This window comes from Triticum urartu, chromosome 2A (assembly GCF_056163025.1).
Source record: "Triticum urartu cultivar PI428250 chromosome 2A, HENAU_Tu73, whole genome shotgun sequence".
Classification (NCBI taxonomy): Eukaryota; Viridiplantae; Streptophyta; class Magnoliopsida; order Poales; family Poaceae; genus Triticum; species Triticum urartu.
The window spans coordinates 546,792,259-546,864,347 of record NC_141874.1 but is presented as its reverse complement, the minus strand read 5'-3'; the positions used below and the strand labels follow the sequence as shown (position 1 = coordinate 546,864,347).

The window sequence follows — 72,089 nt, the reverse complement described above, 5'->3', positions numbered from 1 at the left end:
TGAGATTTATCTGGTAATCGAGTTAGTTTTGTTAGGGTTTGATCCCTAGTATCCACTATGTTCTGAGATTGATGTTGCTATGACTTTGCTATGCTTAATGCTTGTCACTAGGTCCCGAGTGCCATGATTTCAGATCTGAACCTATTATGTTTTCATCAATATATGAGAGTTCTTGATCATATCTTGCAAGTCTATAGTCACCTACTATGTGTTATGATCCGGCAACCCCAAAGTGACAATAGTCGGGACCACTCCCAGTGATGACCATAGTTTGAGGAGTTCATGTATTCACTATGTGTTAATGCTTTGGTTCAGTACTCTATTAAAAGGAGGCCTTAATATCCCTTAGTTTCCAATAGGACCCCGCTGGCACGGGAGGGTAGGACAAAAGATGTCATGCAAGTTCTTTTCCATAAGCACCTATGACTATATTCGGAATACATGCCTACATTACATTGATGAACTGGAGCTAGTTCTGTGTCACCCTAGGTTATGACTGTTACATGATCGATCGCATCCGGCATAATTCTCTATCACAGATCCATTGCCTACGAGCTTTCCATATATTGTTCTCCGCTTATTTACTTTTCCGCTGCTACTGTTACAATCACTATAAAACACCAAAAATATTACTTTTGCTACCATTACCTTTTACCACTGTTACCACTACTATCATATTACTTTGCTACTGCATACTTTGCTGCAGATATTAAGTTATCCAGGTGTGGTTGAATTGACAACTCAACTGCTAATACTTGAGAATATTCTTTGGCTCCCCTTGTGTCAAATCAATAAATTTGGGTTGAATACTCTACCCTCGAAAACTGTTGTGATCCCCTATACTTGTGGGTTATCACTGGCGTCCACCCAGTCACGTGCCTACGTCATCCAAGCTTGGATAGCCACACACGCACCAGGGGCTAGCTTATAGTCACATTGTCAAACTCCTATGGCTACGTGAAAGTGATAAAGCCGCATAGTCTAATTGCCTGGTATGCTGCATAGTCACCTCCTTTATGGACCAAGACGTTGGGTCAAGTGTGGTCATGTGCTATGGCGAACATCCCCGTAGTACCTATGTGGGGGCTAAAGCCGATGACTGGCAAACTTTCAGATATAAAAACGACCGCACATGAGGAAAATAATTTTAGATAAAGGCACAAATATATTACAAAAGTCTTGGTTCATAAAACAAAGTCTAGGGCAGCCCGAATACATTCATTCAAACATGACATTTTTCGAGCATTGACCCTCTATCAAATGGGCACCCTCTAGGACGTCTTCAAAATACCACTCCGGTCTGCGGTGGTCCTTGCCTTCGGGTGGGCCCTCAACCGCCACGACGGTGGCCTTCATCTTCGTCCAGTGCATCTTGACACGGGAAAAAGCCATCCGCGCACCCTTAATGCACGAAGAGCGCTTCACAGCTTCAATTCGGGGTAGGGCGTCGGCGAGCCGCTTGACCAGGCCGAAGTAGCTGCTAGGAATGGGTTCGGCTAGCCATAGCCGGACTATGTTGTCCTTCATGGCCAGGCCGGACATCCAATGTAGCTCCGCCAGCTGCATCATCTGGTCGTTCAACAGCACTGGACGTTCCAGCGCCAGGTATTGCGACCAGAAGAGTTTCTCCGTCGTGTTCCCCTCTTGGGCCCGGAAAACTTCGCAGCATCGACGGCGTTCTTCGGAAGATCCACAAACACGTTTGGAGAACTCCATAGTTGAGTAAGCAGGGCATTTTTTTTACTGCTGAATTTACTCTGCAAAAGAAAGGCTTACCAGCCGCTATCTATTCAGCCTGCTTGATTGAAGGAAATATGCCCTAGAGGCAATAATAAAGTTGTTATTTATATTTCCTTATATCATGATAAATGTTTATTATTCATGCTGGAATTGTATTAACCAGAAACTTAGTAAATGTGTGAATACATAGACAAACAGAGTGTCCTAGTATGCCTCTACTAGACTAGCTCGTTAATCAAAGATGGTTAAGTTTCCTGACCATAGACATGTGTTGTCATTTGATGAATGGGATCACATCATTAGAGAATGACTAGTCGCCAACCCGTGCATCCGCATGGGCTAGTTTTTTTATAATATATATATTTAATTGCAACTTTGTGGATTTTGGATCTTGTTTAGCGTCCAACACGCATGAAACCATTTATAATTTGAAATTTGGTATTAATATAGGTCAAACGAACATATACATTTCATTTCATTTCGGTGTTATTCACACTATACCATTTTAGTCCATATCTTATCCTACTTATGTAGGGATTGCATGCCAATACAATATATAGATAATTTTAAATTTAAATTTTAAATTTTGGTATTAATATATTTGAACAAACATATACATTTAATTTCATTTTAGTGTTAGTCATATTAATTTAGTCCGAATTTTATCCTAGTTATGTAGGGATTGCATGCCTATACACTACATAGAATGAATAATTATTACAAAATTTGTAAGTAGGTTTCTTTCTTTCTTTTCAGAGCTGGCTTAAAGTGTGAAGTTTGAAAGCACATAGTACCATGTCCCCTAGACGATAGATATGTGAGCACTTTCATCCTATTTGTGTTTCCATCTAGGTATTATTCATAAAATGAAATTAACTGAATTCCTATAAGAAATTATGCGGTTAAATGATATGGACATTGTAAGAATATTGAATTGCATACCATGCTATGAGTTGTAGCTATGTTAATCTGCATAAATTCTATTCGACTGTGAACTATACATTATGAAAAATGATTTAATGAAAGAATAGTGAGGAAGCAACAAACACGTTGATGAAAATTGGATGATAAAATACCTTGAATTCTATTATTGCATATGACAGACATACTATAAAAATCTTATCATTATAATATATGTGGATATCAAAATTATTATGTAACTTTTTGCTAGGACAATCCACACGATTTGGTTATGGATGCAAGTAACTATGGAATAGAAGGTTATTCTCACACAAATTTGTCATATCATCGTAACTAATTATTACATACTCATTTTATGTAACTTAGGTAGACATCAAGTTTGTACCAGCAGGCATTTCACATGTCCAACTTGGGATATGCTATGTTTCATAAATTTGTAAAATATACTGCACAGAATGCGTAATTGTGCTATGTTGTACTACAAATGTCAAACTAAAATGAGTTTCTTTTATCAGATCATGTTTCGATCAACATAAAGAAATACAAAATAAAATACATTTATGACTAATTCTGTCTCAATGTACTGCTTCTCGTAATGCAAAACTATCTGACATCATGATCTAATTAAATTATTAAAAGGTGCTACCACTTCCATGAACAATATCAAAATAATAAATTAATATTTTGAGTACCATTTGTCCAACATAATTAACCACATACTTCAAGATTTTCATGCGTGATATCTTATGCATGTGTTGTTGCATCCTGGCTGATGGTGTACATAGTGATGAGAAGAGGCAATGCGGGCAATGGGCCGAGAACTTGTCATTATTGATATCCGTGGGAATATATGCTATTAATTTTTATTTATTTTATATAGCATACATACTATAATCAAAAGCCATCATTCATGCATGCAAGTTATTGGTACCTACAGCGAGAGGCCTTGTTGCATGCTGACGGCACACTCCATCTACCATATGATGAGAAGTAGAGCAATCGATGGAGAGTCCCAGTGCCGCTGGTGAATTATGATGCACCACGTGAGCTGACGATCTAGCCTGTTGGATCAATTTTTGTTTTCCGTGTGACAGAAGCTAGATCAATATTACACTGAGTGATATGTTGCTGATTCTTGGCAATCATGCTTTATGTATGATACTCATGGCATAAATATTGTCTCGAGTGAACTTGCATGTGGTAAATTAACAAACAAAATCAGCACTTCTGATAAGAGAAACTAACCAATCCGTCGGAACTCAATAAAACTCTCGCATGTCTACAGTTGAAAAAAAAAGCTGCATATGAACACAATAGACATAGCACGTGAAAAAATGAACAAAATATGGTATACATCCATGCTGCTGATCAGTATTTACGCCAATTCCAACCTCAATATAGCACATAGTCTATTCTGATCAGATTGACCAAACTTTCAATCACGTGATTACCACAAAATTTATTAGTGTGGACCAATGTTTTGCAAGGAAAGGCATCTAGAATACAACACGGTCCAGCTCTATGGTAACAGTAAAAACTACACATCCAACAGCACCTACCAGTACAACCCGGGCGCCCTTGCCACCACCCTTCCCAATAATACTTTCTCCCTGCAGCTCTTGGCGGCCTGACTGCCAACCAATCCTTAAGAGGCATTATTACACGTAACTCAAATTGGATTATCTTTTTCCAATAAGGGTAGCCTAGACTTTTGGAAAGTCAGTTCATACTTTTGGCATCTGCACCTATAGGGTACACACGTCCCAGATTATAATCTAGATATATCTGTGTCATGTGCCTATGGAACTAAGGCGCCACCAGCTATTAACAACACATTCGTAATTAGTTTATTTATAGGCCTAGAGAATAAACTGCTCAGTATGTACATGAGGGGATGAATACGTTAGTAGATGCTTGCAAGACTCATTCGTGGAGGACCAAGGGATAATGTACCATGAAAAGAGAAGAGATGACAGAAACATTGGCCGCCGTCCGCAGCAGCTGAGTAGGAAATTGACCCATGAGGCCACTGGCCACGTACAGGCAGAGGAGGCTTCTTCTCCTTGCAGTTGTGACACAAACCTATATATGAAGGACAGAATTCTGAGATTGCATGACTTCCAGATAGAATTTCGTCCATGATAGACCATCTTCTTAATGCTCCATGGCAGATCGTCAAGGAGAAGCTTATTAATTATTTTCTTCTTAAGAGGAATTGAGAAACCAAGTGTGTCCACCAATCCCAAAGATCACTCGGATAGAGAGAAACTTTCTAACCCCTAGAATTAACGTCGGTTCAACCCTTCTGTCTGGAAACGCGATGCCATGCACGTGAACACAGTGTAGGAGAGAGAACGGGCCGAGAAGGAACCACTGCCCATGGCAGCAACAATCTAGATGTATGTTAACAACAGCATGACCTGGAGACATCAAGAAGAGATGTCGGGGAGAGATCCAAATTCAATCAAAAAGTAACAGTAGATTGAAGCGTAAACTGGAAAGAAAATGAACCTGCTGATCTGGATGAGGAATTTGTTTGATCTGATAACCTCCTTGAGCACACCGAATCAATGCCCAACTTACTTTGTTCAGCTTGGGAGGGGTTACGCATGTTTTTCATTGGCGGAGAGAGAGAGAGAGAGATCATGGTGAAGAGGAAGAAGCCATTGATGGATTTCTTTTCCACGTGTGGATAGTGCAACGATGGAGAATAGGAAGAGTCCATGAAGTTGGGAGGAAGATACCGTGGAGAACCAAAGAGGAAGAGACCGTGGAGTAGATCAGGTGTATATTGTGATTTTTCCGCAAAAAAGATGTAGTTTAAGATTGTTTTTTCTTCAGAAGAGATAGAGATTGCTTTTTTTAAGGAAGAGATAGAAATTGCATTATTTATTTTGAACTGAGATTGCATTGATTAGAGAAGGAATAAACGGTGGATTAGGATATCTGCTGTATTTTTTTGTATCAAACGAATGATTGTGGGCCTTGAAGCTATAACTTTTTTTTCACAATTGACCAAAACTTCAGCCATGATGTATATTGGTGCGTGTGGATCTACACCATAATAACTCATTGGTCCCACCAAATTAACGACTCCTAATTTCTAATTAACGTGGTAATTTGTTGGGAGTCTGTAATTAGTATAGGTATAGATGTGATGGATAAGACCCATCCATTAGCTTAGCATAATGATCATTTAGTTTTATTGCTATTGCTTTCTTCATGACTTATACATGTTCCTCTGACTATGAGATTATGCAACTCCCGAATACCGGAGGAACACCTTGTGTGCTATCAAACGTCACAACGTAATTGGGTGATTATAAAGATGATCTACAAGTGTCTCCGATGGTGTTTGTTGAGTTGGCACAGATCGATATTAGGATTTGTCACTTCGTGTATTGGAGAGGTATCTCTGGGCCCTCTCGGTAATGATCATCACTATAAGCCTTGCAAGCAATGTGACTAATTAGTTAGTTGAGGGATGATGCATTACGGAACGAGTAAAGATACTTGCCGGTAACGAGACTGAACTAGATATGGTGATACCGACGATCGAATCTCGGGCAAGTAACATACCAATGACAAAGGGAACAATGTATGTTGTTATGCGGTTTGACCGATAAAGATCTTCGTATAATATGTAGGAACCAATATGAGCATCCAGGTTCCACTATTGGTTATTGACCGGGGATGTGTCTCGGTCATGTCTATATAGTTCTCGAACCCGTAGGGTCCGCACACTTAATGTTTGTTGAAGATTTGTATTATGAGTTATGTGATTTGATGACCGAAGTTTGTTCGGAGTCCCGGACGATATCACGGACATGACGAGGAGTCTCGAAATGGTCGAGACATATAGATTGATATATTGGACGATGTTATTCGGACACCGGATGAGTTCCGAGGTACCGCATAACTATCGGAGTGCCAGAGGGTTATCGGAACCCCTCGGGGGAACTAATGGGCCTTCATGGGCCTTAGTGGGGAGAGAGAAGGGACACAAGGAGCTGGCCGCGCACCCCCCTCCTAGGGTCCGAATTGGACTAGGGGAAGGGGGCGGCGCCCCCCTTTCCTTCCCTCCCCCTCTCCCTTCCTTCTTTCCCCTTCCTCTAGGTGGAATCCTACTAGGACTTGGAGTCCTAGTAGGACTCCTCTCTCCTGGCACGCCCTACAGGGGCCGGCCGGCCTCCCTCTCCCCTCCTTTATATACGGGGGCAGGGGGCACCCTGGAACACACAAGTTTCTCTGAACCGTGTGCGGTGCCCCCTCCACCGTTACACACCTCGGTCATATCGTCGTAGTGCTTAGGCGAAGCCCTGCGCCGGTAACTTCATCATCACCGTCACCATGCCGTCGTGCTGAAGGAACTCTCCCTCGTCCTCAACTGGATCAAGAGCTCGAGGGACGTCATCAGCTGAACGTGTGCTGAACGCGGAGGTGCCGTGCGTTCGGTACTTGGATCGGTTGGATCGCGAAGAAGTTCGACTACATTGATACGTCTCCGTCGTATTTATAATTTTCGATTGTTCCATGCCAATATTATACAACTTTCATATACTTTTGGCAACTTTTTTTATACTATTTTTGGGGGACCAATATATCTTAATGCTATGGTTGGGTTTTACCTTAATGAACATTAGTAGTTGCAGATGCTTGCTAATAGTTCCAATCAGAAGTGCATAGAATTCCAAGTCAGGGATGACATGCTAGCAGTGGCCTCTCCACATAAAACTTGCTATCGGTCTAGTAAAGTAGTCAATTGCTTATGGACAATTTCGCAACTCCTGCCACCACTTTTCCACACTCGCTATACTAACTTTATTGCATCTTTACCTAAAACAGCCCCTAGTTTTTATTTACGTGCTCTTTATATTCTTGCAAACCTATCCTGTTACACCTACAAAGTATGTCTAGTTTCATACTTGTTCTAGGTAAAGCGAACATTAATTGTGCGTAGAGTTGTATCGGTGGTCGATAGAACTTGAGGGAATATTTATTCTGCCTTTAGCTCCTCGTTGGTTTCGACACTCTTACTTATCAAAAGAGGCTACAATTGATCCCCTATAATTCTGGGTTATCAAGACCTTTTTCTGGCGCCGTTGCCGGGGAGTTATAGAGTGGGGTGAATATGCTCGTGTGTGCTTTTTTGCTTTATCACTTAGTAATTTTTATTTGCTGTTCTAAGTTGTTCTCTATCTTTAGTTATGAATATGGAACACGAAATACCAAAACAAATTAGGTTTACTTGCTACTCATGGAGATGGGGAACATCCTAAAACCCTCGATGCTCATTATGTGAAAGATATTGTGCACTACTTTAATAATCTTGAGAAAACTCCATTCAATTATGTAATGGGAGACACGTTGGATCAACGTGAATACTTTAGGGATTATCGCTTGACTCAAAAAGGGAAACTATTTTGGGATCAAATTTATATGTTGCATTGGTATGCTCGGCAACTATGCTTGAGATATGATTATACTTGTTGCTCTAGGATGAAGGCTCCACACCTTCCATTTTCATGCAATTTTAATGTTAATGAAACCTTAGCTTCTTATGCTAATGGTATATATGATTACTATGATGTGGAACGACTAGAAGAATTTGTTGCTTTTAAGGGTGCTTGTGAAATTGAATCTTTGTTTAAAGAGTTTGAAGATTTTCATGATTTAGTTTATAGACCTGAAAATTTTTCTATCCTTAAATATTTCTATGAGAATTATAAAAAAATTATGATATTGATGAATTTATTGAGAAAGTCTCCGCCGTTCAAGAAGAGACTAATATTTTGCAGGAGTCTATGGAAGAAGGAATTGATGAAACTGGGGGCTCATTGGATGAAAAAGATGATGAGGAGAGCGAAGAACAAAAGGAGGAAGAGCGGATTAGCTACCCATTCCCACCTTCTAATGAGAGTAACTCTTCAACTCATACATTGTTTAATTTCCCTTCGTATTTACCGAAGGATGATTGCTATGATGATTGTTATGATCCCGTTGATTCTTTTGAAATATCCCTTTTTGATGATGCTTGCTATGCTTGTGGCCAAGATGCCAATATGAATTATGCTTATGGAGATGAACTTGCTATAGTTCCTTATGTTAAACATGAAATTGTTGCTATTGCACCCACGGATGATAGTCCTATTATCTTTTTGAATTCTCCTGACTACAATATATCGGAGAAGTTTACCCTTATTAAGGATTATATTGATGGGTTGTGTTTTACTACTACACATGATGATTTTGATAGATATAATATGCATGTGCTTTCTGCTCCTATTTTCAATTATTATGAGAGAGGAACTACATCTCCGCCTCTCCATGTTTCCAATATGATAAAATTGCAAGAAACTGTTTATAGTATGCATTGGCCTTTACTATGTGTGCATGAATTGTTCTTTTATGACATGGCGATGCATAGGAAGAGAGTTAGACTTCGTTGTTGCATGATATATGTTACGTTGTGCTAACTACTAAATCACAAATCATTGTTAATTAAAATTGGCTTTGATATACCTTGGGATCCGGGTGGATCCATTACTTGAGCACTATATGCCTAGCTTAATGGCTTTAAAGAAAGCGCTGCCAGGGAGACAACCCAGAAGTTTTAGAGAGTCATTTATTTGCGTTGTGTGCTTTTATAAAGTTTAAAAATAAAAATAATGTGCCAAGATTTTCCTTTAGGATGTTTACATTGTTTGTTGGTTTGTGCGGTGCAAAACAGAAACTTTGGTTGTAGTGCGCGATTTTACATTTTTTTCCTGGAACGTCAAACTGTTCTGAAACATTTTGCACTATCTTTCTATACAAATTTTTTATTTTTCCTAATTTTGTCAGAATTTGTGAAGTACCAGAAGTATGGTGAATGTTCAGATTACTACAGACTGTCATGTTTAAGACAGATTCTGTTTTTGATGCATAGTTTGCTTGTTTTGATGAACCATCGATTTCTATCAATGGATTAAGCCATGGAAAAGTTATATTATAGTAGCTAAAATGCAAAAACAAAATATGAATTGGTTTGCAACAGTACTTAGAGTAGTGATTTTCTTTATTATACTAATGGAGCTTACCGAGCTTTCTATTGAGTTTTGTGTGGATGAAGTGTTCGAAGATCGAGGAGGTATCGATGTGAGGAGAAGATGGAGGGGCAAGAGATCAAGCTTAGGGATGCCCAAGGAACCCCAAGTAAATATTCAAGGAGACTCAAGCATCTAAGCTTGGGGATGCCCCGGAAGGCATCCCATCTTTCTTCAACAAGTATCGGTATGTTTTCAGATTCGTTTCGTTCATGTGATATGTGCAAATCTTGGAGCGTCTTTTGCGTTTAGTTTTCACTTTTATTTTATGCACCATGCTGGTATGAGATAGTCCATGGTTGATTTATAGAATGCTCTTTGCACTTCACTTATATCTTTTGAGTATGGCTTTGAATGCTTCATGTGCTTCACTTATATCATTTGAAGTTTGGATTGACTGTTTCTCTTCACATAAAAAACCTCCATTTGTAGAATGCTCTTTTGCTTCACTTATATTTTTTAGAGTGTGGGCATATCTTTTGTAGAAAGAATTAAACTCTCTTACTTCACTTATATCTATTTAGAGAGATGACAGGAATTGGTCATTCATATGGTTAGTCATAAAATCCTACACAAAACTTGTAGATCACTGATTATGATATGTTTGATCCCTTTCAATAGTTTTGCGATATAAAGTGGTGATATTAGGGTCGTGCTGGTTGAGTAATTGTGAAACTGAGAAATACTTGTGTTGAGGTTTGCAAGTCGCGTAGCATGCACGTATGGTAACCGTTGTGTGACAAATTTGAAGCATGAGGTGTTTCTTTTATTGCCTTCCTTATGAGTGGCGGTCGGGGACGAGCGATAGTCTTTTCCTACCAATCTATCCCCCTAGGAGCATGCGCGTAGTTCTTGGTTTTGATGACTTGTAGATTTTTGCAATAAGTATGTGAGTTCTTTATGACTAATGTTAAGTCCATGGATTATACGCACTCTCACCCTTCCATCATTGCTAGCCTCTTCGGTACCGTGCATTGCCCTTTCTCACCTTGAGAGTTGGTGCAAACTTCGCCGGTGCATCCAAAACCCGTGATATGATACACTCTATCACACATAAGCCTCCTTATATCTTCCTCAAAACAGCCACCATACCTACCTATTATGGCATTTTGATAGCCATTTCAAGATATATTGCCATGCAACTTCCATCATCATCATATACATGACCTGAGCATTCATTGTCATATTGCTTTGCATGATCGTAAGATAGCTAGCATGATATTTTCATGGCTTGTCCGTTTTTTTGATATCTTTGCTACGCTAGATCATTGCACACCCCGGTAAACCGCCGTACGCATTCATATAGAGTCATACTTTGTTCTAGACATCGAGTTGTAATATTGAGTTGTAAGTAAATAAAAGTGTGATAATCATCACTATTAGAGCATTGCCCCAGTGAGGAAAGGATGATGGAGACTATGATTCCCCCACAAGTTGGGATGACACTCCGGACTTAAAAAAATAAAAGAGGCCAAAGAAGCCCAAAAAAAGAGGCCAAAGAAGACCACCAAAGAAACAAAAAAACAAAAAAATGAGAGAAAAGAGAGAAGGGGCAATGTTACTATCCTTTTACCACACTTGTGCTTTAGAGTAGTGTTGGGTAACGCAGTAATTTAAAAAAAATCCTATGCACACGCAAGATCTATCATGGTGATGCATAGCAACGAGAGGGGAAGAGTGTTGTCCACGTACCCCTCGTAGACCGTAAGAGGAAGCGTTATGACAACGCGGTTGATGTAGTCGAACGTCTTCACAATTCGACCAATCCTAGCACCGACGGTACGACACCTTCGTGATCTACACAGGTTCGGCTCGGTGACGTCCCACGAACTCTCGATCCAGCTGAGTGTCGAGGGAGAGCTTCGTCAGCACGACGGCGTGATGACGGTGATGATGATGCTACCATCGCAGGGCTTCGCCTAAGCACTACGATGATACGACCGAGGTGGAATATGGTGGAGGGGGCACCGCATGCGGCTAAGGGATCAATGATCAACTTGTGTGTCTATGGGGTGCCCCCTGTCCACGTATATAAAGGATGGAGGGAGGAGGAGGCCGGCCCTCATAGGCCGCGCCCAAAGTGTGGAGTCCTACTAGGACTCCCTAGTCCTAGTAGGATTCCACCTCCCACATGGAATAGGAAAAATGGAAGGGAGAAGGAGAAGGAAGGAAGGGGCGCCCCTTTCCCTAATCCAATTCAAACCAGTCCATGGGGAAGGCGCGCGGCCACCCTTGAGGCCTTTCTCTCCTTTCTCGTATGGCCCACTAAGGCCCAATACGAATTCCCGTAACTCTCTGGTACTCCGAAAAATACCCGAATCACTTGGAACCTTTCCGATGTCCGAATATAGCCTTCCAATATATTGATCTTTACGTCTCGACCATTTCGAGACTCCTTGTCATGTCCCCGATCTCATCCGGGACTCCGAACAAACTTCGGTCATCAAATCACATAACTCATAATACAAATCGTCACAGAAAGTTAAGTGTGCGGACCCTACGGGTTCGAGAACTATGTAGACATGACCGAGACTCATCTCCGGTCAATAACCAATAGCGGAATCTGGATGCTCATATTGGTTCCTACATATTCTACAAAGATCTTTATCGGTCAAATCGCATAACAACATATGTTGTTCCCTTTGTCATTGGTATGTTACTTGCCCGAGATTCGATCGTGGTATCTCAATACCTAGTTCAATCTCGATATGACCAAGTCTCTTTACTCGTTCCGTAATGCATCATCCTGTAACTAACTCATTAGTCACATTGCTTGCAAGGCTTATAGTGATGTGCATTACCGAGAGGGCCCAGAGATACCTCTCCGATACTCGGAATGACAAATCCTAATCTCGATCTATGCCAACTCAAAAAACACCAACGGATACACTTGTAGAGCATCTTTATAGTCACCCAGTTATGTTGTGACGTTTGATATCACACAAAGTGTTCCTCCGGTATTCGGGAGTTGCATGATCTCATAGTCATAGGAACATGTATAAGTTATGGAGAAAGCAATAGCAACAAACAAAACGATCATCGTGCTAAGCTAACCGATGGGTCAACTCAATCACATAATTCTCTAATGATGTGATCCCCCGTTGATCGAATGACAACTCATGTCTATGGTCAAGAAACATAACCATCATTGATTCAACGAGCTAGTCAAGTAGAGGCATACTAGTGACACTCTGTTTATCTATGTATTCACACATGTACTAAGTTTCCGGTTAATACAATTCTAGCATGAATAATAAACATTTATCATGATATAAGGAAATATAAATAACAACTTTATTATTGCCTCTAGGGCATATTTCCTTCAAGTAGCACCATGTTCTTCATATAGAGAGTCTCTTGAGCTATCACTTTCATATACTAGTGGGAATTTTCATTATAGAACTTGGCTTGTATATTCCAATGATGGGCTTCCTCAAATGTCCGAGGTCTTCATGAGCAAGCAAGTTGGATGCACACTCACTTAGTTTCTAGTTTGAGCTTCCATACACTTATAGCTCTTAGTGCATCCGTTGCATGGCAATTCCTACTCCTCACATTGACATCAATTGATGGGCATCTCCATAGCCCGTTGATTAGCCGCGTCGATGTGAGACTTTCTCCCTTTATGTTTTCTCCACACAACCTCCATCATCATATTCTATTCCACCCATAGTGCTATCTCCATGGCTCGCACTCATGTATTGCGTGAAAGTTGGAAAAGTTTGGAAATACTAAAGTATGAAACAATTGCTTGGCTTGTCATCGGGGTTGTGCATGATGGGAGCATTCTGTGTGACGAAAATGAAGCATGGCCAAACTATATGATTTTGTAGGGATGAGCTATCTTTGGCTATGTTATTTTGAGAAGACATAATTGCTTGGTTGGTATGCTTGAAGTATTATCGTCTTAATGTCAAATTATAGACTATTGCTTTGAATCACTCGTGTCTTAATATTCATACCATGATTAGATTACATGATCAAGATTATGCTAGGTAGCATTCCACATCAAAAATTATCTTTTTTACAATTTACCTACTCAAGGACGAGCAGGAATTAAGCTTGGGGATGCTGATACGTCTCTGTCGTATCTATAATTTTTGATTGTTCCATGCCAATATTATACAACTTTTTATATACTTTTGGCATCTTTTTATACTATTTTTGGGGACTAACATATTGATCCAGTGCCCAGTGCCAGTTCCTGTTTGTTGCATGTTTTTTGTTTCACAGAAAATCCGTATCAAATGGAGTCCAAACAGGATAAAAACTGACGACGATTTTTTTGGAATATATGTGATTTTTGGGAAGAAGAATCAACACGATACGATGCCCGAGGGGCCCACGAGGGTGAGGGGCGCGCCCTAGGCCCTAGTGGCCACCCCTTAAGTTGGTTGGTGCCCTTCTTTCGCAGCAAGAAATCCAATATCTGGATAGAAATCGTGTTAAAATTTCAGCCCAATCGGAGTTAGGGATCTCCAGGAATATAATAAACGGTGAAAGGACAGAATCTGGAACGCAGAAACAAAGAGAGACAGAGAGACAGATCCAATCTCGGAGGGGCTCTCGCCCCTCCGCCACCATGGAGGCCATGGACTAGAGGGGAAACCCTTCTCCCATCTAGGGAGAAGATCAAGGAAGAAGAAGAAGAAGAAGGGGGCCCTCTCCCCCTCTCTCCCGGTGGCGCCGGAATGCCGCCGAGGCCATCATCATGTGACGGCGATCTACAACAACACCTCCGTCATCTTCACCAACATCTTCATCACCTTCCCCCATCTATCAACAACGGTCCACTCTCCTGCAACCCGCTGTACCCTCTACTTGAACATGGTGCTTTATGTTTCATATCATTATCCAATGATGTGTTGCCATCCTATAATGTCTGAGTAGATTTTTGTTGTCCTATCGGTAATTGGTGAATTGCTATGATTGGTTTAATTTGCTTGTGGCTATGTTGCTGTCCTTTGGTGCCCATCATATGAGCGCACGCATGGATCACACCATACGGTTAGTTGTGTGTTGATAGGACTATGTATTGGAGGGCAAGAGTGACAGAAGCTTCAACCTAGCATAGAAATTGATGCATGCGGGATTGAAGGGGGACCAATATATCTTAATGCTATGGTTGGGTTTTGCCTTAATGAACGTTAGTAATTGCGGATGCTTGCTAATAGTTCCAATCATAAGTGCATAGAATTCCAAGTCAGGGATGACATGGTAGCAGTGGCCTCTCCCACATAAAACTTGCTATCGGTCTAGTAAAGTAGTCAATTGCTTAGGGACAATTTAGCAACTCCTACCACCACTTTTCCACACTCGCTATACTAAATTTATTGCTTCTTTACCTAAAACAGCCCCTAGTTTTTATTTACGTGCTCTTTATATTCTTGCAAACCTATCCCGTTACACCTACAAAGTACTTCTAGTTTCATACTTGTTCTAGGTAAAGCGAATGTTAAGCGTGCGTAGAGTTGTATCGGTGGTCGATATAACTTGAGGGAATATTTATTCTACCTTTAGCTCCTTGTTGGATTCGACACTCTTAATTATCGAAAGAGGCTACAATTGATCCCCTATACTTGTGGGTTATCATACATCAACCATGTTATTAAACGCTTCCGCTTTCGGTCTACGAGGGTACGTGGACACACTCTCCCTGCTCGTTGCTATGCTTCTCCTAGATAGATCTTGCGTGATCGTAGGAATTTTTTTTAAATACTACGTTCCCTAACATTGATCTCCTCGCGAGCCGCCCGGGACTCAGTCCGCGCCTCCTTGGCCTCTTGGGGAGCCTTGGTGAGTTCGACTACTTGGGCCTTATTCTTCTCCTCCAAGGCCTCACACTTACCGGGAGCGTCCTTGAGCTCTTACTCGACTTCGGTCACCCTCTCCTTATATTGGCGGCGGGCAGCCTGCTCGGCCTTTAAGTCTGCAGCCGCTTTATCAGTAGCCGCTTTACTCACCCTCACCTGCTCTTTGGCTTGCGATAGGGCACCCTTGAGGGTCTCGACCTCGGCCGCACTGCCTGCAATCATTTACATAACAAAGTGTGTGAGTTTAAACTCCACATTCGCATATAATTTCAGTCGTATAAACAACCTTTAAAAAAACATACCTTGCGCCTCATCGAACAACTTGTTAATGCGGTCGAGGTCATCATCGGCCAGCTTCAGCTTCAGCTTGAATTCAGAAACTTCAGCGGCCTGGGCGGTCGTCGCCAACAAGGAAGCCTGTTCATTCAATAGATATGTACCTTACCTTCTGCGATAATCATTTGATCTTCTGTTGGGCTTATTTCCAAAACTGAATAGAGTCTCAGGGGCTACTATATACATGCATATTTCCTTCATATGAAAAAGCATCTTACGTCGCATACCTCAAAGCCCGTTAGTAGGCTGGTGAAGGCTTCGTTCGGCCCGCTCTTAGCAGACTGAATCTTCTCAACCACCATACTCATCAGGGTATGGTGCTCCTCCATGATGGAAGCACGTCGAAGTGCTTCCACCAAAGTGTTCGGCACCTCCAGATTGATGGAGGTCGCCGGTGGAGTCGACGCTCCCCCCTCCTTCAAAGGGGGTTGCTCGCTCGATTGAGCCGTGTGGGTCTCCGGAATGGTGTTCGGCTGGGTGCCGGATTGGTCATGGCCCCCGTCGTCAGTCTCCATGGGGGTTGGTTCCCCCATGTTCTCGGCAGCCGAGGTGTTACCCTCTAGCGCCGTCTTGGCGGCCTCCCACACCTCTCCATGGCCTGGAGAGGCTCTTCAGGACAACACTTCAGTGTCGTCTGTAGTGGTTGGCGGGGAGGCTCACAGAGGCGTCTCGCTCTCCACCATCCCCGGCTCCAGTGAGTTCCCCGAAGATGATGATAATTGGGGGAGATCGTGGGCCAGACTGAAGCACACAATACAAATGTGTTAGAATTACAATCACAAAAACCGGATATATGTACAGTATCCTTGGATACTTACGATGCGGCCAGGGGCTTCGACCTGGGGCGCCACTCGAGGATGGCTTTGGCATCTGAATCTAAGCCATCCGAGACGGATATCTTCCCCCTCGTGGACGCCCCCGCCGCTGGGTCTATGGAGGCCCCCCTTTTATTCTTCCTCCCCTTGAGGGGAGAATTGCTTTCTTCCTCCTCCTCCTCTTCATATTCATCTCCCTCGTGGGAGGAGAGAGCTTCGGTATCTCCGGACACGGCGTCCGAAGTGCCTTTACGGCAGAGGCCACCTTTGGCCTCCTTGCCCTTCTTCTTGGCCTTCTTCTCCGGCGCCTGATAAGGCGCCAGGACCAGAATCCTCGTTAATAGAGGAGTGGCTGGGTTTTCGGGTAGCGGCGTCGGACACCTGATCCGCTCCACCTTGCTGTCCAGCCCTAAATAAGGAATGGGCATCTCAGTATACCCTTTGACTTATGGACTGAAATTATGTTCGGAAGTAAAAAAGCCTACCTCAGTAGCCGGATTCGCGCTGTCGAGATCGATGTCTTCGGTCTTCTCCGGCCACATCTTCTAGGCCTTGAAAAGCAGTTTCCAGATCTCTTCGTGTGTTGTACCAAAGAGGCGTTGCAAGGTCCGGGGGCCTCCGGATTAAACTCCCACATGCAGAGAGGCCGTCGTTGGCACGGGAGGATCCGGCGGAAGAGCATCACCTGAATCACGTCGGTGAGACTAGTGTGCTTATTTATCACACTCTTGATGTGCTTCTGCAGCATCATCACTTCGTCGGTCGACCCCCAGTCCAGACCCTTGTTGGTCCATGATGTGAGCCGCATAGGGGGCCCAGATCTAAATTCAGGAGCGCCCACCCATTTGGTACCGCGGGGTTCGGTGATGTAGAACCACTCCTGCTACCACACCTTAACGGTCTCCACGAAGGCTCCTTTGGGCGAAGTAGTGTTGGAGAGTTTGCTCACCATGGCGCCGCCGCAGTCGGCATGCTGCCCGTCAACCACCTTCAGCTTCACATTGAAGACTTTGAGCCATAGGACGAAATGGGGTGGAATGCGGAGGAGTGCCTCGCACACGACGATAAACGTTGAGATGTGGAGGAAGGAGTTTGGGGCTAGATCGTGGAAATCTGGCTCGTAATAGAACATGAGGCCACAGACAGAAGGGTGAAGTGGAAACCCTAGTCCGCGGAGAAAGTGAGGGATGAACACAACCCTCTCGCCGGGATCTGGAGTGGGGATGACTTGCTCTTTGGCCGGGAGCCTGTGTGCGATTTACGTGATCAAGTACCTCGCCTCCCGGAGTTCCTTAATGTCCTTCTCCGTGACGGAGGAGGTCATCCACTTGCCCTGCAAGCCGGATCCGGACATAGCTGGAGAGGTTGGGCGGTGGGAAAGGTTGAAGGTTGGGCGGTGGGAAAGGTTGAAGCTTGGGCGCTGGAGCTCGAGTATGGGAAGGCCGAGGAAGGAAGAAGGCATGGGGTAAAAAGATGGATCTTTATCCACTTATATAGGCAGTGAATATCAAGCGCCCCCCACAAGCTTTAAAACTCGCCTGTTCCCAAGGGATCATGTGAATGGCACGGTTGGATTACCCAAACCCGTATTGATGAAAATCTCGCAATAAGGGGACACGATCTCTGCTTTGACAAGACATGTCAATGGAGGCTGCACCTTGAAACATGAAGCGGGAGGCCAAAAATGGTTCGAAATAATAAAAAGGCCTGACATAACATTTCACCGAAAAAGTTGTCAGTAGACATACCTTATCTTGATTAAGTATTGTACCCTTGTGGTTGACGTCGTAACTGTTATACAGAGCCGGATATAGTTCTTTTTCTCAGAAGACTGCTTTGAAATATGCGGAGAAGGAACCCGCCTTGCAATGCCAAAGACAATCTACGATCCGAACACATTGTCATTGAAGACTGGTTCAGGGGCTACTGAGGGAGTCTTGGACTAATGGGTCCTCGAGAGTCTGGCCCGTGTGTTGTGAGCCGGACTGATGGGCCATGAAGATACAAGGTAGAAGGCCTTCCCCCGTGTCCGGATGGACTCTCCTTTGTGTGGATGGCAAGTTTGCGTCCGGATGTGTAGTTTCCTTTCACTGTAAACCGACTCTGTACAACCCTAGGCCCCTCCGGTATCTATATAAACCAAAGGGGTTAGTCCGTAGAGGCTATCAGAATTCATATAGGCTAGACATCTAGGGTTTAGCCATTACGATCTCGAGATAGATCAACTCTTGTAACCCCTATACTCATCAAATACAATCAAGAAGGACGTAGGGTTTTACCTCCCTTAAGAGGGCCCGAACTTGGGTAAACATCGTGTCCCCTTGTCTCCTATTACCTTCGATCCTCAGACGCACAATTCGGGACCCCCTTGATACGTCTCCGTCGTATCTATAATTTTTGATTGTTCCATGCCAATATTCTACAACTTTCATATACTTTTGGCAACTTTTCATACTATTTTTGGGACTAACATATTGATCCAGTGCCCAGTGCCAGTTCCTGTTTGTTGCATGTTTTTTGTTTCGCAGAATATCCATATCAAACGGAGTCCAAACGGGATAAAATTTGACGGAGATTTTTTTGGAATATATATGATTTTGGGGAAGAAAAATCCACACGAGACGGTGCCCGAGGTGGACACGAGGCAGGGGGGCGCGCCTGCCCCCCTGGGCGCACCCCTGACCCTCGTGGGCTACCCATAAGGCGGTTGATGCCCTTATTTCTCCGCCAGAAAGCTAATATCCGGATAGAGATCGTGTTAAAATTTCAGCCCAATCGGAGTTATGGATCTCCAGGAATATAAGAAACGGTGAAAGGGAAGAATCTGAGAACGCAGAAACATAGAGAGATAGAGAGACAGATCCAATCTCGGAGGGGCTCTCGCCCCTCCTGTGCCATGGAGGCCATGGACCAGAGGGGAAACCCTTCTCCCATCTAGGGAGAAGGTCAAGGAAGAAGAAGAAGGAGGGGGGCTCTCTCCCCCTCGCTTCCGGTGGCGCCGGAACGCCGCCGGGGGCCATCATCATCACCGCGATCTACACCAACACCTCCGCCATCTTCACCAACATCTCCATCACCTTCCCCCCTCTATCTACAGCGGTCCACTCTCCCGCAACCCGCTGTACCCTCTACTTGAAAATGGTGCTTTATGCTTCATATTATTATCCAATGATGTGTTTCCATCCTATGATGTATGAGTAGATTTTCGTTGTCCTATCGGTGGTTGATGAATTGCTATGATTGATTTAATTTTCTTGTGGTTATATTGCTGTCCTTTGGTGCCCATCATATGATTGTGCGCGTGGATCACACCCTAGGGTTAGTTGTATGTTGATAGGTTGGAGGGCAAGAGTGACAGAACCTTCAACCTAGCATAGAAATTGATGCATACGGGATTGAAGGGGGACCAATATATCTTAATGCTATGGTTGGGTTTTACCTTAATGAACATTAGTAGTTGCGAATGCTTGCTAATAGTTCCAATCATAAGTGCATAGAATTCCAAGTCAGGGATGACATGCTAGCAATGGCCTCTCCCACATAATACTTGCTATCGGTCTAGTAAAGTAGTCAATTGCTTAGGGGCAATTTCACAACTCCTACCACCACTTTTCCACACTCGCTATACTTACTTTATTGTTTCTTTATCTAAACAGCCCCTACTTTTTATTTACGTACTCTTTATTATCTTGCAAACCTGTCCAACAACACCTACAAAGTACTTCTAGTTTCATACTTGTTCTAGGTAAAGCGAACGTTAAGCGTGCGTAGAGTTGTATCGGTGGTCGATAGAACTTGAGGGAATATTTGTTCTACCTTTAGATCCTCGTTGGGTTTGACACTCTTACTTATCGTAAACTGTTGCGATCCCCTATACTTGTGGGTTATCAAGACCTTTTTTCTGGCGCCGTTGCCGGGGAGCAATAGCGTGGGGTGAATATTCTCGTGTGTCCTTGTTTGCTTTATCACTAAGTAATTTTTATTTGCTGTTCTTAGTTGTTCTCTCTCTATAGTTATGGATATGGAACACGAAATACCAAAAAAATTAGGTGTACTTGCTACTCATGGAGATGGGGAACCTCCTAAAACCCTCGATGCTGGTTATGTGAAAAATATTTTGTACTACTTTAATAATCTTGAGAAAACCCCATTCAATTATGTAATGGGAGTAACGTTGGATCAACGTGAATACTTTAGGGATTACCGCTTGACACAAAAAGGGAAACTAGTATGGGATCAAATTCATATATTGAATTGGTATGCTAGGCAACTATGCTTGAGATATGATTATACTTGTTGCTCTAGGATGAAGGCTCCACACCTTCCCTTTTTATGCAAATTTAATGATAATAAAGCCTTAGCTTCTTATGCTAATGGTATATATGATTACTATGATATGGAACAAATAGAAGAATTTGTTGCTTTTATGGGTGCTTATGAAATTGAATCTATGTTTAAAGAGTTTGAAGATTTTGAGGATGCTGTTTATAGACCTGAAAATTTAGCTATCCTGAAATATTGTTATGAGAATTATGAATCCAATTACAAAATTAATGTGCTTATTGAGAAAGTCTCTGCTGTCCAATAAGAGACTAATATTTTGCAGGAATCTATGGAAGAAGAAGTTGATGAAACTGTGAGCTCATTGGATGAAAAAGATGAGGAAGAGAGCGAAGAAAAAAAGGAGGAAGAGCGGATTAGCTACCCATGCCCACCTTCTAATGAGAGTAACTCTTCAACTCATACATTGTTTAATTCCCCTCCGTGCTTATCGAAGGATGATTGCTATGATGATTGTTATGATCCCGTTGATTCTCTTGAAATATCCCTTTTTGATGATGCTTGCTATGCTTGTGGCCAAGATGCCAATATGAATTATGATTATGGAGATGAACTTGTTATAGTTCCTTATGTTAAACATGAAATTGTTGCTATTGCACCCACACATGATAGTCCTATTATCTTTTTGAATTCTCCAAACTACACTATATCGGAGAAGTTTGCTCTTATTAAGGAATATATTGATGGGTTGCCTTTTACCGTTGCACATGATGATTTTGATGAATATAATATGCATGTGCTTTCTGCTCCTACTTGCAATTATTATGAGAGAGTAACTATATCTCCACCTCTCTATGTTTCCAATATGATAAAATTGCAAGAAACTCTTTATACTATGCATTGGCCTTTACTATGTGTGCATGAATTGTTCTTTTATGACATGCCGATGCATAGGAAGAGAGTTAGACTTTGTTGTTGCATGATATATGTTACTTTGTGCTCACTACTAAATTACAAATCATTGTTAATTAAAATTGGCTTTGATATACCTTGGGATCCGGGTGGATTCACTACTTGAGCACTATATGCCTAGCTTAATGGCTTTAAAGAAAGCGCTGCCAGGGAGACAACTCGAAAGTTTTAGAGAGTCATTTATTTCTGTTGAGTGCTTTATATAGTTTAAAAACAACAAAAATAAAGAGGGGAACCCAAAACTTTTTCAAAAAGGAAAGCGAAAGTGAGAAAGACAAGCATTGTTGAAGTGGGAGCTAGCCTTGAACTTTGTTCATGCTCATGGAAACTTTGTGAATCTTGATTACAGAAACTTTTCAATTAAAATAATTATCCCCTTGTACAATTCCATTGTATTATAAAAATAATGTGCCAAGGTTTGCCTTTAGGATGTTTACATTTGCTTGATGGTTTGTACGGTGCAGGACAGAAACTTTGGTTGTAGTGCACGATTTTACGGTTTTTTTTGCTGGAACGTCAAATGGTTCTGATTATTTTTGCACTGTCTTCCTATACAAATTGTTTATTTTTCCTAATTTTGGTAGAATTTTTCAAGTATCAGAAGTATGGTGAATGTTCAGATTATTACAGACTGTTCTGTTTTAGACAGATTCTGTTTTTGATGCATAGTTTGCTTGTTTTGATGAAACTATCAATTTATATCTATGGATTAAGCCATGAAAAAGTTATATTACAGTAGACACAATGCAAAAACAAAATATGAATTGGTTTGCAACATTACTTAGAGTAGTGATTTGCTTTATTATACTAACGGATCTTACCGAGTTTTCTATTGAAGTTTTGTGTGGATGAAGTGTTCGATGATCGAGAAGGTCTCGATGTGAGAAGAAGGAAGAGAGGCAAGAGCTCAAGCTTGGGGATGCCCGAGGCACCCCAAGTAAATATTCAAGGAGACTCAAGCGTCTAAGCTTGGGGATGCCCCAGAAGGCATCCCCTCTTTCTTCAACAAGTATCGGTATGTTTTCGGATTCGTTTCGTTCATGCGATATGTGCAATCTTGGAGCGTCTTTTGCATTTAGTTTTCATTTTTCTTTTATGCACCATGCTGGTATGAGATAGTACTTGGTTGATTTATAGAATGCTCTATGCACTTCACTTATATTTTTTGAGTATGGCTTTATAGAATGCTTCATGTGCTTCACTTATATCATTTGAAGTTTGGATTGCCTGTTTCTCTTTACATAGAAAACCATCATTTGTAGAATGTTGTTTTGCTTCACTTAGATTTGTTAGAGCATGGGCATATCTTTTGTAGAAAGAATTAAACTCTCTTGCTTCACTTATATCTATTTAGAGAGATGACAGGAATTGGTCATTCACATGGTTAGTCATAAAATCCTACATAAAACTTGTAGATCACTGAATATGATATGTTTGATTCCTTGCAATAGTTTTGTGATATAAAGATGGTGATATTAGAGTCATGCTAGTGGGTAGTTGTGGATTGTAGAAATACTTGTGTTGAGGTTTGTGATTCCCGTAGCATGCACGTATGGTGAACCGTTATGTAAAGAAGTCGGGGCATGATTTATTTATTGATTGTCTTCCTTATGAGTGGCGGTCGGGGACGAGCGATGGTCTTTTCCTACCAATCTATCCCCTAGGAGCATGCGCATAGTACTTTGTTTCGATGACTAATAGATTTTTGCAAGAAGTTGTGAGCTCTTTATGACTAATGTTGAGTCCATGGATTATACGCACTCTCACCCTTCCACCATTGCTAGCCTCTCTAGTACCGCGCAACTTTCGCCGGTACCATAAACCCACCATATACCTTCCTCAAATCAGCCACCATACCTACCTATCATGGCATTTCCATAGCCATTCCGAGATATATTGCCATGCAACTTCCATCATCATCATATACATGACTTGAGCATTCATTGTCATATTGCTTTGCATGATCGTAAGATAGCTAGCATGATGTTTTCATGGCTTGTCCGGTTTTTGATGTCGTTGCTACGCTAGATCATTGCACATCCCAGTACACCGCCGGAAGCATCCATATAGAGTCATACTTTGTTCTAGACATTGAGTTGTAATATTGAGTTGTAAGTAAATAAAAGTGTGATGATCATCATTATTAGAGCATTGCCCCAGTGAGGAAAGGATGATGGAGACTATGATTCCCCCATAAGTCAGGATGAGACTACGGACTTTACAAAAAAATAAAAGAGGCCAAAGAAGCCCAAATAAAAAAGAGGCCAAAGAAGCCCACCAAACAAAAAACAAAAAAACAAAAAAATGAGAGAAAAAGAGAGAAGGGGCAGTGCTACTATCCTTTTTCCACACTTGTGCTTCAAAGTAGCACCATGTTCTTCATATAGAGAGTCTCTTGAGTTATCACTTTCATATACTAGTGGTAATTTTCATTATAGAACTTGGCTTGTATATTCCGATGATGGGCTTCCTCAAATGCCCGAGGTCTTCATGAGCAAGCAAGTTGGATGCACACCCACTTAGTTTTCAGTCTGAGCTTTCATACACTTATAGCTCTAGTGCATCCGTTGCATGGCAATCCCTACTCACTCACATTGATATCTATTAATAGGCATCTCCATAGCCTGTTGATATGCCTAGTTGATGTGAGACTATCTTCTCCTTTTTGTCTTCTCCACCATCATATTCTATTCCAACTATAGTGCTATATTGTCCATGGCTCATGCTCATGTATTGTGTGAAAGTTGAAAAGGTTTGAGAACGTCAAAAGTATGAAACAATTGCTTGGCTTGTCATCGGGGTTGTGCATGATGTGAATATTTTGTGTGGTGAAGATGGAGCATAGCCAGACTATATGATTTTGTAGGGATAACTTTCTTTGGCCATGTTAGTTTGAAAAGACATGATTGCTTTATTAGTAGGCTTTAAGTATTATTGTTTTTATGTCAAATGATAGACTATTGCTTTGAATCACTCGTATCTTAATATTCATGCCATGATTAGATACGTGATCAAGATTATGCTAGGTAGCATTCCACATCAAAAATTATCTTTTTTATCATTTACCTACTCGAGGACGAGCAGGAATTAAGCTTGGGGATGCTGATACGTCTCCGTCATATCTATAATTTTTGGATTGTTCCATGCCAATACTCTACAACTTTCATATACTTTTGGCAACTTTTTATATTATTTTTGGGACTAACATATTGATCCAGTGCCCAGCGCCAGTTCCTGTTTGTTGCATGTTTTTTTGTTTCGTGGAATATCCATATCAAACGGAGTCCAAATGGGATAAAAATTGACGGAGATTTTTTTTGTAATATATATGATTTTTGGGAAGAAAAATCCACGCGAGACGGTGCCCGAGGTGGCCACGAGGCAGGGGGCGCGCCTGCCCCCCCTAGGCACGTCGCTGACCCTTGTGGGCCACCCGTAAGGCGGTTGATGCCCTTCTTTCGCCGCAAGAAAGCTAATATCTGGATCAAGATCGTGTTAAAATTTCAGCCCAATCGGAGTTACGGATCTTCGGGAATATAAGAAACTGTGAAAGGGAAGAATCTGAGAACACAGAAACAGAGAGAGACAGAGAGACAGATCCAATCTTGGAGGGGCTCTCGCCCCTCCCGTGCCATGGAGGCCATGGACCAGAGGGGAAACCCTTCTACCATCTAGGGAGAAGGTCAAGGAAGAAGAAGGAGGGGGGGCTCTCTCCCCCTCGCTTCCGGTGGCGCCGGAACACCGCCGGGGGCCATCGTCATCACCGCGATCTACACCAACACCTCCGCCATCTTCACCAACATCTCCATCACCTTCCCCCCTCTATCTACAGCGGTCCACTCTCCCACAACCCGCTGTACCCTCTACTTGAACATGGTGCTTTATGCTTCATATTATTATCCAATGATGTGTTGCCATCCTATGATGTCTGAGTAGATTTTCGTTGTCCTATCGGTGGTTGATGAATTGCTATGATTGATTTAATTTTCTTGTGGTTATGTTGCTGTCCTTTGGTGCCCATCATATGATTGCGTGCGTGGATCACACCCTAGGGTTAGTTGTATGTTGATAGGACTATGTATTGGAGGGCAAGAGTGACAGAAGCTTTAACCTAGCATAGAAATTGATGCATACGGGATTGAAGTGGGACCAATATATCTTAATGCTATGGTTGGGTTTTACCTTAATAAACATTAGTAGTTGCGGATGCTTGCTAATAGTTCCAATCATAAGTGCATAGAATTCCAAGTCAGGGATGACATGCTAGCAGTGGCCTCTCCCACATAATACTTGCTATCGGTCTAGTAAAGTAGTCAATTGCTTAGGGGCAATTTCGCAACTCCTACCACCACTTTTCCACACTCGCTATATTTACTTTATTGTTTCTTTATCTAAACAGCCCCTACTTTTTATTTACGTACTCTTTATTATCTTGCAAACCTATCCAACAACACCTACAAAGTACTTCTACTTTCATACTTGTTCTAGGTAAAGTGAACGTTAAGCGTGCGTAGAGTTGTATCGGTGGTCGATAGAACCTGAGGGAATATTTGTTCTACCTTTATCTCCTTGTTGGGTTCGACACTCTTACTTATCGAAAAATGTTGCGATCCCCTATACTTGTGTGTTCTCACCCCTACCCGAGATCGGCCGGTTTTGACACCGACAAGGGTATAAGACACCCATTCATGCTCACATCCAACATTAACTAGACCCAATGCATGTTAAACTAAGAATGACAATAGCGCTCTCAAGGTTGGCACCTGAATGAGAAGGTGATGACTCGACAATAAAAGTAAGAGTTTTTATCATTTATGCCATTAGTTGTGTCCCACTACTCAGTTTTCCCATTAGAAATTGCTACTACTCAAAAGTGCCATCGTTTCATGAGATGCTTGCTAAAAAATGCCATTAGATATATAAAAAATGCCATCGTTCCATTAGATGTTTGCTCAGAAATGCCATTAGACATCATTATTTTCAGGTCAAACTCATTGACAATGTTATATGATGAAAATACACCTATACCCACATGTCAGCTCTCTCTATCTCACAATGATAAGTTTGCACCCCACTTGTTAGCAGTAAGCAAGCGAATAATTTTACGGAAAATAAGAATGCTATTGGGATCAAGTGGGACCCACACTTTATCATAGTGAGATAGAGGAGAGCTGACATGTTGTTATATAGGTATTTTGGTCATTATGACATGGTAAATGGGATTTGAGCTGACAATAATGGTTTCCAGTGGAATTTTTTAGCATGTGCCTAACGAAGCTATGGCATTTTTGAGCAGTTGAAATTCCTAGTAGCAAACCCGAGTAGTGAAACACAACCAATGGCATAAATGATAAAAACCCTAAAAGTATGGAAGTAAAAGAATGGCCCTTCGTAGAGGGGACCAGAGATTTGCAGCAGTGCCAGAGCTCGAAGCTAAAACATAGATGAATACATTTTGAGTGGTGTGCTTTTTTTGTCAATGTGATGACACGGGTTTTCAATATCTTCCATGCTAAACACGTTAATGGTGGTTCCCAAAAGAAAAAAAATTCTCTCCCACAACCATACCGACACAATCCATGGCCTGCCGAATCCTCGGGTGCCCTGCAACAATCAACTGTCCAAGCGGAGTTTATTTTTTTATAAAATAGAATTGGGCATCCTTATTACCACCCCCCCTCAAAGTTGACGAGCAAATAAACTCTGGTTGCGAGTTAAATACACTTAGCACAAAAGTTATTGACCGCCCCGTCGCTCCATGAGTGATATAGGCACACAAAACAGAATTTATTTGAAAGATTAGGGGTGGCATGTGAAAATTTACTTGGAACAGCGGGGTAATACCGTATATAGGTAGATATGGTGGATTCTTATGGCACAACTTCTGTTTCAGGGTTTTGGATGCACAAGTAGTATTCCCGCTTAGTATAGGTGAAGACTAGTAAATAGATTGAGAAGCAACCAAATAGAGAGCGGCATCGGTCATAATCATGCGTTTTGAATAATTAACATTGAACATGAGCATGAGGAGGATATAAATGCTCAGAACATAAATATCATAAAGGTTGTGTTGGGTTTGAATCAACTACATGTGTGAACATGTACCAAGTCAAGCCACTTGAATCTTGAGAGGAGAATACCATCCTAACATACTACATCATGACCAATTTAATGCATGTTGACACACAAAGTAACATATTACCCACTCATATCTACTTAAGCATGGCATGAGAAATTATAATCTCTAATTGTCATCACAGACATGTTTACTCGTAATATGCTGAACCAGAACTACTGAGTTAAACATATTTACAAAAACAAAAACAACAAGAGTTCATACTAGCTTTCTTTGCCATAGTCACTTCATCAAATCATCGTCATTATTGTCTTTCACTTGCACGACTGAAGGATGTGAAAATTATAATAGTGCAAGAGTGTCGTGGACTAAGCTGAAATCTGCAAACACTTTATACAAAGGAGAAGATGAGGAAATACTGCCCTTCATTAGATCAACAATAAAGCATATACGAACCACTTGACAATTCTTATGAAATCTTCTCCTTACGATGACTCGAGAAAAGAAATGAGACTTAGATAAACACATTGAAATATTTTTGAAGTTTTTAGTTTTTTGAAGAAAGCAAATGATAGAAAAAACCCAAAAAGCGAGAAATACTATTTACGCTGAAGAACTCCCAACAAAAAAGAAGAAGAAATGAAAAATCTTTTTGGATTTTCTTTTAATACTACGAACCAACTAAAATGAAAAGAAAAACAAAAAAGCGAGAAACAACAATTTTTCCGAAGTTTTTCAAATACACAAAAGAAACAGCGAACGTGAATGAATAAACAAAACGATCAACACCGTCATGAAATGAATATGTGATAACATGAATGTAATGTCGGTGAGAATACGTGCTCCCCCAAGTTTAGGCTTTTGGCCTAACTTGGTCTATGGCCACTGATAGAACACACCCTACATGGAAAGAGAGGAACAGTAGACGACGTCTAGGGTTATGCAGGAGGGAGTGAGTGAGTTCTGCTTCACTCCATAAGCCAGCGCCTCCTTATATAGACCGTCGGGTAGATGGGCATGGTGAAAGCGCGGGTTTACTCCGAGAGGGGGTTGAATGGGAGATTTTTGGAAATCATCAAGCTCTGATGAATTTGACGAAGATCAGAGTGAAGAAATAGAAATGCGAGAAAACTAAATAATCACAGAAACAGAAAGCATGCATACAAGATACATATAGGTGAAAAACATGCGATCATACAAGCATGAAAAAGATGAACTGAAGAAATGAATGACAGCATGATGAAAGTCTTCAATTCAAATACGTTAAAAGGTAGATCACAAATTCTTCATCAGCAGAATAACGTAAGGTAACAGTTGAGGAATTTGAAACCAGGTAGGCTTGATGAAGACACAACGATTTGGTAGGCCAGTTTCAGTTGTTGTATCAACTGTACGCCTGGTTGAGGCGGCTAAGACGAACACAGAGGACACACAGTCCTCATTGTATTCCTCTTCAACTAAGGTCACTTAGACCTCGCACAATCACTCGTGGTACGTCTTCAAGGCAAACTTCGAAAACCTTCACAAACTTGTTCACCGGCACACCATAATGACTCTTGGGTGCCCAAAACATGACGCCTAACTGTCTGGAAGAATGATGGTCTTCAAAGGTAACAGACGTCAGATCACACAGATCGATCTCTTCAGTGATGCTCAATCACTTTTGCTCTGGTGACTTTTTCCTCATTTAGGATTCTCTCAAAGTCGCCAGAGGATGGGCTGCTCTCAAATGACAAGTGTCAAGTTCTCTCTGAGCAGCCAACGAAGTGTTGGGGAACGTAGTAATTTCAAAAAAATTCCTACGCACACGCAAGATCATGGTGATGCATAGCAACGAGAGGGGAGAGTGTGATCTACGTACCCTTGTAGACCGACAGCGGAAGCGTTAGCACAGCGCGATTGATGTAGTCGTACGTCTTCCCGGCCCGATCGATCAAGCACCGAAACTACGGCACCTCTGAGTTCTAGCACACGTTCAGCTCGATGACGATCCCCGGACTCCGATCCAGCAAAGTGTCGGGGAAGAGTTCCGTCAGCACGACGGCGTGGTGACGATCTTGATGTTCTACCGTCGCAGGGCTTCGCCTAAGCACCGCTACAATATTATCGAGGATTATGGTGGAAGGGGGCACCGCACACGGCTAAGAATGTGATCACGTGGATCAACTTGTGTGTCTAGGGGTGCCCCCTGCCCCCGTATATAAAGGAGCAAGGGGAGGTGCGGCCGGCCAGGAGGAGGGCGCGCCAGGAGGAGTCCTACTCCCACCGGGAGTAGGATTCCCCCCTTTTCCTAGTTGGAATAGGATTCGGGAGGGGGAAAGAGGAGAGAGAGAAGGAAGGGGGGCGCCGCCCCCCTCTCCTTGTCCTATTCGGACTAGGGGGAGGGGCGCGCGGCCCAGCCCTGGCCACCTCTCCTCTCTTCCACTAAAGCCCACTAAGGCCCATATACCTCCTGGGGGGGTTTCGGTAACCTCCCGGTACTCCGGTAAAATCCTGATTTCACCCGGAACACTTCCGATATCCAAATATAGGCTTCCAATATATCAATCTTTATGTCTCGACCATTTCGAGACTCCTCGTCATGTCCGTGATCACATCCGGGACTCTGAACAAACTTCGGTACATCAAAATGCATAAACTCATAATATAACTGTCATCGAAACCTTAAGCGTGCGGACCCTACGGGTTCGAAAACAATGTAGACATGACCGAGACACGTCTCCGGTCAATAACCAATAGCGGAACCTGGATGCTCATATTGGCTCCTACATATTCTACGAAGATCTTTATCGGTCAGACCGCATAACAACATACGTTGTTCCCTTTGTCATCGATATGTTACTTGCCCGAGATTCAATCGTCGGTATCTCAATACCTAGTTCAATCTCGTTACCGGCAAGTCTCTTTACTCGTTTCGTAATACATCATCTTGCAACTAACTCATTAGTTGTAATGCTTGCAAGGCTTATGTGATGTGCATCACCGAGAGGGCCCAGAGATACCTCTCCGACACTCGGAGTGACAAATCCTAATCTCGAAATACGCCAACCCAACATTTACCTTTGTAGACACCTGTAGAGCTCCTTTATAATCACCCAGTTACGTTGTGACGTTTGATAGCACACAAAGTGTTCCTCCGGTAAACGAGAGTTGCATAATCTCATAGTTATAGGAACATGTATAAGTCATGAAGAAAGCAATAGCAACATACTAAATGATCGGGTGCTAAGCTAATGGAATGGGTCATGTCAATCACATCATTCTCCTAATGATGTGATCCCATTAATCAAATGACAACACATGTCTATGGTTAGGAAACATAACCATCTTCGATTAACGAGCTAGTCAAGTAGAGGCATACTAGTGACGTTTGGTTTGTCTATGTATTCACACAAGTATTATGTTTCTGGATAATACAATTCTAGCATGAATAATAAACTTTTATCATGATATAAGGAAATAAAATAATAACATTATTATTGCCTCTAGGGCATATTTCCTTGAGTCTCCCACTTGCACTAGAGTCAATAATCTAGATTACACAGTAATGATTCTAACACCCATGGAGCTTTGGTGTTGATCATGTTTTGCTCGTGGAAGAGGCTTAGTCAATGGGTCTGCTATATTCAGATCCGTATGTATCTTGCAAATCTCTATGTCTCCCACCTGGACTAGATCCCGGATGGAATTGAAGCGTCTCTTGATGTGCTTGGTTCTCTTGTGAAATCTGGATTCTTTTGCTAAGGCAATTGCACCAGTATTGTCACAAAAGATTTTCATTGGACCCGATGCACTACGTATGACACCTAGATCGGATTTGAACTCCTTCATCCAGACTCCTTCGTTTGCTGCTTCCGAAGCAGCTATGTACTCTGCTTCACATGTAGATCCCGCCACAACGCTTTGTTTAGAACTACAGCAACTGACAGCTCCACTGTTTAATGTAAACACGTATCCGGTTTGCGATTTAGAATCGTCCGGATCAGTGTCAAAGCTTGCATCAACGTAACCATTTATGATGAGCTCTTTGTCACCTCCATATATGAGAAACATATCCTTAGTCGTTTTCAGGTATTTCAGGATGTTCTTGACCGTTGTCCAGTGATCCACTCCTGGATTACTTTGGTACCTCCCTGCTAGACTTATAGCAAGACACACATCAGGTCTGGTACACAGCATTGCATACATGATAGAGCCTATGGCTGAAGCATAGGGAACATCTTTCATTTTCTCTCTATCTTCTGCATTGGTCGGGGATTGAGTCTTACTCAATTTCACACCTTGTAACACAGGCAAGAATCCTTTCTTTGCTTGATCCATTTTGAGCTTCTTCAAAATTTTGTCAAGGTATGTGCTTTGTGAAAGTCCAATTAAGCGTCTTGATCTATCTCTATAGATTTTAATGCCCAATATGTAAGCAGCTTCACCGAGGTCTTTCATTGAAAAACTCTTATTCAAGTATCCTTTTATGCTATCCAGAAATTCTATATCATTTCCGATTAGCAATATGTCATCTACATATAATATCAGAAATGCTACAGAGCCCCCACTCACTTTCTTGTAAATACAGGCTTCTCCAAAAGTCTGTACAAAACCAAATGCTTTGATCACACTATCAAAGCGTTTATTCCAACTCCGAGAGGCTTGCACCAGTCCATAAATGGATCGCTGGAGCTTGCACACTTTGTTAGCTCCCTTTGGATCGACAAAACCTTCCGGCTGCATCATATACAACTCTTTTTGCAGAAATCCATTCAGGAATGCAGTTTTGACATCCATTTGCCAAATTTCATAATCATAAAATGCGGAAATTGCTAACATGATTTGGACAGACTTAAGCATCGCTACGGGTGACAAGGTCTTATCGTAGTCAATCCCTTGAACTTGCCAAAAACCTTTTGCGACAAGTCGAGCTTTGTAGACAGTAATATTACCGTCAGCGTCGGTCTTCTTCTTGAAGATCCATTTATTCTCAATTGCTTGCCGATCATTGGGCAAGTCAACCAAAGTCCATACTTTATTCTCATACATGGATCCCATCTCAGATTTCATGTCTTCAAGCCATTTTGCGGAATCTGGGCTCACCATCGCTTCTTCATAGTTCGTAGGTTCATCATGATCTAGTAGCATGACTTCCAGAACAGGATTACCGTACCACTCTGGCGCGGATCTTACTCTGGTTGATCTACGAGGTTCAGTAGTATCTTGTTCTGAAGTTTCATGATCATTATCATTAGCTTCCTCACTAATTGGTGTAGGTGTCACGGAAACCGTTTTCTGTGATGAACTACTTTCCAATAAGGGAGCAGGTACAGTTACCTCATCAAGTTCTACTTTCCTCCCACTCACTTCTTTCGAGAGAAACTCCTTCTCCAGAAAGTTTCCAAATTTAGCAACAAAAGTATTGCCTTCGGATCTATGATAGAAGGTGTATCCAATAGTTTCCTTTGGATATCCTATGAAGACACATTTCTCCGATTTGGGTTCGAGCTTATCAGGTTGAAGCTTTTTCACATAAGCATCACGGCCCCAAACTTTCAGAAACGACAACTTTGGTTTCTTGCCAAACCAAAGTTCATAAGGCGTCGTCCCAACGGATTTTGATGGTGCCCTATTTAACGTGAATGCGGCCGTCTCTAGAGCATATCCCCAAAACGATAGCGGTAAATCAGTAAGAGACATCATAGATCGCACCATATCTAGTAAAGTACGATTATGATGTTCGGACACACCATTACGCTGTGGTGTTCCGGGTGGCGTGAGTTGCGAAACTATTCCAAATTGTTTCAAATGTACACCAAACTCGTAACTCAAATATTCTCCTCCACGATCAGATCATAGTAATTTTATTTTCTTGTTACGATGATTTTCAACTTCACTCTGAAATTCTTTGAACTTTTCAAACATTTCAGACTTATGTTTCATTAAGTAGATATACCCATATCTGCTTAAGTCATCTGTGAAGGTGAGAAAATAACGATATCCGCCACGAGCCTCAACATTCATCGGACCACATACATCTGTATGTATGATTTCCAATAAATCTGTTGCTCTCTCCATGGTACCGGAGAACAGTGTTTTTGTCATCTTACCCATAAGGCACGGTTCGCAAGTACCAAGTGATTCATAATCAAGTGGTTCCAAAAGCCCATCAGTATGGAGTTTCTTCATGCGCTTTATACCGATATGACCCAAACGGCAGTGCCATAAATAAGTTGCACTATCATTATCAACTCTGCATCTTTTGGCTTCAACACTATGAATATGTGTGTCACTACTATCGAGATTTAATAAGAATAGACCACTCTTTAAGGGTGCATGACCATAAAAGATATTACTCATGTAAATAGAACAACCATTATTCTCAGATTTAAATGAATAACCGTCTCGCATCAAACAAGATCCAGATATAATGTTCATGCTTAACGCTAGCACCAAATAACAATTATTTAGGTCTAATACTAATCCCGAAGGTAGATGTAGAGGTAGCGTGCCGACTGCGATCACATCGACTTTGGAACCATTTCCCACGCGCATCGTCACCTCGTCCTTAGCCAATCTTCGCTTAATCCGTAGTCCCGGTTTCGAGTTGCAAATATCAGCAACAGAACCAGTATCAAATACCCAGGTGCTACTGCGAGCATTAGTAAGGTACACATCAATAACATGTATATCACATATACCTTTGTTCACCTTGCCATCCTTCTTATCCGCCAAATACTTGGGGCAGTTCCGCTTCCAGTGACCAGTCTGCTTGCAGTAGAAGCACTCAGTTTCAGGCTTAGGTCCAGGTTTGGGTTTCTTCTCTTGAGTAGCAACTTGCTTGCTGTTCTTTTTGAAGTTCCCCTTCTTCTTCCCTTTGCCCTTTTTCTTGAAACTAGTGGTCTTGTTGACCATCAACACTTGATGCTCCTTCTTGATTTCTACCTCCGCAGCTTTCAGCATTGCAAAGAGCTCGGGAATAGTCTTATTCATCCCTTGCATATTATAGTTCATCACGAAGCTCTTGTAGCTTGGTGGCAGTGATTGAAGAATTCTGTCAATGACGCAATCATCTAGAAGATTAACTCCCAATTGAATCAAGTGATTATTATACCCAGACATTTTGAGTATATGCGCACTAACAGAACTGTTCTCCTCCATCTTGCAGCTATAGAACTTATTGGAGACTTCATATCTCTCAATCCGGGCATTTGCTTGAAATATTAACTTCAACTCCTGGAACATCTCATATGCTCCATGACGTTCAAAACGTCGTTGAAGTCCCGATTCTAAGCCGTAAAGCATGGCACACTGAACTATCGAGTAGTCATCAGCTTTGCTCTGCCGGACATTCATAACATCTGGTGTTGCTCCAGCAGCAGGCCTGGCACCCAGCGGTGCTTCCAGGACGTAATTCTTCTGTGCAGCAATGAGGATAATCCTCAAGTTATGGACCCAGTCCGTGTAATTGCTACCATCATCTTTCAACTTTCCTTTCTCAAGGAACGCATTAAAATTCAACGGAACAACAGCACGGGCCATCTATCTACAATCAAACATAAACAAGCAAGATACTATCAGGTACTAAGTTCATGATAAATTTAGGTTCAATTAATCATATTACTTAAAGAACTCCCACTTAGATAGACATCCCTCTAATCCTCTAAGTGATTACGTGATCCAAATCAACTAAACCATGTCTGATCATCATGTGAGATGGAGTAGTTTCATTGGTGAACATCACTATGTTGATCATATCTACTATATGATTCACGCTCGACCTTTCGGTCCCCGTGTTCCGAGGCCATATCTGTATATGCTTGGCTCGTCAAGTATAACCTGAGTATTCCGCGTGTGCAACTATTTTGCACCCGTTGTATTTGAACGTAGAGCCTATCACACCCGATCATCACGTGGTGTCTCAGCACGAAGAACTTTCGCAACGGTGCATACTCAGGGAGAACACTTCTTGATAATTAGTGAGAGATCATCTTATAATGCTACCGTCATTCAAAGCAAGATAAGATGCATAAAAGATAAACATCACATGCAATCAACACAAGTGATATGATATGGCCATCATCATCTTGTGCTTGTGATCTCCATCTTCGAAGCACCGTCATGATCACCATCGTCACCGGCGCGACACCTTGATCTGTTGGAAATATGCCCTAGAGGCAATAATAAATTAGTTATTATTATATTTCCTCGTTCATGATAATCGTTTATTATCCATGCTAGAATTGTATTGATAGGAAACTCAGATACATGTGTGGATACATAGACAACACCATGTCCCTAGTAAGCCTCTAGTTGACTAGCTCGTTGATCAATAGATGGTTACGGTTTCCTTACCATGGACATTGGATGTCGTTGATAACGGGATCACATCATTAGGAGAATGATGTGATGGACAAGACCCAATCCTAAGCCTAGCACAAGATCATGTAGTTCGTATGCTAAAGCTTTTCTAATGTCAAGTATCATTTCCTTAGACCATGAGATTGTGCAACTCCCGGATACCGTAGGAATACTTTGGGTGTGCCAAACGTCACAACGTAACTGGGTGGCTATAAAGGTACACTACAGGTATCTCTGAAAGTGTCTGTTGGGTTGGCATGAATCGAGACTGGGATTTGTCACTCCGTGTAAACGGAGAGGTATCTCTGGGCCCACTCGGTAGGACATCATCATAATGTGCACAATGTGATCAAGGAGTTGATCACGGGATGATGTGTTACGGAACGAGTAAAGAGACTTGCCGGTAACGAGATTGAACAAGGTATCGGGATACCGACGATCGAATCTCGGGCAAGTATCGTACCGATAGACAAAGGGAATTGTATACGGGATTGATTGAATCCTCGACATCGTGGTTCATCCGATGAGATCATCGAGGAGCATGTGGGAGCCAACATGGGTATCCAGATCCCGCAGTTGGTTATTGGCCGGAGAGTCGTGTCTCCCGAACCCGTAGGGTCTACACACTTAAGGTTCGGTGACGCTAGGGTTGTAGAGATATTAGTATGCGGTAACCCGAAAGTTGTTCGGAGTCCCGGATGAGATCCCGGATGTCACGAGGAGTTCCGGAATGGTCCGGAGGTAAAGATTTATATATGGGAAGTCTTGTTTTGGTCGCCGGAAAAGTTACGCGCATTATCGGTATTGTACCGGGAGTGCCGAAAGGGGTCCGGGGGTCCACCAAGGGGGTCCACCTTCCCCGGGGGGCCACATGGGCTGTAGGGGTGTGCGCCTTGGCCTATATGGGCCAAGGGAACCAGCCCCAAGAGGCCCATGCGCCAAGAGATAAGGGAAAGGAAGAGTCCTAAAGGGGGAAGGCACCTCCTAGGTGCCTTGGGGAGGATGGACTCCTCCCTGGCCGCACCCTTCCTTGGAGGAAGGGCCAAGGCTGCGCCCCCCCCCCTCTCCCTTGGCCCTATGTATAGTGGGGGGAAGGGAGGGCAGCCGAACCTAAGCCCTGGCGCCTCCCTCTCCCTCCCATGACACATCTCCCTCCTCCCGCAGCACTTGGCGAAGCCCTGTTAGAATCCCGCTAATTCCACCACCACGCCGTCGTGCTGCTGGATCTCCATCAACCTCTCCTCCCCCCTTGCTGGATCAAGAAGGAGGAGACGTCGCTGCTCCGTACGTGTGTTGAACGCGGAGGTGCCGTCCGTTCGGCGCTAGGATCATCGGTGATTTGGATCACAACGAGTACGACTCCATCAACCCCGTTCTCTTGAACGCTTCCGCGTGTGATCTACAAGGGTATGTAGATCCACTCCTCCCTCGTTGCTAGATGACTCCATAGATTGATCATGGTGACACGTAGGAAAATTTTGAATTATTGCTACGTTCCCCTACATGATCTCCATCGTAGCATCGTTGTCGTCTCGCCAATCTTATGCTTCCACGACTATCGCTACCACTTAGTGATAAAGTAAAGCATTACAGCGCGATTGCATTGCATACAATAAAGCGACAACCATATGGCTCCTGCCGGTTGCCGATAACTCGGTTACAAAACATGTTCATCTCATACAATAAAATTTAGCATCATGTCTTGACCATATCACATCACAACATGCCCTGCAAAAACAAGTTAGACGTCCTCTACTTTGTTGTTGCAAGTTTTACATGGCTGCTACGGGCTTAAGCAAGAACCAATCTTACCTACGCATCAAAACCACAACGATAGTTTGTCAAGTTGGTGTTGTTTTAACCTTCGCAAGGACCGGGCGTAGCCACACTCGGTTCAACTAAAGTTGGAGAAACTGTCACCCGCTAGCCACCTTTGTGCAAAGCACGTCGGGAGAACCGGTCTCGAGTAAGCGTACGCGTAATGTCGGTCTGGGCCGCTTCGTCCAACAATACCGCCGAACCAAAGTATGACATGTTGGTAAGCAGTATGACTTATATCGCCCACAACTCACTTGTGTTCTACTCGTGCATATAACATCAACACATAAAACCTAGGCTCGGATGCCACTGTTGGGGAACGTAGTAATTTCAAGATTTTCCTACGCACACGCAAGATCATGGTGATGCATAGCAACGAGAGGGGAGAGTGTGATCTATGTACCCTTGTAGACCGACAGCGGAAGCATTAGCACAACGCGGTTGATGTAGTCGTACGTCTTCACGGCCCGACCGATCAAGCACCGAAACTACGGCACCTCCGAGTTTTAGCACACGTTCAGCTCGATGACGATCCGCGGACTCCGATCCAGCAAAGTGTCGGGGAAGAGTTCCGTCAGCACGACGGCGTGGTGACGATCTTGATGTTCTACCATCGCAAGGCTTCGCCTAAGCACCGCTACAATATTATCGAGGATTATGGTGGAAGGGGGCACCGCACACGGCTAAGAATATGATCACGTGGATCAACTTGTGTGTCTAGGGGTGCCCCATGCCCCCATATATAAAGGAGCAAGGGGAGGTGCGGCCGGCCAGGAGGAGGGCGCGCCAGGAGGAGCCCTACTCCCACCGGGAGTAGGATTCCCCCCTTTTCCTAGTTGGAATAGGATTCGGGAGGGGGAAAGAGGAGACAGAGAAGGAAGGGGGGGCGCCGCCCCCCTCTCCTTGTCCTATTCGGACTAGGGGGGAGGGGCGCGCAGCCCAGCCCTGGCCACCTCTCCTCTCTTCCACTAAAGCCCACTAAGACCCATATACCTCCCGAGGGGTTCCGGTAACCTCCCGGTACTCCGGTAAAATCCCGATTTCACCCGGAACACTTCCGATATCCAAATATAGGCTTCCAATATATCAATATTTATGTCTCGACCATTTCGAGACTCCTCGTCATGTCCGTGATCACATCTGGGACTCCGAACAAACTTCGGTACATCAAAATGCATAAACTCATAATATAACTGTCATCGAAACCTTAAGCGTGCGGACCCTACGGGTTCGAGAACAATGTAGACATGACCGAGACACGTCTCCGGTCAATAACCAATAGCGGAACTTGGATGCTCATATTGGCTCCTACATATTCTACGAAGATCTTTATCGGTCAGACCGCATAACAACATACGTTGTTCCCTTTGTCATCGATATGTTACTTGCCCGAGATTCGATCGTCGGTATCTCAATACCTAGTTCAATCTCGTTACCGGCAAGTCTCTTTACTCGTTTCGTAATACATCATCTTGCAACTAACTCATTAGTTGTAATGCTTGCAAGGCTTATGTGATGTGCATCACCGAGAGGGCCCAGAGATACCTCTCCGACACTCGGAGTGACAAATCCTAATCTCGAAATACGCCAACCCAACATTTACCTTTGGAGACACCTGTAGAGCTCCTTTATAATCACCCAGTTACGTTGTGACGTTTGATAGCACACAAATTGTTCCTCCGGTAAACGGGAGTTGCATAATCTCATAGTTATAGGAACATGTATAAGTCATGAAGAAAGCAATAGCAACATACTAAACGATCGGGTGCTAAGCTAATGGAATGGGTCATGTCAATCACATCATTCTCCTAATGATGTGATCCCATTAATCAAATGACAACACATGTCTATGGTTAGGAAACATAACCATCTTCGATTAACGAGCTAGTCAAGTAGAGGCATACTAGTGATGTTTGGTTTGTCTATGTATTCACACAAGTATTATGTTTCCGGATAATACAATTCTAGCATGAATAATAAACATTTATCATGATATAAGGAAATAAAATAATAACATTATTATTGCCTCTAGGGCATATTTCCTTCACGAAGAAGTGGTTGTGGGGGGTGGCTATTTATAGTCAGGGGCAACCCGACATGAATTGTCATAAATGCCTTTCTCAGTCACGATCGTCGCTAGGATAAGGATCCACTCGACAGCCGGCCCGCGGTGCATCAACAGTCAGAAAATTAAACTCTCAATTTCATCGGGCACTCAATTTCCTCACGATAAACAGATCGCATTGGCGTAATCCTAAATCCTCAGTCTGACCAAATTTGTGAGCGACCAGATGAACTTCTTAAGTGTCGCTAGCAAATTCGTCATCTGTTCCGGAGATTTCCAAAGATTTCACTCGAAGTGGCTTGTGTATGTATATGTTTGAGCATCACTTTGGAGATGTGAACTATGATTCACCTAGACCCCCTTTAAGAATATGGTTTTTCCTATGACTCAAAATAAGAAGAAAGAAACTACAAAAACAAAAGTCTTCAAGCTTCAAAGTCCTCACATCAATTTCTTCAATGACCGTTCCATTTTCATGACTAAATTCTTCACTTGAAGAAATATATTTTTAGGGGTTGTCTTTCATGGGTTAAACCAAATCTTTAGGGACTATAACTTCTGTATACACTCATAAATACGTTAGTCCCTCAACATATTTGTCTTCAATACTCCAAAACCACTAAGGGGGCACTTGATGCACTTACACATGGGCTTAGGCCACCACCTTTCGCAAACAGCCCACGGTCCAATGTCTCCGACAGTGGCACTTCTGTTAACAACTTGTTAATTAATCCATAATTAATTAATCATTCCCCACCGGCAAAATAAGGTTTAGCTCATTCCCGCAACCCTCGGCACGCGCGTCATGTCGAGGTGGGCGACAGCGGAGGAGGAGCACACGTGTACAACTCTTCTTTCCAAGTTCCCAATACCATGTGGTAGAGCAACTGAGGGAGTCCTGGATTAGGGGGTCCCCAGGCACCCGGGCTATGTGACGTGGGCCGGACTAGTGGGCCGTGAAGATACAAGATAGAGGGCTTCCTCCCGTGTCCGGATGGGACTCTCCTTGGCGTGGAAGGCAAGCTGGCGTTCGGATATGAAGATTCCTTTCTTTGTAAACCGACTCTGTACAAACCCTAGCCCCCTCCGGTGTCCATATAAACTGGAGGGTTTTAGTCTGTAGGGGCAGTCATAATCGTACAGGCTAGATATCTAGGGTTTAGCCATTACGATCTCGTGGTAGATCAACTCTTGTAACCCCTATACTCATCAAAGTCAATCAAGCATGAAGTAGGGTATTACCTCCATCAAGAGGGCCCGAACCTGGGTATACATCGTGTCCCCTGCCTCCTGTTAGCTTCGATCCTTAGACGCACAGTTCGGGACCCCCTACCCGAGATCTGCCGGTTTTGACACCGACAACAACCCTTATAAAGGGGTCTCACTTTTACTACTGTAGCAGTTTGGTACTAAACTTGCCGCCATTTGCCATGCACCTAAATGAGCCTTAGAGATTAACCAGGGATTATTGCCTTACATGGGTCAAAGGCTATCTATAATCCAACAGGTTTTACACTTCCTTTATGGAGGACTAGATAGACAGAGCAAGCAAATGGTAAACTCTGCCTCTGGAGGAGCTTTTATGGACTTCAGTATTGTCCAAGTCTGGGGGCTGCTCGATAAAATCCGGCACGACACAAAAAGTTGGTACCCTGATCCAGAGGAGAAAGGGGAGTTGAACCGGATTACAGTGGTGGCGCGGGTGTGGAGGGATTGGAGATGGTGATGGGCTGCCGCGGGGGAAAGACAAAGCGTTTGTTATGCCCATGCCCAGCAAGCATTTGTCAAAAAAGAGAGTAAAAAATGCTACATATCTTGAATATTGTGGAGCTATAGTTTAGGGACAATTGAATTATGCCGCTAACTTGACCCCATTACTTACATTTACCCCTTATTTCAACCTATTTAGTTTTGCCCCTATTTTCCTGTATGGTATTCTTATAGAAATACCCCTGTCCGATGTTCCCTTCACGTCTTCCCACTTTCTAAGCTTTACGACATTCCTCAAAAAATTTCAGGGATACTAGAAAAGCTTAGAAAGTAGAGAAGAGTCAACGAAAACATCACGAGCAAAACTGAGTATTGATCTTAAATTTAGGGATAAGTGTGAGTAATGGCTTCGAGTTAGGTGCAGATATGAAAGTGTGAGTAAAGGATTCGAGTTAGGAGTAATTTAGATCTTTTGCCCCTCAAAGATTCATAGAAATCGAACCGGATACATGTCGCCGGAAGACTTCTCCGAGCCCGATATAGCCCGTGATGGTTGCAGCGAACAGTTCTCTTCAGCCTGGTTAGTGTCCGGACATGTATAGTTTAGATGTTGACGCCCCTCAGAGATTCACAGACATCGAATCGGATACATGTCGCTGGAAGAGTTCCCCGAGCCCGATATAGTCCGTGAGAGTTTCAGCGAACAGTTCTCTTCAGCACTTGCGCACAGCATGCGCATCACGCAGCCGAAGCTAGCTACTCCCGTATACACAGTAGGGTCGGAGACGGACCATCCCAGCAGTCGGGCTACACGGCTCGTAAATAAGGCCACCCAAGGGAGCAACTCGTCGACACGATCAAGTTCGAGCCCCGCCGCCGAGGAAGCAACCAGCGTCCTCATCCCTGTCTGTCACCATATATGGCTGGAGACTGCGGCCACCTCGGTCCGTCCCGCAAGCGCGCTACCGTGGACGCGGACCGGCTGAGCGACCTGCCGGACTGCCTCCTGGAGGACATCCTCTCGCGCCTCGGGTCCCTGCAGGCCGTGCGGACGAGCGCGCTGTCCCGGCGCTGGCGGCACGTCTGGCGCTCCGTGCGCTGCGTCGACATCGACCAGCGGGAGTTCCCCGGCAGCGGCCCGCCCGGCTCCCTCCAGTACCAGCGCTTCGAGGACTTCGCCGACACCATGCTGCTGTGTCCTCCCGCCGCCGCGCGGCCGCCTCTGGACACGTTCCGCCTCCACTTCGCCGATGCCATGAACAGTGTGGCCATGAACACTACGAGCTTTGGGAGGTGGATCCGGCGCGGCCTCACGCGCCGCCCGGCCACCGTCGACCTCCAGTGCGACTTCGTCAATGGCTGCATCCTGTGGCCGCCCTGCCACGTAGACATGGGCGCCGCCGCGTGCCGCCTGACGAGGCTCCGGCTCTCCGGCGTGACGCTAGGACTCGGCTCCAGGGAGGAGATTGGCGGCCAGTTGCCGGTCCTCGAGGACCTGCACCTCGACAACTGCTACTACTACGGGGCCCTCACCATTGCCTCGCCCACGCTCAAGAGCCTCGCAGTCACAAGCAATTCGGTCAGTTACTCTACTGACACCGTGGCCATCGCAGCTCCTCGCCTCGCCTCCCTCCGCCTCGTCCTCCCGTTCGGCCGCGACGGCAGGACCTCGGTGGTGACCAAAGCTCCAGGAAACGAGGCGCTGCCATCGCTCGTCGAGGCGTCCATCTGTCTAAACGATATGGACCAACGGGCTTACAAAGCCAAGCTCCCGTTCCTGAGATCCATGTGCAGCTTCCTCGGCCGACTAACCAATGTCGCGAAATTAGAACTCTCGGGGTTCACCACCACGGTACGCATTTTTTTGGATCTCGAGTGTTTTAGCAGTGCTTGTGCTAATTCTCATAAGCCCTTTTTTCTTTGAGGAATCTCATGAGCGCAATTTTCTTTGTGAACTTTTTTTTTTGCGAACTTCTTTTTCTTTGTGAACTTGACTCACCCCAAATTGGGCAACTTAATTCCATTTGCCTACTTTTCTGTATCACTCACCTGAAACTGCACAAAAAATATGCACAACACCAAAGGTTAAAAACACGATATTAAAAGTGCACAGTATTATTATTATTATTATTATTATTATTATTATTATTATTATTATTATTGCGACAAAAGCGTACAGTATTAGCTAAACGTTGGTATAGAATTTTGGTCAGTAAATTATACACATAGTGAGCTGTGTGATGGTGATGTTTTAGACATGGGTCATGGGCGGATCTTTATCTTGTTCTTTTATTTCAGGCATTGCTGGACCATGAGTCTCAAGATTTTCCGGTCCTCGAAAACCTAAGAACCTTGCTTCTCGACGGTTGTGATATTGGAGCAATCAACCTCCAAGTGTTGATGAAAATCCTTGAGAATGCCCCTAATTTGGAGAAGCTCCGATTGCGCCGCTGCCAGGTACATGCCTCTTTTTAATTGCACTCTACACTTTAGTTCTTTGTTTCTTGTACACCTGAGACAAAAAATCTTGTACACAACAGTTTTTAGGTCGTCCGAAGAGGAGCAAAGGGAAGGCAGGGCCGAAAAAGACATGTCCCAACCAATGTGTTCCAACACTTGTTCGACACAAGAAACTGAACTCAATAGAAATCAAGTACCAACCAAGGGATGTAGCTCACTTGAAACAGTTTTTCGGAAAATATGTGAACGAAACGCCAAAGGAAATGCAGTTGTGGCGAGTTGCCAGGAATTTGAGCATTTCAAGAGCAAATACGAGAGGAGGAGATCAGGTTTTCACTGCTGCTCATGTTACACCGGTTCAAGAGTCGACTCTATATTTGCGCCGTACCATCTCGCGGGATCCAGCAGTGGCAAACCACAAGAGTGATTCAACATAGCCATGCATGGTGGCGTGTAGAGTAAGAAAACAGTATGCTCACAGTTTCAAATGTGACTAGTATCATGTATTTTTCTGTTGTATTGTATTGTATTCTATTGTGGCTTGTGGTGCCAAGTGCTAGTGCAAGTAGCACGTGAAGGTTGATATCCGACCACTCACATTTCACTTGAATGGAGACATATTTTTAGTATATTCCATAGCGCCCATCAGCATTTATGACGTCTTATAGTGAAGCTCTTGTAGTGGGGTTTTATATAGCTAGGTGAAAGTGCATCTCCATTGTACCCCCGTTGGTTTTGATGATCTATGGAAAAACCATTGAGATGACTGATGTTTCATTGAGCTTATTTCGTCTATAGCATGTGATCTCATTGTGTATCAGGTTTGGCTACAAGTGGAAGATCACTTGTGACCCATTCAAACAACTTTTTTAGTTGTTGTTCTCCTCGAGCTCTTGTTATGTATTTTCTGGACTTTTGGCGAATACAAGATTCACATTGCGTATATCACAACCATACTATGAAGAGGGGTACAAGCAAATACTTTGTTTGAGCTCCAAGAATGGATCCTAAGCCAAAGTCCTCGAAAATCTCCGTAGTCATTCCCTTTGTATGAGTTTCTCTAAGTCTGGTACTTTCGAAGATTTTCTGCCGGTACTACCGAACCACTTAGGGTCATTCATACTCAGAGGTCAAACCTAGTTTTAACGGTTTGGAACCACCATTTATTTTGTTATGGAACTGTCGAGTGATTCCTCCTTGAAACATTGTTTGTTTGCTCCGACACTTTCAAGCACAAAAAATTTCATCATCACTTTCGAGTCGTCTCAGTTTGCTTATCTGCTGGTCATGGCATGAGTTTGGTACCTCCGCTCATTTTCGTCCGGAACTTTCAAGTTGTGATTTGGCTCTTTTCTGTAAATATCATCCTGATAACTCTTGTGTTTACTATAGTACTACCGAGCAATTGATTTTACTAGTTCTTCCGAGTTTTTCTATCTTAAAAAAGGTGCTACATTTTGTCTCATTCTTTCATCAGCACTTCTGAGTATGGTTCTTGAACATTGACATGGCCGTTCAAATTTATTTGAATTGATTCGGTAGTTCTTCTAGACTTCCATCGGTGCTTCCTAGCCTTAGTTATCCTTTAAGGAACAATTGGATTTTGGACTCTCTCTATGTATTCTCTACTCACACCCCTTCGTGGCTGACCACCACATTCATTTCATTCATCATTATCTGCCACACAAAAAAACACGACACTTCAACCCATCCACCTACCACGTAGAGAAAGAGAGATCTATGGCAAAAAGAAGAAGAAAGAAGTGTCGTGTGATTCCATTTTTACTTCTTGATTCTTAGAAGGCCAAGAACTCATCACTACAACTCAGCTTTTTTCACCACAATTCTATCCTTGTAAGAGTGTGTTTCTATGGATTATTGAGAGAAGTTTTGATTGAAGATCTTGCAAGGAGCTCTTATCAAGTGATTATGCTTTGCTTATTACTCTTGGATGATGAGTGCATCATTGACGGGGGAGTCACTTGTGATCCTATCAAGTTCTTTGTGTGAAGGCTGCAACAGTTTGTGCGAGCCCGAAGACTGCCAACTTTGTGAATATCTACCCTAGTGAGGCTTCTGAGTGCAAGCCACGAAGAAATAGGTTGGTTGTGCTTCGTGGACCGCATGGTGGGTGTCACAACCAAAATTCTTGAATCCTAGAATGTGATGACCCAGACTCGGTAGGGATCCCAATCTCTTAGTTTTACAGTTCTAGTCCTTGGATCAATATCTAGCACTCATAATTCATATGTCATAATGTACCGAGAATCTAAAGTAGGCTATCAATCACAAAGTAAGAAAAAGAAAAACAATTGTAGAGTTCCATCAGTGCCACTGGGAGAGCTCAGTATAGACCCATGACCTAATCCGTAACGCCTACTCTTCGTCTAATAAACCGAAACATGAAAAGTTGCAGACCAAAAGGATCAATTTATTGAACGTATTGGCAAGCATGCACCCAAAAGAATATAAGCACATATAATGCTACGTGTAGGTTTTGTAAAATCAAGATGTTTCTGAAGAGAAGTTTTGTGTAGAGCCAATTTTTCCTACCTACACCAACAATCTATTAGTGACCGGAAGCTTAATTAAGCAAACAAATTCAGTAACCTAATAAATCTCTACTCCTAGTGTCTGAGTTGGTTGAATAGTATCCACGGTTTTTGCGTCTGGTTTATTTTTGTCTGGTTTATTTTCGCCTGGTTTAGTTTCATCTCACCTTCCATCTTCATATCCTCACGTTGATTTTTTCACCCATCCAATAAAAACTTTCTTAACATTTGCAAACTTTCCTAATCAGACACGTCACAAACAGACAGGTATTGATATCACGTTACCAAACAATAAAACCTTATTTTCATGAAAATCAACTCAAAATCCTAGCTTTCCTAACGCATCGATTGTTTCCTCCGCTGGCCCCCATGCCCCGTGAGTGGCACGACGTAGGGACACGCCCCAAGCGGCGCACCAACGACCGCCGCCCTGAACCCTCCCGTGCGGAGGAGCGGCGCGACTCCTCCCGCCCGTCCCCCGACGCGGTTTGCCATGAGTCCGAGCTCCGCCGACAGCTCTCCTCCCGCGGCGACCACTGGTCTCCCGCCCACGACAACCTCTGCTCCTCCTCACGCCGATCTTCTCCTTGCGCGGACCGCCGTGGCCGCTCCCGCTCCCGCTCGCCTCCCTCCCGGCCGCGGACCGGCGCGATGCTCGACGCTGGTCACCTTCCCCTCCGCGCCGTCGGGATGCCATCCGCTCACCGGCTCGGGGCGGCCACGCTCGTTCCCCTGGCCGCTCCCATGGGCAGCGCCCCCCTCCCACGGCCGCCGCGGTTCGCCGCTACCTGCCACCTCGGGGCGAGCCGAGTCTCCCCCCAGCCGGCAATGGGGCGGGACGGGGCCGACCCGGTGGCAAGCGCAAGAAGAAGCGCGGTCTTGGGCGCGCAAACAGCACTGCCCCGGCCAATGATGCCACCCGGGATCTCGCCGCCTCGACTACGATCGCTCTCCTCCCCGACGACCGCTCCTCCGACCTCGTCAAGTGCTTCAACTGCGGCCTCTCCGGCCACTCCCAGGTGACATGTACTCTCCCTTAGTGTTGCTACCTCTGCTCGCACTCGGACCACCCCGCCTTCCTTTGCCCTGACCGTCCGGTGGTGGAGGAGCTGATGATGTACGAGCACGGGATTGAGGGCCTCGGCTACTTCCACATCGAGGTGCCCGACATCCCCGCCCCCTCACCGTCGCTCCTGGCCATTGTTACCGTGAAGGATGGGGTGGCCTCGCCGGAGATGATTGAGGCCGAGCTCAACCACCTCTACCACTACACTTGGGATTGGCGGGTCACCTTACTCTCTGGAGGCCAGTTCTCGGTCGTCTTCCCGGACGCGGTCAGCCACGGGTACGACACCCGTAGCGGAGACATCACCCTAGCTCTCAACAAGTTAGTGGTGGACATCTCCGTGCCGGTGCGGGACCCCTTGGCAGTCGCGGTCTTGGACACGGCCTAGGTCCTCATTGGTGGCCTGCCAGACATCGCCCGCTCCGAGCGGTCATCCGGAACATGTCTCGCATCCTCAGCAAGGTGGTGGTGGTTGACGAGCTCTCCCTCTGCAAGGAGGAGGAGGTCCGGGTTAAGGTCAAATCTCTCGACTCCTCCAGGCCTCGTGCCACCATCCGAGTGTTCTTCAATGACCAGGGCTTTGACCTCTGCATCTCCCCCGAGCCCCCCAACCACATTGGCCGCCCTCGCATCGACGACAGCTTCCTGGGGGGCGGCACCAATGGGGGTGGCGCTGGTGGCCACCGCAGCGACCGTGACCCTCGTCACGGCCACCCCTCTGGCTCGGGCGACGACGACGACTTCGAGGATAGCCCCCACCACGATCAGCTGCCTGTGTCGGCCGCCAGGGGTGGGGTTGGGGCGGGTCGTACCCACGCGGCGGCCTCCCCGTCCCCTGATGACAGCCTCGAAGCCTCTGATGCTAGCCTCCAGGTCCTTCCGGCATCTTCGCCCCGCTCCCCCGACGACATCTTCGCCTCCTCTCCAGCCAGGGCCGACCCGGCGCTGCTCGACCCGACCCCCCCCCCCCCGCGCGCGCCTGATCTCCAGTTGGCGCTGCTGGGGGTCTCGGACCTGGACCCGGCCTCGCCTCTTTCGGTGCCTCCGGAGGTGGCACCTGGCTCTCCAGATCGGCCGGTCAGTCCACCCATGGTGGATGACGCACCTGCGGACCCACCTCCCTCCCCAGGCGTTCCCTGCGGGACGACCCCTGCTCCTCTCCTGGCGCCTTCGAGCTCTGCTTCTGTGGGCCTGGCGGTGGTGGTGACCACTCCGGTGGCTGGTCCTGTTGGAAATATGCCCTAGAGGCAATAATAAATTAGTTATTATCATATTTCCTTGTTCATGATAATCGTTTATTATCCATGCTAGAATTGTATTGTTAGGAAACTCAGATACATGTGTGGATACACAGACAACACCATGTTCCTAGTAAGCCTCTAGTTGACTAGCTCCTTGATCAATAGATGGTTACGGTTTCCTGACCATGGACATTGGATGTCGTTGATAACGGGATCACATCATTAGGAGAATGATGTGATGGACAAGACCCAATCCTAAGCCTAGCACAAGATCGTGTAGTTCGTTTGCTAAAGCTTTTCTAATGTCAAGTATCATTTCCTTAGACCATGAGATTGTGCAACTCCCGGATACCGTAGGAGTGCTTTGGGTGTGCCAAACGTCACAACGTAACTGGGTGGCTATAAAGGTACACTACAGGTATCTCCTAAAGTGTCTGTTGGGTTGGCACGAATCGAGACTGGGATTTGTCACTCCGTGTAAACGGAGAGGTACCTCTGGGCCCACTCGGTAGGACATCATCATAATGTGCACAATGTGATCAAGGAGTTGATCACGGGATGATGTGTTATGGAACGAGTAAAGAGACTTGCCGGTAATGAGATTGAACAAGGTATCGGGATACCGACGATTGAATCTCGGGCAAGTATCGTACCGATAAACAAAGGGAATTGTATACGGGATTGACTGAATCCTTGACATCGTGGTTCATCCAATGAGATCATCGTGGAGCATGTGGGAGCCAACATGGGTATCCAGATCCCGCTGTTGGTTATTGACCGGAGAGTTGTCTCGGCCATGTCTGCATGACTCCCGAACCCGTAGGGTCTACACACTTAAGGTTCGATGACGCTAGGGTTATAGGGAAAGTATGTACGCGGTTACCGAATGTTGTTCGGAGTCCCGGATGAGATCCCAGACATCACGAGGAGTTCCGGAATGGTCCGGAGGTAAAGAATTATATATGGGAAGTCCTGTTTTGGTCACCGGAAAAGTTTCGGGTTTTATCGATAATGTACCGGGACCACCGGGAGGGTCCCGGTGGTCCACCAAGTGGGACCACCAGCCCCGGAGGGCTGCATGGGCCAAGTGTGGGAGGGGACCAGCCCCAGGTGGGCTGGTGTGCCCCCCCCCCACAAGGGCCCAAGGCGCCTAGGGTTTGGGGAGGGGGCGCCTCCACCTAGCTTGGGGGGCAAGTTTCCCCTCTCCCTCCCTTGGCCGCCACCCTAGATGGGTTTGGGGCTGCCGCACCCCTTGGGGTGGAAACCCTAAAGGGGGTGCACCCCCCTCCCTCTCCCCTATATATAGTTGAGGTCTTTGGGGCTGCCTACACATGAGTTTTGACCTCTCCCTGGCGCAGCCCTACCTCTCTACCTCCTCGTCTCTTGCGGTGCTTGGCGAAGCCCTGCTGGAGTACCACGCTCCTCCACCACCACCACGCCATCATGCTGCTGCTGGATGGAGTCTTCCCAACCTCTCCTTCTTCCCTTGCTGGATCAAGGCGTAGGAGACGTCACCGGGCTGTACGTGTGTTGAACACGGAGGTGCCGTCCGTTCGGCACTAGGATCATCGGTGATTTGGATCACGACAAGTACGACTCCATCAACCCCGTTCACTTGAACGCTTCCGCTTAGCGATCTACAAGGGTATGTAGATGCACTCTCCTTCCCCTCGTTGCTAGATTACTCCATAGATTGATCTTGGTGATGCGTAGAAAATTTTGAATTTCTGCTACGTTCCCCAACAGTGGCATCATGAGCTAGGTCTATGCGTAGTTTCTATGCACGAGTAGAACACAAAGTAGTTGTGGGCGTCGATTTTGTCAATTTACTTGCCGTTACTAGTCTTATCTTGATTCGACGGCATTGTGGGATGAAGCGGCCCGGACCAACCTTACACGTACGCTTACATGAGACCGGTTCCACCGACTGACATGCACTAGTTGCATAAGGTGGCTGGCGGGTGTCTGTCTCTCCCACTTTAGTCGGATCGGATTCGATGAACAGGGTCCTTATGAAGGGTAAATATAAATTGGCAATTCACGTTGTGGTTTTGGCGTAGGTAAGAAACGTTCTTGCTAGCAACCTATAGCAGCCACGTAAAAAACTTGCAACAACAATTAGAGGACGTCTAACTTGTTTTTGCAGCATATGCCTTGTGATGTGATATGGCCAAAAGGATGTGATGAATGATATATGTGATGTATGAGATGATCATGTTCTTGTAATAGGAATCACGACTTGCATGTCGATGAGTATGAAAACCGGCAGGAGCCATAGGAGTTGTCTTAATTTATTTATGACATGCGTGTCTATATAAACGTCATGTAATTACTTTACTTTATTGCTAACCGTTAGCTGTAGTAGTAGAAGTAATAGTTGGCGAGACAACTTCATGAAGACACGATGATGGAGATCATGGTGTCATGCCGGTGACAATGATGATCATGGAGCCCCGAAGATGAAGATCAAGAGGAGCAAAATGATATTGGCCATATCATGTCACTATTTGATTGCATGTGATGTTTATCATGTTTTACATCTTATTTGCTTAGAACGACGGTAGCTTAAATAAGATGATCCCTCACTAAAATTTCAAGAAAGGTGTTCCCCCTAACTGTGCACCGTTGCGAAGGTTCGTTGTTTCGAAGCACCACGTGATGATCGGGTGTGATAGATTCTAACGTTCGAATACAACGGGTGTTGACGAGCCTAGCATGTACAGACATGGCCTCAGGACACATGCGAAACACTTAGGTTGACTTGATGAGCCTAGCATGTACATACATGGCCTCGGAACACGGAAGACCGAAAGGTCGAACATGAGTCGTATAGAAGATACGATCAACATGAAGATGTTCACCGATGATGACTAGTCCGTCTCACGTGATGATCGGACACGTCCTAGTTGACTCGGATCATGTAATCACTCAGATGACTAGAGGGATGTCTATCTGAGTGGGATTTCATAAGATGAACTTAATTATCCTGAACATAGTCAAAAGGTCTTCGCAAATTATGTCGTAGCTCGCGCTTCAGTTCTACTGTTTAGATATGTTCCTAGAGAAAATTTAGTTGAAAGTTGATAGTAGCAATTATGCGGACTGGGTCCGTATACTAAGGATTGTCCTCATTGCTGTGCAGAAGGATTATGTCCTTAGTGCACCGCTCGGTGAGTTGAACCTCGAACGTCGGTTATGGATGTTGCGAATATCTGACATACACGTTTTGATGACTACATGATAGTTCCATGGTTTAGAACTGAGGCACCAAAGACGTTTTTGAAACATCGCAGAACATATGAGATATTCCAAGGACTGAAATTGGGATTTCAGGTTAGTGCCCACGTCAAGAGGTATGAGACCTTTGACGATTTTCTTAGCCTGCTAACTAAGGGAGAAAAGCTCAATTGTTGAGCTTGTGCTCAGATTGTCTAAGTACAACAATCATTTGAATCGAGTGGGAGTTGATCTTCCAGATGAGATAGTGATGTTTCTCCGAAGTCATTACCACCAAGCTGCTAGAGCTTCGTGATGAACTATAATATATCAGGGACATATATGATGATCCTTGAGATATTCGCGATGTTTGACACCACAAAAGTAGAAATCAAGAAGGAGCATCAATTGTTGATGGTTGGTGAAACCACTAGTTTCAAGAAGGGCAAGGGCAAGGGCAAGAAGGGATACTTCATGAAACGGCAATTCAGCTGCTGCTCTAGTGAAGAAACCCAAGGTTGAACCCAAACCCGAGACTAAGTGCTTCTGTAATAAGAGGAACAGCCACTGGAGCAGAATTACCCTAGATACTTGGTAGATGAGAAGGCTGGCAAGGTCGATAGAAGTATATTGGATATACATTGTGTTAATGTGTACTTTACTAGTACTCCTAGTATCACCATGGTATTAGATACCGGTTCGGTTGCTAAGTGTTAGTAAACTCGAAATAAAAGGCTGCGGAGTAAACGGAGACTAGCTAAAGGTGAGCTGGCGATATGTGTTGGAAGTTTTTCCAAGCTTGATGTGATCAAGCATCGCACGCTCCCTCTACCATCGAGATTGGTGTTTGCGTTGAGCATATACATGATTGGATTATGTCTATCGCAATACGGTTATTCATTTAAGGAGAATAATGGTTACTCTGTTTATTTGAATAATACCTTCAATGGTCTTGCACCTAAAATGAATGGTTTATTGAATCTCGATCGTAGTGATACACATGTTCATGCCAAAAGATATAAGATAGTAATGATAGTACCACCTACTTGTGGCACTGCCACGTAAGTCATATCGGTATAAAACGCATGAAGAAGCTCCATGTTGATGGATCTTTGGGCTCACTCATTTTTGAAAAGTTTGAGACATGCGAACCATGTCTATTGGTGTATATGCATTAAGAAACTCCATGCAAATGGACCGTTTGGACTCACTTGATTTTGAATCACTTGAGACATGCAAATCATACCACATGGGCAAGATGACTGAAAGCCTCATTTTCAGTAAAATGGAACTAGAAAGCAACTTGTTGGAAGTAATACATTTTGATGTGTGCAGTCCAATGAGTGCTGAGGCGTGTAGTGGATATCATTGTGTTCTTACTTCACAGATGATTTGAGTAGATGTTGAGTATATTTACTTGATGAATCATGAGTCTGAATTATTGAAAGGTTCAAGTAATTTCAGGGTGAAGTTGAAAGATCGTCGTGACAAGAGGATAAAATATCTATGATATGATCATAGAGATGAATATCTGAATTACGAGTTTGGCACAGAATTAAGACATTGTGGAAATTGTTTCACAACTAATACAGCCTGGAACACCATAGTGTGATGGTGTGTCCGAACATCATAACTGCACCCTATTGGATATGATGCATACCATGATGTCTCTTATCGAATTACCACGATAGTTTATGGGTTAGGCATTAGAGACAACCACATTCACTTTAAATAGGGCACCACGTAATTCTGATTGGATGACACCGTATGAACTATGGTTTAGAGAAACCTAAGCTGTCATTTGTTAAAAGGTTTGGGGCTGCGACGCTTATGTGAAAAGTTTCAGGCTGATAAGCTCGAACCCAAAGCGGATAAATGCATCTTCATAGGACACCCAAAACAGTTGGGTATACCTCCTGTCTCAGATCCGAAAGCAATAAGGGATTGTTTCTAGAATCGGGTCCTTTCTCGAGGAAAAGTTTCTCTCGAAAGAATTGAGTGGGAGGATGGTGGAGACTTGATGAGGTTATTGAACCGTCTCTTCAACTAGTGTGTGGCAGGGCACAGGGAGTTGTTCCTGTGGCACCTACACCAATTGAAGTGGAAGCTTATGATAGTGATCATGAAACTTCATATCAAGTCACTACCAAACCTCGTGGAATGACAAGGATGCGTACGACTTCAGAGTGGTACGTAATCCTGTCTTGGAAGTCATGTTGCTAGACAACAATGAACCTACGAGCTATGGAGAAGCGATGGTGGGCCTGGATTCCAAAATGGCTCGAGGCCATATAATCCGAGAGAGGATCCATATATGAAAACAAAGTGTAGACTTTGGAAGAACTACTTGATGGCCGTAAGGCTGTTAGGTACATATGGATTTTAAAAGGAAGACGGACAATGATGGTAAGTATCACCATTAAGAAAGCTCGACTTGTCGTTAATATGTTTTCTGACAAGTTCAAGGAGTTGACTACGATGAGACATTCTCACTCGTAGCGATGCTAAGAGTCTGTTGGAATTATATTAGCGATTACTGCATTATCCTGCAGATAGGATGTCAAAACATTGTTTCCTCGACGATTTTTTGAGGAAAGGTTGTATGTGATACAACTGAAAGGTTTTGTCAATCCTGAAAGATGCTAACAAGTATGCAAAGCTCCAGCAATCCTTCTAAGGACTGGAGTAAGCATCTCGGAGTTGAAATGTATGCTTTGATGAGATGATCAAAGATTTTGGGTGTATACAAAGTTTATGAGAAACTTGTATTTCCAAAGAAGTGAGTGGGAGCACTATAGAATTTCTGATGAGTATATGTTGTTGACACATTGTTGATCAGAAATGACGTAGAATTTCTGGAAAGCATATAGGGTTATTTGGAAAGTGTTTTTCAATGGAAAGCCTGGATTAAGCTACTTGAACATTGAGCATCAAGATCTATAAGGATAGATCAAAACGCTTAATGGTACTTTCAAATGAGCACATACCTTGACATGATCTTGAAGGTGTTCAAGATGGATCAGTCAAAGAAGGAGTCCTTGCCTGAGTTGTAAGGTATGAAGTTAAGACTTAAAGCTCGACCACGGCAGAAGAAAGAGGAAGGACGAAGGTCGTCCCCTATGCTTTTGTCATAGGCTCTATACGGTATGCCATGCTGAGTACCGCACCTGATGTGTGCCTTGCCACATATTTGGCAAGAGGGTACAAAGGTGATCTAGGAGTAGATCACCAGATAGCGGTCTAAGTTATCCTTAGAGGAATAAGGATATGTTTCTCGGTTATGGAGGTGATAAAGAGTTCGACGTAAAGAGTTACGTCAATGCAAGATTAACACCTATCCGGATAGCTCTGAGTAGAGATACCGGATACGTATAATGGAGCAACAATTTAGAATAGCTCCAAGTAGAACAGTTATTTGAAATGGCTCCAAATGTAGCGTAGTAGTTGCATCTACAAGATGACATAGAAATTTGTGAAGTACATACGGATCTGAATGTTGCAGACCCATTGACTGAAACCTCTCTCACAAGCATAACATGATCAAACCCAGAACTCTTTGGGTGTTAGACACATGGGGATGTGACCTTGAGTGTTAATCACATATCGATGTGAACTGGATTATTGACTCTAGTGCAAGTGGGAGACTATTGGAAATATGCCCTAGAGGCAATAATAAATTAGTTATTATCATATTTCCTTGTTCATGATAATCGTTTATTATCCATGCTAGAATTGTATTGTTAGGAAACTCAGATACATGTGTGGATACACAGACAACACCATGTCCCTAGTAAGCCTCTAGTTGACTAGCTCCTTGATCAATAGATGGTTACGGTTTCCTGACCATGGACATTGGATGTCGTTGATAACGGGATCACATCATTAGGAGAATGATGTGATGGACAAGACCCAATCCTAAGCCTAGCACAAGATCGTGTAGTTCGTTTGCTAAAGATTTTCTAATGTCAAGTATCATTTCCTTAGACCATGAGATTGTGCAACTCCCGGATACCGTAGGAGTGCTTTGGGTGTGCCAAACGTCACAACGTAACTGGGTGGCTATAAAGGTACACTACAGGTATCTCCGAAAGTGTCTGTTGGGTTGGCACGAATCGAGACTGGGATTTGTCACTCCGTGTAAACGGAGAGGTATCTCTGGGCCCACTCGGTAGGACATCATCATAATGTGCACAATGTGATCAAGGAGTTTATCACGGGATGATGTGTTACGGAACGAGTAAAGAGACTTGCCGGTAACGAGATTGAACAAGGTATCGGGATACCGACGATCGAATCTCGGGCAAGTATCGTACCGATAGACAAAGGGAATTGTATACGGGATTGACTGAATCCTTGACATCGTGGTTCATCCGATGAGATCATCGTGGAGCATGTGGGAGCCAACATGGGTATCCAGATCCTGTTGTTGGTTATTGACCGGAGAGTTGTCTCGGCCATGTCTGCATGACTCCCGAACCCGTAGGGTCTACACACTTAAGGTTTGATGACGCTAGGGTTATAGGGAAATTATGTACGTGGTTACCGAATGTTGTTCGGAGTCCCGGATGAGATCCCGAACACCACGAGGAGTTCCGGAATGGTCCGGAGGTAAAGAATTATATATGGGAAGTCCTGTTTTGGTCACCGGAAAAGTTTCGGGTTTTATCGGTAATGTACCGGGACCACCGGGAGGGTCCCGGTGGTCCACCAAGTGGGACCACCAGCCCCGGAGGGCTGCATGGGCCAAGTGTGGGAGGGGACCAGCCCCAGGTGGGCTAGTGCGCCCCCCCCCCCCCCACAAGGGCCCAAGGCGCCTAGGGTTTGGGGAGGGGGCGCCTCCACCTAGCTTGGGGGGCAAGTTTCCCCTCCCCCCCCTTGGCCGCCACCCTAGATGGGTTTGGGGCTGCCGCACCCCTTGGGGTGGAAACTCTAAAGGGGGCGCACCCCCTCCCTCTCCCCCATATATAGTTGAGGTCTTTGGGGCTGCCTACACATGAGTTTTGACCTCTCCCTGGCGCAGCCCTACCTCTCTACCTCCTCCTCTCTTGCGGTGCTTGGCGAAGCCCTGCTGGAGTACCACGCTCCTCCGCCACCACCACGCCGTCGTGCTACTTCTGGATGGAGTCTTCCCAACCTCTCCTTCTCCCCTTGCTGGATCAAGGCGTAGGAGACGTCACCGGGCTGTACGTGTGTTGAATACGGAGGTGCCGTCCGTTCGGCACTAGGATCATCGGTGATTTGGATCACGACAAGTACGACTCCATCAACCCCGTTCACTTGAACACTTCCTCTTAGCGATCTACAAGGGTATGCAGATGCACTCTCCTTCCCCTCGTTGCTAGATTACTCCATAGATTGATCTTGGTGATGCGTAGAAAATTTTGAATTTCTGCTACGTTCCCCAACAGGTCCTCCCCCTCGGACTGCGGCCTACTCCAGGAGGGACCGTTTGACCTCGAACCCGGTGTCCTCTTCACGCCGCAGTGCTCGGATTGAGGCGGCCAGACCGACAGGTGGCCCGGCCCTTCCTATCCCCGAGCTGGCCGCCCTCCGGGCCGCTGCCCGGAACCTCGAGTCAGGTACCATGATCATCCCGGCCACCTCTTCTACATGCTCCTTTTCTCCTTTGGAGTTGGCTCCGCTTGGCCACCTCGCTAAGGTGGCAGCGGACTTGACCATAGTGTTCCGCGGGGAGGTTGCTCCCCCGCTAGTCCAGATAGAAGCCATCCATGCATGGGAGATCCTTGATGGTCGGCTCGCCGAGGCCCGTGCACGCCCTCCTCCCGCCGCTGGAGTACCGCTCAAGACCACCCCGAGCGCCCCTCCCCGCGCGCCAGCCGCCTCGGCTGAGATCCGGGGCCGCACTCGCTCCCGTACCGCCGCCCTCCGCGCCCAGAGCGCCTCACGTGTCTTGGGGTCAAGCAGCCCCCCGATGGATGCGTGATGCGAGCCTTATTCTGGATCCGTGGTTTCAGCCAAGATGATCGGCGCCGCCAATTCATTGAGTACATGTGAACCGAGCGAATCGACATTGTAGCCATTCAAGAAACGATGCATACTGAATTCTCCCTGTCGGAACTTGAGCATCTGAGCTCCGACCTGTTCGCCTGGCACTGGCTCCCTTCTAGTGGGAGATCATTGTGGTTTATGGTACGGCCGACCACCGCAGGTCGGAGACCTTCCTTGCTGAGCTCCGGAGGAAGGTTGCGTCGGCCTAGTTTCCGGTAGTAGTGGGCGGCGATTTCAACCTCATCCGGACGGAAGAAGAGAAGAGCAATAATCTAGTGAAATTTCCTCGGATGCAATTATTCAATGATTGCATCGCTGATATGGGGCTACAGGAACTCGATCGTGTCGGGGCCAGGTTCACTTGAACTAACCACCAAGTTGATCCGACTCGCTCGGTCCTCGATCGAGTTTTCGCTTCCCCTGAGTGGGACATTCGGTGTCCCCTAGCATCGCTGCGGGCGATTATGCGGATTGGTTCCGACCATGTTCCCCTTCTCCTCTGTTCGGAGAATGAGCGCCCCCCTCTGCCGCCACGCTTCTATTTCGAGACCTTCTGGTTGTGTCAACCAGGCTTCACCGCCGTGGTGGTCGCCAGATGGCGCGAGGCGAGGGACGCCCCCCATAGGGCCCTATCGGCCGTCGATTCTTGGCACTTTCTGCGCCAAGCGGTCGCGGCAATTCATGAAAGGGTGGGGTGCAAACGTGGGTCGAGACATTCGTGAGCAGAAGAAGGCTCTCCTTGAGGGCATCCAGGCCCTCGACCTGCGGGCTGACGCCGCTAGCCTTTCGGCAGAGGAATGGATGCTTAGATACGACTTGGAAGATCAGCTCATGGTCATCTACACTGACGAGGAGGCCTACTAGCGCTTGTGGGGTACGCAGAATTGGGTCCTCAAGGGGGACGCTAATACCGCCTACTTCCAGGCTATTGCTAATGGTCGTAGACGCCGCAATTCCATCCCCCTCCTGTGGGATGGTCCGACCCTTCTTTAGCGGCCGGAGGACATCCGAGCGCATGTTGATGGCTCCTACAGAGACCTATTCTCTGCCTCCCCTTGGGGAGGTCTTGCCCTTGCGCAAGACATTTGGCCTGCCCACTGTTGCATCTCGCCTGCGGATAACGCGGCCCTCACAGCCCCATTCTCGGAGGAGGAAGTTTGGGCGGCTATTAAGGGCATGAACCCCTCCTCGGCTCCAAGCCCGGATGGCCTCCTAGTGAAGTTCTTTCAGACCTTCTGGGAGGTGATTAAACCTGAGGTGATGGCCCTATTCGACGAGTTCATGGCTGGGACCATTGACCTTGACCGGCTGAATTATGGGGTAATCACTCTCATCCCTAAGGTGACAGGAGCCTCGGACATCCGACAATTTCGACCGATTACGGTGATTAACGTCATCTTTCACATCCTCACGAAGGGGTACACCATTAGGGTGCCCCCTATAGCTGACCGGATCACTCACCCTGATCAGTCGGCCCTCATCCAGGGCCGCTATATCCTTGATGGAGTCCTAGTGTTCCACGAAGCTCTCCATGAGGTGCACTCCAAACACCTCAAGGCTGTCTTCCTGAAACTGGATTTCCACAAGGCTTATGAAACAGTCAGCTAGACCTTCCTTCGGGAATGTTTGCTTCAGAATGGCTTCGACGATAGGTGGGTGACCAGGGTAATGTAGATGGTCTCTTCGGGCCGCACTGTGGTGAACATTAATGGGGAGATCGGCCCATTCTTCCCCATGTTTTGTGGGGTCCACCAGGGCGACCCCTTCTCCCCATTCCTGTTCAACATAGTTGTCGGTGTGCTAGCGGCCATACTTGATAAGGTCAAGGCGGCGGGACACATTAAGGGGATTGTCTCACAGCTTGTTGGAGGCAACGGGATCTCCCTCCTCCAATATGCAGACGACACCATTATCATGGTGGAGGGCTCTGAGAGTGATATCTCGAACCTCAAGTTCCTCTTATTGTGCTTCCAGCAGATGTCCGGCCTTAGGATCAACTTCGACAAGAGTGAGGTTATGGTCTTGGGCTACGCCCAAGACGAGCGACATAGCATAGCGGATAGGCTTAACTACCAGCTTGGGTGTTTCCCCATGACTTATCTAGGGATACCCATTAGTGACGCCAGGCTTACGGTGGCCGAGCTACGCCCCACGGTGGGGAAGCTCCAACACTAGATCGAGCCCTGGCAGGGTCGGTGGCCCTCGAAAGCGGCCCGTATGGTGCTCATTAACTCGTCCCTATCCAGCCTCCTATTATTCATCATGAGCTTCTACAGCCTTCCAGAGACTCTTCATCACGAGATTGCCACCATTCAGGGGCGCTTCTTCTGGGCCGGCGAGGGTGATAAGCAGAAATACCACATGGTCAGGTGGTCTGAGATGTGCAAACCTCGCCACCAGGGCGGCCTTGGGATTATGTCCTCCAAACGCATGAATATTGCCCTTCTGACTCGGTGGCTCTGGAGGATTAGCAACGGAGATGGTGGCATGTGGCTATGCATTATTCAGCAGAAATACCTCCGAGGCCAGCCTCTTGCCTTATGTCAGCGATCTAGGGCTCCCAGTTCTGGCAATCCATCATTCAGCTCCTCCCTGTCCTCCGGATCGGGACCTCGATAGAGATTGGTTCTGGCACCGCCACGCTGTTCTGGTTCGATCGCTGGACTGGTGACACGCCCCTGGCGGCCCACTTTCCGGACCTGTTCTCCATCGCAGTTGCCCCTCAGATCTCCGTGGTGACCGCCCTTATTGACTTAGGGCGGCTTGCGTTCCGGAGGCCTTTTGGTCCTGCTGAGAATGCGGACTGGCAGGAGTTGCTTGAATGTATTGCTCTCCATGAGCCGGATCTCACGTCTGACGATGACCGCTCCAGGTGGTGCCTCGAGCCGTCCGATCAATTCTCCACCAAATCTCTCTATCTGGCCATCGCCCCCTCGCTCGGCCATGAGGCTCTTTCCTCCATTTGGGAGATTCGCCTCCCCTTGAAAATTAGGATCTTCCTGTGGCAATGGATTCGCGGCCGCCTCCCTTCTGGTGTTGAGATTCTGAAGCGCAATGGCCCTGGTGATGGGCGTTGCCTGCTCTATGGGCCTGAAGAAGATTCGAACCATATTTTCTTCATCTGCGTGTCTGCGCAGTCCCTTTGGAGCTGTTTCCGCGAGATTGTGGGTGGAAGCTGGGACCATACCAACTTCCCCACTCTCTTTGCTGAACTCCAAGCGGCCCCCCCTCCCGCCGCGTTGCGGCACATTAGGTGGCTGACCATTGGGGTCCTTGCCTGGACGTTGTGGACTGTTAGGAATAAACTTGTGATTCGGCGTATCCCTCTTCGTCGTGCTACTGACGTTTTATTCAAATGGTCTGGTTACTTGCAGCTTTGGTGGCCGCTTAGCCGTCCCAGGGAGAGAGACGCCATCACCTCCATCATCACCCAGCTTCGCGCGATGGCTCTCCGGTTGACTCCACCGGTTCCCTCGCCACCACCAGAACCAGATTAGTTTGTCGTCTTCTCGCCGGCGCCTCCGCCGTCTAGGGGTGTTTCGTGTATGTTGGTGTTATGTTGGGTTTGTTATGCTGTGCCCATAGCGAAACTTGGGTCTCTGTGTGTCTATATGTGAGTGCTAGACCCTGTCCGCGGTGACGTTGTGTGGGTGTGTTGTGTGTCCCGTTGTTGTCCGCTACTCTTTATTTGATGGTTGCTTTATTTATAAAGCGGGACGAATGCCTTTTTCGATAAAAGAGCAGTACCTTGTCGTTTCGTATCGTCAGAATCACCGACCGATCGCTACCCCCATACCCTCGACCCCACGCAGCGGCAGAAAAACCCAGAGTTCTCCCCTTCTCCCGTCTACATATACGCACTCAAAAAAGAAAGGAAAATAACTGAGAAACGGAAACCCACACACGGACGTCAATCCCCTTCCTCTCTCTCTCGTTCTCTTTCCTTTCCCAGCACCCGTTCTCCTTAAAGAGGTGAACATTGATCGGGAAGGAGAACAAGAGTCCTCAGATCGCCGATCTTCTTCGATTTGGACCTCCTCGCCATCCTCAGCTTTGTTGTCGACGGATGCATCTAGGCGCTCAAGAAGACCCAGCGATGACGACATCCCCGCCACGCTAGATGGTGGCGGCGGCGTAGATCTCTTGGCCGGGTTCAATAGCCAGTGACTGCCCATAGGCAAGCGCACCTTAGCACCACGTCGCTAACCGGGGTGTGCACGACGTCAGAGGACTGCTCCACCACTCGCCGGTTGCTAATTAGGCTCTGCGTCGCCTTCCTGGAGCGCGGTGTGTCCACGCATGCGTCCTATTGGGACGAGCTCCTTAGCTCTGCCGCTGGGCCAGACAACGCCATGCCACTGCCGCGCGGGTGGTAGATACATCTACACGAGCAGACGTGGCTCCTTCTGATGCTCCGTCGGGCCGTGCACATGGGCGCGGCCTGATTCATCATGTGCAGCGGGTGCAATGGTCGTCATTGGCTCTATGACCATGGCTCGGCCGCCGCCGTCACTGTGAACTGTGTGTTGTTCCCTAGATGCAATGAGAATGACTTGTTGGGTTGACTGTACTTTCTGAATTGTTGTAACTTTTTTGCTTCAGAAGTATCATAGGATACCAAAAATCTTGATGATGTATTAGGCACCGGCAATTCAGGCTGATCTGCCTCCTCAATGTTAGTTTCAAAATTTTCACCAAGGTCGGAACTAATAGGCTCACATAGATTGCGCATTCTGTGGTGCAACAATCCCAAACTACTTTCATGCCGGACAGAAACATCCTTGAAGGGGTGGTCGTCCTTCATGAAATGCTCCATGAAATCCATTCCAAAAAATTAGTTGGAGTAATTTTTAAGGTGGATTTCGAGAAAGCGTACGATAAGGTCAAATGGCCATTCCTCCAACGGGCATTGTGTATGAAAGGTTTTGATGAAGCCTAGCGCCGACAGGTTGAATCATTTACGCAAAAAGGGAGTGTGGGAATTAAAGTGAATGACGATATAGGTCATTACTTCCAGACACATAAAGGCCTAAGACAAGAAGATCCGATGTCCCCTATCCTGTTTAACATTGTGGTGGATATGTTAGCAATTTTGATAGGAAGGGCTAAGGAGAATGGTCAAGTAGGTGGCTTGGTACCTCATCTCGTTGATGGGGGTGTATCCATCCTTCAGTACGCTGATGATACAATCATCTTTATGGAGCATGACTTGGCCAAGGCGAGAAATATGAAGCTGGTGTTATGCCTTTTTGAACAATTGACCGGGTTAAAGATTAACTTTCATAAGAGCGAGTTGTTCTGCTTTGGTAGAGCCAAAGAAGAACAGGAGGCTTATATGCAATTGTTTGGGTGCGAGTTGGGGGATTTACCTTTCTCTTACCTAGGTATTCCAATCCACCATCGTAGGCTGACAAACAGAGAATGGAAGTGCATCGAGGACCGATTTGAGAAGAAACTGAGTTGCTGGAAGGGTAAGCTCATGTCATACGGAGGCCGATAAATTCTGATAAATTCGGTGCTCACGAGTATGCCTATGTTTCTCTTATCGTTCTTTGAGGTCCCAGTTGGTGTTAGGAAAAGACTGGACTTCTATCGATCGCATTTCTTTTGGCACGGTGATGAACTTAAAAGAAAATATCAGCTTGCTAAATGGGATATCATCTGTAGACCGAAAGACCAAGGGGGTCTTGGTATTGAGAATCTTGAGGTTAAGAACAGATGCCTTCTTAGTAAGTGGTTGTGGAAGCTCTCATCTGAGACTGATGCCACGTGGGCGCAAATCCTTCGCAGCAAGTACCTCCAGACAAAAACTTTGTCCCAGGTCACAGTCAGGCCGACTGACTCGCCTTTTTGGAAAGGACTGATGAAAGTCAAACAATCCTTGTTTAATAGAACAAAGTTTGTTATTGGAAACAGCGCTAGTACGCGCTTCTGGGAGGATACTTGGCTCGGCGAGACACCCTTGGCCATTCAATATCCGTCTTTGTATCGTATTGTTCAACGACGTGAGGTGTTCGTTGCAACGGTATTTCAATCTATCCCCCTTAATATTCAGTTTAGACGGTCGCTAGTGGGCAATCGTTGGGAAGAATGGCTCCTTCTAGTTAGGAGACTGATGGAGGTTCAGCTTTCTCAACAACCCGATGGATTACGCTGGAAACTGACTAGGTCGGGAGTATTCACAGTTAAATCAATGTATTGATGTTATTAATTCGAACTCCATTCCTACCTCCAAGAATGTTTGGGATGTCAAAGTTCCTTTGAAAATAAAAGTGTTTATGTGGTTTGTTCATAAACAAGTTATTTTAACCAAGGACAACTTGATAAAGCGTAATTGGACAGGACCTACTAGGTGTAGTTTCTGTGATCGGGATGAGACGATCAAACACCTCTTTCTTGATTGCCCGTTGGCCAAAGTACTTTGGCGGACGGTCCACATTGCTTTTAATATTACTCCACCGAATTCTGTCAACGCGTTATTTGGGACATGGCTTAATGGGATTGAGCCTGACTTAGTGAGACACATTTGGGTTGGAGTTTGCGCTTTGATGTGGACTATTTGAAATTGCAGAAATGATTTGGTTTTTAACAGAACATCACGTATTCATTTTTTGCAGGTTATTTTCCGAGCCACGGCACTGATCCGTTCGTGGTCGCTACTCACTCCGATGGAGGTCAGGGAGCATTTGGTTACTGGATCTATCCGCTGGGAGATGGTTGTTCGGGATATCTTCAACCGGTTTGGATGGCGGTCATGTATTAGGATAGGCAATTAGTGCACCTATCTATCTTTAGCCAGCCGGTTGTGGCGTCTTTTCTTGGCTAGTTTGTGTTTCTAGCCCTATTTGGCTATGTGTGAGTTTGCTGTCTTTTTTTTTCTACTGTTAGAGACTTCGGAACCTTGTTGGAACCTTTTTATTTGGTTAATAAAATGGCCATATGCATCACTCTGATGCAGAGACCAGGGAGATCCCCCTTTTCAAAAAAAAATTAGGCACCGGCAGTTCTTGACCAGAATTGATCTACAGGACAAAAACCTTAAAAGTACTCAAGCAAATAATTAAGCCGCATGCTTGTCATTCAGATCTATCTGTAATTTTCTTGTTGAGTTTTACACTTGCAACACTCTGAAGTTACAATAGTTAGGACTTGCTTTTCTACTTCAGTTTTCAGTTAGAGTTGGTTGTAATCTTAGTCATAACAGACTCTAATTCCTATGATCTTTTTTCTTCTTGTTTTAGTGGTCGCGAAAGCATGATGATTTGGTGGTCATTAGCATTACTCGAGAAGTAGTGATCTGCACGACACACTCATGTGAAGTTCAGGAGATTTTATTGCTAGGGATCTGACCTGAATTAATCAGACATGCTTTGCTGCAGGTTTATCATCCAGATCTCCTTGTAATTTCCTATTTTCTAGCTTTGTTCTCTTCTTCTTCTCCCATCTTTCTTTTCTCTGTTTTTTTGCTCCATAGAAGAGGTATGTTTCCTATTGTTGTGCTTCGGCCGCGAGTCTCTGTGTAGAGGGGTTGGGTACAAGGAGTTTAGGACGGTTGTTCGTGAATGCTACTGGGCCTTGCTAGAGTACATTTATTCGGTCTAGTTCTAAACGACCTAAAAGTTATGCTGATATACTTCACATAAAACTTGAAACTGATTTTGTTTTCGGTCGATTCTTTCAACCGTTGACATGAGACACACTTTTGTTTTCTCATACACACAGTTGTTTATTATTTTTACATATATACATTGATACACACACCTATCATGGTTTATTTGTCTGAAAATTTGAATGAATGCCAATTGAATAATAATTGACAGTAAAATGGACACTCTCTTATGAACGATTTGTACATGCAGGTGGGTCACATTAGATACAAGCAGTGGTGGAGCTACAAACAAAATGTTGGGAAGACTAAGTTAAAGAAGAAATTCAGAATCGTTGACTTAATAATTACCTACTATTCCCATTTGTTACATGATCAGGTGAGTAATATAAACGAAAGAAGCTATACCAAAATACAGTTTCACCATTATTTTATTTTAGTTAGCCATTACAAAAGCTTGGACACATAGACATGGAGTAAACAACCAAATTGGTAACAATGAGATGGACAGACAAACACCTAAGTGAAATTTAGGGAAGAAACATATCTATGCAGCTTGTACAGATTCAGTTGAATTCAGAGAAGAAGCTCACTTGCCTGTTTCTGGGCTAGCCGGCTGCGTGCGGCTGGGTCACTGTTGCTTGCTGCGTGCACTTCCGTGCATGTGCGCGTGGGACACGGATTTTTTTTAGGCAAGCATGGGATGCAGCAGTAATGGTGGGGTAGTGGTTGAAGTTTTCCCGTGGCGAGAGGGTGGCATGGCGGTGGCCAACGGTTGTAGGCTGCTGTGAGACACATAGATTTCAGTTTTCTAGCAACTACAAGCAATCAACCGGTGAAGCAGTAGAAAGTAGGAACTCAGTCCAGAGGATTATCGGATGACCTGATATGCTATCTGGTGCCTTTTAGGAACAAATGTAACTTCTTCTCTGCATGTTTCAATTAGTTTTACTCTGAGAATTGCTCATAGTTCTGTGACCTTAAGACAAACCTAGATATATCCATGCAGATGTTTGCTCTGCAGATCGAACTATAAAAGAGGAACAGAGTTTTTGTCTTGTATGAATAGATGTTGAATGCTAACATAAATCTGCTATATGTCTCAGGAAATGCAGTCCCCAGATACCAAATGTGCTATTTCAGTACACACAATGCTTGAATTTAATTTGATGCATATAGATTGTTGATATCTCGGTGTACAATTCTATGTGTTGTATTCGGAAGATTGTGTGATTTTTATTATATGCATTTTTATTTCATTCAGGCAATGCCCAATTTGCAATGAAGAGGTATTCGGTTAACTTGTGATGTTCGTGGGGTTGCTATCGCCTCATCGTCTTGTGATGTTGTGGTGATGTATGGCATCATTGTCGCATCATGATAATGGAAAATCTTGGTCTCATGTGACCTATTAAGATACATGATACTCTTTTGCTTATGTCTTTCATAGTAGCATAGCAAAATAGCATGTATGATAAATGATAACTTCCTATGTCTCCCAATCTCATTGTGGCAGCAACGTCTTCTAATTTGTCTTTAGGTATTGGGAAGTGCTTGCTTTGCAATGTTCACTTATTTCATGGCATCTTAGATCGCTTCTATAAAAAATTCCACTCACAATGGCATTACTCCGCGGCGCGCGTGCGCGCGCGCGCGCACACACACATGTCGGACAAGGTAATGAAGAACATGTTATGTCGTATTTTCTATAGGTTCAATAAGTACAATTTTCGTGTAAAAAAGCAAGTGATAGCTATTTGAAGTGAGGGGTTGCATTGTGCGATGGTACCTCTTAACGTTGCAGATTTTAAAAATACCTTCAACTTAATCAGTTATGCTAGATTCACTGGTAGGTGATAAGTAGGGTATTTGATTAATAAGCTGGGCAATTAGAGACTTGTACCAAAGTATCATATTCCCACATTGGAACCTGATCTCTTTATTCATTGGGCCCCAAGATATTTAGTTCAACACTCATTCTGATTTTTCTTTGTTTTCATGCATATAGTCTGTTAGTGGAATACTCTTTTAGTTATATAATTGTGATCAATTATGTATATTATCATTATGTGATGGTACGCCCCCTAGCTTCCGGTCTGCTCATTGGCTTAGCAAACTTCTTAAATGTATCTGTTGAATCATCACTTGAAGGTGATAGTACGAGATTTTAAAAATCCAACAGTGTAGGAGATATCTAACTCTGTGGCAATGTCCGACGGCTGTTCTGCGAATTGCTCACAAGCCATTAAAAATTGGGGTTTAACACTGCCTATATTGTCTTACACTCTCATGGTCTGATGATAGTTTGAATTGCTTTGATCTTTGTTTTGTACTCCCTCCGTCCTAAACTACTTGTTACATCCATTTGAGTGACAAGTAATTTGGGACAGAGGGAGTACTACGGACAAGAATAGCTTCAATGACAACATCCCTTCTGAGTGGTTGTTGTATTTTAGCAGACTTGTATTCTAAATAGTTGAGAGCCACTTTTGTTGTTTCTATATGGGTGCACACCAAGTTATACCTTCTGAGAATATTAATATTCTCATGATTTACCTTCTGAAAATGGAAACTTGTAATCCTTCTGCAGGCTTTGAGCTGGAGGCAGGGGATACAAAGGTGTTAGATGTGTATGTTTATAGTTCATTGTGTACATCCCCATTGTATAAGAGGCTTTTCTGCGCTTTACCACATCTTTATATGTACTGGTCATTGGCCCTCAGTAAAGCTAAGTTGCTCATTCCTAACATGGTATCAAATGCTTAGGTTCCTCTCTCGCTCCCGCACGCCTGCAACTCCGTGCTCCCTCTTCCTAGTCTGCCTCGATTCCATTCCGGCCATCCTTTCCGGCAGCTGCTGTTCCGGTCGCCGTTACCCTCTGCCGCTGTGCCGGCCACCGTGTCCGCATCTGTCCCGGCCGGCCCCGTCTCCCATGGCTGCAGCGCCGCTCCTCCCCCTCCCCCCCCCCCCCGCTCGCACGGCCCCCCTGCTTGAGCACCCTCCCTCCACGCTGCGTGGGCGAGCTCTACGCGGGATTCGCGTGCCTCCCTCGCCCCTCCTTGCCACGTGGGATCCCCTGATCCGGTCGGGGCTCTCCCTGATCCGGTCCGGTCGAGGCTGGTGGATCTGGCCGAAGGAGGCACGAGCTCCTGATCCCCTGATCCACACGCTCCTCAGCTCCCTGGGCGCTCCTCCAGCACACTAGGCAGAAGTGGTGGAGCGGTGAGGCGAGCAGAGGACACAGGAGCTCGGGCGGCCAACACTGAAGGAACCACAAGTAACCCTGCAGAGCGAAGGCGGGTCTCCTCAGCACGAAGCTCGGCAAGCACCTCCGAGATAGGAACAAGACCACGAGCAAGCAGGTGAGCACGACGAGGCTCAAACTCAGATCGGAGGCGAGATAAAAACTCATGAACCCTCTGAAACTCCAAGTCAGACCGCGTAGTCTGACAGCAACGGCAAGTGCCACAAACAACTGTCCGCAGTGAGTCAAGCTGACGCTAGATGACAGAGCACTGTGAATAGAACTCATCCACAGATGAGTCACCCTGCTGAAGAGCATGCTCCTGACGCACCACAGAAAGGTAGAGGGCATCACCAGAGGGCTGATAGCGCTGACAAAGATAGGACCACATTGCTGCAACGGTGCTGAGGCCCATGAACTCCGAAGCAAACTAAGGGAGGACACTCGCAGTGAGAACGGCAGCAGCTCGAGCATCATCCTTGTCTATCTGGCTGTTACATGCCCTGACATCTCCTATCCTGTCCACATCCTGAGTCAGTTTGTTTCAGCCCCCACCTCTGTCCACTATAGTCACCTCCTCCGTGTTCTACGATATCTTCGTGGCACGATCTCTCAGCGCCTGTTCTTTCCTCGCTCTAGCTCTCTTGAGCTCCAGGCCTACTCTGATGCTACCTGGGCTAGTGATCCCTCTGATCGACGCTCGTTGTCTGCTTACTGTGTCTTTCTTGGTGGCTCTCTTATTGCCTGGAAGACAAAGAAGCAGACTGCAGTTTCTCGCTCGAGTACAGAGGCTGAGTTGCGAGCCATGGCTATGTTGACGGCTGAGGTGATCTGGTTACGGTGGTTACTTGAGGATTTTGGTGTGTCTGCTACTACCTCAACTCCTCTCCTGTCCGACAGCACCGGTGCTATCAGTATTGCGCGTGACCCGGTGAAGCATGAGCTCACCAAGCACATCGGTGTGGATGCCCACTTTGTGCGTGCTGCTGTGCAGGATCAGACTCTCGCTCTTCACTATGTGCCCTCGGAGTTATAGCTGGCTGACTTCTTCACGAAGGCACATACTCGAGCTCAGCATGGGTTTTTCCTCTCCAAACTCAGTGTTGTTGATCCACCATGAGTTCGAGGGGGGGTGTTAGATGTGTATGTTTATAGTTCATTGTGTACATCCCCATTGTATAAGGGGCTTTTCTGCACTTTACTACATCTATATATGTACTGGCCATTGGCCCTCAGTAAAGCTAAGTTGCTCGTTTCTAACAAAAGGAAACTAAGCAGCCCCAGAATATAACGGAGCAGTGGTGCCTCCGTGTGGGCATCAACACGGGCAGCCGAGGAGCTGCAACATAGGGCGGCAGCGGCATGATGACGTCGACACGAGTACCGATGAGAAGAACGTGGTAGCTAGGATATAGAGCTAGGTGTTGTGTATGTGTAAGAATTTCATCTACACTTATATTATTTTTCAGGGTCCTCATGAATGCACTGCTCTAATTTCTTCCGGATGCATCAGAACACACTGCTACCAAGTGTAATACTAGAAAACCAACGCATATACTCCCTCCGCCCCATAATATAAGAATGTTTTTGACACTACTGTAGTGCCAAAAACGTTCTTATATTATGGGACAGAGGGAGTAGTTAATATTCTGGGGAATAAAGAAAACTGTGGTATAATGAGGACCCTGGTCTTTTATGTAAACTACTCCCTCCGTTCCTAAATATAAGACCTTAAGGCTTTGTTTGGTAGAAATGGATTGGGGAGGTTTGGGGAGGGGGGATTTCAGGGGATTGGGTGAATCCCTTCCTTCCACCCAGTCCCCTCAAAACCCCTTGAATCCCCAAAATTCCTCCATCCACGATCCTCTTTGTATAGAAGTGTTGTTTGGTAGACATGTTTGCATATATTGATATAAAATGGTGCAGAACATCCAAAAATCCAATCTTTACAAACAAAACAGCATCATAGCAGAAAAACTTGCTACAGGTAGAATCCACACACAAAACTAAACATGTTGCTATAGAACTGTAGAAGCCCTGTGGTGATCGTCAAGCTCGTGCTAGGTGACGTCACTCTCGCAGCCATCGTGCGAGCACTTTACCATTGCTGATGAGACAATATCATCCACTGCAAGGCAGCGAACAAAGCCTCCGATGTGCTTGTAAGTCAGGCACTATCCGCCGGGGAGCTCGGCAAGGCATGTGCCACAAGCTAAATGTCCGCCATTGCACTGCACAAATTCAAGATCATAGCAAGAGGTTAGTATTAATGCTGCCTTTCTCAGGTGAATGGAAAAAAGAATAGGCCAAGCATTTGCCTGTAAGATAGGAGGCGGCTACTTACCAAATCTTAGTTGAGGATGTAACCTGACTAACAAGGGGGAATCCACCAAATTAATCACCATGACCTTTATAAACCAGAAAACACATACAGCCACAATACAAAGGATCGTCCAATAATAGCAAGAGAATCGTATGGGAACTACAATCTTATCAGTAAACAGTTAGACATCTCCACAGTAAGGTAGTAGTACTGCATCTTCCTAACAACAACTGCTGACAAAATCCCAATTTTTTTACAGAAACCATGAGGAACTGCTGACAAAAAGATGACCAGAAGACTGAATCTTCATGCCATGTCCAACAAAAGCATTACAGGCCCAACTTGGAGTAGGATACAGAACAAGAAATAAATGTATAAGATCTTATCCGTGAACTGA

General features: G+C 45.1%; 2 protein-coding genes and 1 pseudogene across 2 annotated transcripts; all 3 read left to right on the top strand.

Moving 5' to 3' along the window:
• Nucleotides 1–42,894: 42,894 nt before the first annotated feature.
• Nucleotides 42,895–44,872, top strand: LOC147985834 (MEIOTIC F-BOX protein MOF-like). Its single transcript, XM_087539941.1, has 3 exons — nt 42,895–43,827; nt 44,274–44,432; nt 44,516–44,872. Exons 1-3 carry the CDS (start codon nt 42,895–42,897, stop codon nt 44,870–44,872), a joined length of 1,449 nt encoding a protein of 482 aa, XP_087396067.1.
• A 3,227-nt stretch (nt 44,873–48,099) lies between these two features.
• On the top strand, nt 48,100–49,298 carry LOC147985833 (uncharacterized; annotated as a pseudogene).
• A 10,895-nt stretch (nt 49,299–60,193) lies between these two features.
• LOC147985832 (uncharacterized) lies at nt 60,194–61,910 on the top strand. Its single transcript, XM_087541758.1, has 3 exons — nt 60,194–60,532; nt 61,105–61,582; nt 61,894–61,910. The coding sequence occupies exons 1-3, from the start codon at nt 60,194–60,196 to the stop codon at nt 61,908–61,910; spliced, it is 834 nt and encodes a 277-aa protein (XP_087397884.1).
• The last annotated feature ends 10,179 nt before the right edge of the window (nt 61,911–72,089 follow it).

Excerpts from the sequence above, each read along its gene's own strand:
- LOC147985834 (XM_087539941.1), top strand. The coding sequence starts at position 42,895 with ATGGCTGGAGACTGCGGCCACCTCGGTCCGTCCCGCAAGCGCGCTACC. Across the intron at positions 43,828-44,273 it reads TCTCGGGGTTCACCACCACG|GCATTGCTGGACCATGAGTC; the intron begins GTACGCATTTTT and ends CTTTTATTTCAG. Across the intron at positions 44,433-44,515 it reads TCCGATTGCGCCGCTGCCAG|TTTTTAGGTCGTCCGAAGAG; the intron begins GTACATGCCTCT and ends TGTACACAACAG.
- LOC147985832 (XM_087541758.1), top strand. The coding sequence starts at position 60,194 with ATGGTCTCTTCGGGCCGCACTGTGGTGAACATTAATGGGGAGATCGGC. Across the intron at positions 60,533-61,104 it reads TCAACTTCGACAAGAGTGAG|CTCCTCCCTGTCCTCCGGAT; the intron begins GTTATGGTCTTG and ends TCCATCATTCAG.